The following is a 72,089-nucleotide window of genomic DNA, read 5'->3' as shown; positions in this document are numbered from 1 at the left end:
ATCTTATATATTTTCAGATATCAATTCAATCCATTATTTAAAGTGGAACCAGTTAGATTATTTATTCACAGTGTGTTCTATTCATGCATTATCTCTATATTCATTAACACAGTGTACACCACTTTGTACCCCAAATACTAATTTATATGTCTTCAAATATTGCTCCCAGAAATGGTGGAAGAAATACTCATATCACATGATCTACATATACATATTATCACAATTATTTTCTGGGCAGAAAATGCAAAGGTCACACTTATGATTGTACCAAAGCCTAAATGGAAAGTGAACATGGATTACTAAAAACATCCATGTCCAGGTTGCCTAATTCTTTCAAATGTCATTCCTATTGGTCACTACATATTTGTTTTTTCCTAAGAATATGTATTCAATCTCAACCATGTTGAAAATGTATAATCCTATCACTCACATAATAATTGCCTGATTTTGTAATATCTCTATTGATATCTTTTTCCTATATTTTCTCCAGTTCATCATTGTGACTGACTCTTCACATGTGCTGACATTTACATTAACTCTATAACCGAATCCCTATTGCTAAAGAACATTTCTTCCAAATTTTATATTCACTCTTCTTCCTAAACCTACCAACTATCGTCCTAATTCTACTGACTCTCCCAATTTGAGTGGATGTTCTTTTCTACAATCAATCATCCAAGGTACAAGGTCCTTTGCCATTGTATATCAAATTATCTGAGACATCTCTGCAGAACGTAATTCAAAGCTAAGTATCCCAATCAAGGGCCTAATGCCTTTCTGGGCTACAAATCTTACCTAGATTTCTGTTTACATACTCATATTTCACCTCTAAAATCTTAAAAATATAACAGGTTACCAATACCATTAATCATCCTGCAGAATGTTTCGTAACCCAAGTCGAACAAGGTATTAACCCAAACCATACACTGTTCCCTCAATCTAACTTTACAGAAGGGCAGGAACAAAGTTTTTCTTACTATACAGGAATGTAGAGGATCTTCCACCTGTTGAGAACCTCAAAGGTCCATGCAGGTTTGATCCCAGGAGAAGATGTAGGCACCTATGAAGTACCTGAGAGAGCAAAAGTCAACTTCCATGGAAAACAACCTGGTCAGGATAAAGGGTTGTGTCTGAATAAGCCTTTCTTTTCTTAATATAGAGAATATGGACCGAACCAGGCCTGTGTGGTGAGCTGTTCCCAGGTGCCTATGGTTGATAAACCATTCTAACTTGTAAAAGTGTCACAGGAAGTAAGGGCAGCCTCCATCTCATAGGACCATTGGAAGCAACTGTTAGGACAAAGTGGTTGCCAAGGCAATGACCTCATTAAGTTATTGAAGGAAGTAACCTCACCTCGCTTCTTTGGTGATGGAACTCTCTGAACATGGGATCCGGAAAGCCAGGCACCCAGAGCAAGTCCCAGTCCCAGTCTCAGTTTTCTCACTTGTTTGGATTTACCAAGGACAGAGTAAGTCTTTCTTGGTACCTACTGATGTGAGGATGGCTAAATGTCAGGAAAGCTCTGAAGATGGGCCTTTCCTGAGAAACCAGGTAGTGGATCACCGCTGGCTCATGACAACTTCACAGAGTTGGCCAAGGAGACCAGATCTGACACAGGACAGGCCATTTCAGTGGAACACAGTATGGCCCACCATTCAGAGGACACTCCCGATAGTCACAGACCTACTTGGGGGAAGGAGGTGCCTTTGTGGGTTTGGGTGTGGTTTTGAGGTTTTGTCTCATGTTCTGAGAATAGTTAGGAAAGGTGGTTTCTTTGGTTTCCAGTGAACTGTTTCTGGGAAGTCGTTTGGCAAGGTGAGTGTTTCTTTTTCTGTGTATCCACCGTGTCTGAGGTTGTAGACATTAGAAAAGAGAATGCATCAATGAATGTGTCCTGTCTAGTGGAAAGCATCCCAGGATTCAACTTGTTCAATGTATGAATGGACTGCGGCTTGACTTATGGATGGGCAACACCTACTATCTTCCTAAGTTCCTGTTTTCTTCCTGAAAACTGGTCACTCTCCAGAATAGGCTCATGGTTTTCTTTGCATGATATGTACCACCTCCAAGCTCTGTGCTTACCAATTGTTCTGTTGCCCTGAATGTGGGGAAGGTCTTTGCCTGAGGCCAAACCTTTCTGAAGCATGAAGAAAACAGTTTTCAAATGGAAAAGAAAGGGCATCACCTGTGGCTCTTTGCTTAATTTCTTTGGAAAGGGATGTGTCTGAATAAGATTTTTGGCCCTGTGTGAAGCTGTGTCTTAGATTCTCAGAACTTGATGGATCTAAAGAAAGATCCAATGTGTGCATCTAAAAAAAAAATGGCCAAAAGAGCAGTCATTGTGGATGAAGTCTCTCGCCTACCTCTGTAAGGTTCCCATCCTTCATCAAGTGAGACTAGTGATCATTTGGGTCAAATGAGTTCCTCAATACCCTGCAGAGGCTAGCCCATAGGTGCTTGGTTTTTCTCATGACTCCAATTTACATTAATAATCTAAACCCCACAGTCAATAGGCCTCAAATTGGAGAAGCAGTGCCGTATTAACGGGTATTAGAGATTCTTTGGGTCAAATGAGTTCTTCAAAGTCTCCCAGAGGTTCTTGGGTATTCGCATGACTCCAAATCACATAAAGAATCTATACCTAAAAATCAGAAGGCCTCAAATTGGAGAAATATAGCAGTATTAACGGCAGGCTTATTTGATCACTCGTGGTTCACAGGAAGAGTGTCCAGGCAACCCTGACTTTAGGCAAATGAGGGGCAAGGGAGCTTATTTTGGACACTGTCTTTGGCTGTGCCCCTCATGGAAAACTCCTGCCAAAGATTACGATGAGTGACTATTTGGAAGAAGACGAGGGCCATGTGGGAGTGTTTTGGGCTTAATTTTGTTCATTTGTGTGGTGGTTGGAAGAAATGACTGGGTCCACCTGGGTTTGAACTCTCGTGTGATTCCCCTTAGAGACTGAGTTTTGGAACTGACCTCAGGGAAGTATTGCTATGAATTTTGTTGGGATTTTAGGAGGCCACGCATGAGAGTCACCCTTGGAAACTGAGATCTAGGCCCAGGGTGGCTTCCCACAGACCACTGGGAATCTCAGCCAGGATATCACATGATTTTATTCTGAAAGACTTGGGAACCATAGTTGAGAGTCAAAAATACATGGACCTCACATTTTAGACGTCAATGGGCCTGGCTTCATGTGACCATTTAACCACTGTTTGGGAAGCCTTGCCTGTGAGAGTTCTCCAGAACTTTTATTGAAATGAGCTTCCTCAACATTTAATGGTTCCTGAATGAATTGAAATCCACAGTGCCTCCAACTTCATCCTTGAAAAATGGCTAGAAAAATACAATAAAATTTTTGAAATTCCCATGAACAGGTGGCATTGGAGAACCTTTGGATATCCTGTTGCTGATCATGAGTATACCAGACAGTGCCTTGAATGACTGGGTTTCATGAAAATGGTGTAGAACAGAGATGCCAGGATGTTGAAGCTTGCTGAGTAATGGGCCTAGAGGAGTGGTGGGCAGGTGTGTGATAAAACATCAGTGGTAGGGCCGTGAGGATCTACCATTGGATTCAAAATGGCTTGTGACTGACGTGGTGCAGCCAGCAGACCCTTATATGTAAAGGAATCTTGTTATATGGAGAGGTTTCAGGGCAATGTTCAGAATAAGGTTGATATGGACAAGGGGGCAATGGGGCAAGCTATGAGGGATAGAGCCTGGTTGGTACATTCTCTTGCAGACCCTGACCCACGACACGTGACAGAAGTCCCTCCAGCACTGTGTCCCAGTTGAGCTCCTTGTATTTCGTGAAGCAAATACCAAAATCCCAGTGCAGCAGTAAAAATACCACAAAAAGTGGAGGAGGACCAAATGGCTTCACAGTCCACACGGGTAGAAACTTAGTCCCCAGTGGTCACAGTTGACTTTCAAAGAGAGGATTCTGCACTGCTTCCTCATGTTCATTGGAAAATAAGAAACCATGTCCTTCAGGTCACATAGATGCAGACGCAGCTTTGATGGTCTCACTACAAAGGAAGCCAAATCTCCTGACAACAACATATATTTCAAGTGCCCAAGCTCAGAGGCAGCTTCTCAAAAAGTTTATAGGCTCTCAGAGCTCCATGTGTGTGAAGTGTTTTCCCTGTCCCTTATTTTTGGAAACTCCTCTACCATCTCCATGGTTGTGAACTCCTGAGCATTTTCCATTGCAGATATGTATTCACTGATTTTCTAACTATTCTCCTTTAATTGTGTCTTACTTGGGACGAAGGTAATGTCAAGGCATTGTTCTGGATGAGAGTGGGAATATATTTGTGCAGCACATATTTGCATACACATTGGATTTATTTTCCAATTTTTCTTTTGAAATACTGAATCCCTGACACTAACCCATACCTACTAGACTCAGACAACTTATCCTAATATAATGGAGAAAAATAACCCAAACCGAATAGAAATACAAGCAGTTCAGAGGAGGCATGTTGTATAGTTGGAATTGCCTTTTGCATTATATAAAGTAGGAGTTATAAATCTAGTCAATTTTTAATTGAAATAGTTCTCCATATGTTTTTAAAGTTAACAAATATGTGAATTCTTGTTTCCCTTTCTCTGTAGCCTATTCAAACATGTATGTATATATATATATAAATATTCTACATGCACATATAGAATCTTACCAGGTATCACACGTACATTTTTGTGAGGTGGCTGACTTGGCAGATACAAATTTTGAGAAGAGATCACTCCTCCTAAACGCTTTTGGAACTGAAAATTCAACCTATAGGGGAGCTTCCTAGTAGAAAAATATTATACATAAACTCATGTTCAGTAAAATAAATATTTTTGCATCTATGAATGATATATATTTAATGATGAATTTCGATTTTCAAATATATTGCTACTTTTTAGTGTCTGTGTGTGTTTTTTGTATATATATATATATATATATATATATATATATATATATACACTCTCCAGATTTTTGAAAATATGAAATATATGTGTCTTATATACACTCTCTAAATTCATTCATATTATGTATTTGGATTTATAATCAACTATTCACAAGATTATTCTCAGAAATATTCATCCACCTGAAATACATATTTGTTTCCTTGTACTGAAAACTAACTTCAGTGAATGGTGCCTAGAAATCCTAATTATTCTACAGTAACTGACCCAGTCTAACACCAATGGAAGTAGATTCCTATGGGACATGATATGTAATTTGATGTTCATTTGTATTCAACACTGGTACATTATTATTTCTTCAGTTTTTGCACATCATAGGATATATATTTCATCCACAAGTTCACAAATTTATAGGCATTTATTTCAACTTTAATCACTTCCTGGTTCAGAACACATGTATTGTCAGGGTTTCTGGACTGGTCTTTTCATGAGGCTTCTTTCCAAACACATTATTTTTTATTTCCAAAACCACTTTTGGAGTAAAACTCACACACTCTTCATGATAAACCAAAACACTAATATTACTATCAGATGTATTACTGGTTGGAATGAATGATTGTATATCAATATCTGATTTCCTGTAATTTTTCAGATATTAGTTCAATCCATTATTTAAAGTTGGAACAAGTTATATTATATATTCACAGTATGGTCTATTCATGCTTTATCTCTATATTCATAGACACAGGGTACACCTCTTTGTACCCCCAATACTAATTCTACATCTTCAATATATTGCTCCCAGAAATGGTGGAAGAAATACTCATGTCACCTGATCTACATATATATTTTATCACAGTAATATTCTGAACAAAAAATGTAAAGGTCACACTTATGATTCTACCAAGCCTAAATGGAAAATGAACATGGATTACTAAAAACATCCATGTCTAGGTTGCCTAATGCTCTCAAATGTCAATCCTATTGGTGACAACATATTTGTTTCTTCCTAAAATTATTATTCAAACTCAACCCTGGTGAAAATGTCTAATCCTATCAATCACTTTTTACTTTGCCTGATTTCGTAATGTCTCTATTGATATCTGCTTTTCTACATGTTTTCCCCGGTTCATCGTAGTTACTAACTCTTCATGTGTGCTGACATTTACATTCCCTCTCTACCCGAAACCCTATTGCTAAAGAACTTTTTGTCCAAATCCTTTACTCACACTTCTTCCTAAACCTACCGACTATCTTCCTAATCCTACCGACTATCCCTATTTGACTGGATGTTCCACATTTAATCATCCAAGGTACAAGCTCATATGCCATTGTATGTCGAATTATCTGAGACATCTTTAGAGAACATAATTCAAAGATAATTTTTCCAATCAAGGGCCCAATGCCCTTCTGGCCTTCAAATCATACGTAGATTTCTGTTTTAATTCTTATATTTCACCTCTATATTCTTGTAAATATTGCAGGTTCCCAATAACATAATTCATTGCAGAGAATATTTCCTAAGCCAAATCGAACCTGTAATTAACCCTAAACATACACTGTTCCCTGAATCTCATTTTCCAGAAGAGCAGGGACAGAGTTGTTCTTACAATACAGGAAAGTAGGGGATCTTCCACCTGCTGAGAACCTCAAAGGTCCATGCAGAAATGATACCTGGAGAAGTTGTAGGCAGGTATAAAAGACCTGAGAGAGCAAAAGTCATTTTCCATGGGAAGCAACCTGGTCAGCATGAAGCGATGTGTCTGAATCAGCTTCTCTCTTCTTATTGTAGAGAAGATGGATCAAACCAGGCCTGTGTGGAGAGCTGTTCCTGGGTGCCTATGAATGATATACCATTCTAACTTGTGAAAGTGTCACAAGAACTTGGGGAAGCCTCCATATCAAGGGACCCTTGGAAGCAACTCTTAGGACAATGTGGTTGCCAAGGCCGTGGCCTCATTCAGTTCCAAAGAAAGTGACATACCTCATTTACTTGGTGATGGAACTCTCTGAACTTGGTATCCAAGAAGCCAGGTACGAAGAGGCAGTCCCAAATCCAGTCCCAGTGGGCTCACTTGATTGGATTTTCCAAGGACAGAGTCAATCTTTCTTGGTATCTACTGATGTGAGGATGGCCAAATGCCAGGAGAGCTCTGAAGACGGACTTTTTCTGAGAAAGCAGGTAGTGGCTCAACACTTTTTTCCTGACAACTTCACAGAGTTGGCCAAAGAAACCAGATAAGAGAGGCGGTTTGTTTGGTTTGGAGTGAACTGTTTCTAGTAAGTCGTTTGACAAGGTGAGTGTTTCTATGTCTGTGTATCCCACTGTGTCCGTGGTTGTAGACATGAGAAAAGAGAATGCAACAATGGATGTGTCCTGTCTAGTAGAAAGCTTTCCAGCATTCATCCTTCCCAATTTATGAATGGAGTGCTTCTTGCCTTATGGATGGGCAACACCTACTACCTTCATAAGTCCCTATTTTCTTCCTGAATTCTGGCCACTCCTCAGAATAGGCTCATGGTTTTGTGTCCAAGATATGTACCAACTCCAAGGTCTGTGACATGGCCATGTACTGGATTGCTGAAGGGAATGGGCAGCATATCAGAAAACTCAGATATCAGTGTGACCAGGAAAGTCTCAGTGGATATAACTTGCTTTGGGCCTTTTGCTTACCTATTGTTCTTTTGCCCTGAATGTCAGGAAGGTCTTTGCCTCAGGCCACCCCTTTGTGAAGCCTGAAGAAAGCAGTTTTCAAATGGAAATAAATGGGCATCACCTGTGGCTCTTTGCTTATTTGCTTTGGAAAGGGATGTGTCTGGATCAGGCTCTTGGCCCTGTGTTTGGCTGTGGCTTAGATTCTCAGCAGCTGATGGATCTAAAGAAAGATCCCATGTGTGCATCCAAAACCAAAATTGCAAAAAGTTCAGTCATTGTGAATGAATTCTATTGCCTACCTTGTTAGGTTTCTGAAATCCAGCAAGTGACAATAGGGATCCTTTGGGTCAAATGAGTTCTTCAAATCTCTGCAGAGGTGCTTGGATTTCTCATGACTCCAATTCACATAAAGAATCTAAACCCCACAGTCAGAAGGCCTCAAATTGGAGAAACGGAACAGTATTAAGGGCAGGCCTATTTGATTACTCCTGGTTCACAGGAAGGGTGTCCAGGCCACCCTGAAGTTAGGAAAATGAGGTGCAAGGAAGATTATTTTGGACATTGTCTTGGCCTGCACCCCTCATGGAAAACTCAAGCCAGAGGTTAAGATGAGCGTCTATATGGGAGAAGATGAGGGCCATGTGGGAGTGTTTTGGTTTTAATTGTTTTCATTTATGTCGTGGTTGGAAGATTTGACTGGGTCCACCTGGGCTTGAACTCTGGTGTGATTCCCCTTAGAGACTGAGTTCTGGAACTGACCTCAGAGAAGTATTGCCATGAATTGTGTTGGGATTTTAGGTGGCCAGGCATGAGAGTTTCCCTTGGAATCTGAGATCTAGGCCCAGTGTGGCTTTGAATAGAGCACTGGGAATATCAGACAGGATATCACATGTTTTTTTCTTAAATACTCGGCAGCCATAATTGAGATTCAAAACACACATGGACCTCACATTGTAGACCTCAATGGGCCTGGCTTCATGTGACCTTTTGGCCACTCTTTGGGAAGCCTTGCCTGTGAGAGTGTTTCATATCTTTCTTTGAAATTAGCTTCCTCACCATTTAATGGTTCCTGAATGAATTGAAACTCACAGTGCCTCCAACTTCATTTGTGTAAAATTGCTAGATAATTACAATGAAATTTTAGAAATTGCCATGACCAGCTGGCACTGGAGAAAATTTGGATGTCCTTTTTCTGATCATGAGTATACCAGACAGTGAGTTGATTGACTGGGTTTTAAGAAAATGGTGCAGAATGGAGATGCCAGTAAGTTGAAGCCTGGTGAGTAGTGGGCCTAGAGCAGTGTTATGGAAGTGTGTGATAAAACATCTGTGGTGGGGCCATTTGGATCTTCCATTGGCTTCCAAATGGCTTGTGACTGACATGGTGCAGCGAGGAGACCCATATATATAAAGGCATCTTTTTATATGGAGAGGTTTCAGGGCAATGTTCAGAATAATGTTGCTATTGTCAAGGGGGCAAGCTACGTGTGATAGAACTCTGGTTGGTGCACACCCTGCCCACCACACTTGACAAAACTGCCTCCAGCACTGTGTCTCATTTGAACTCGTTGTATTTGGTGAAGTAAATACCAAACTCCCAGTGAAGAAGCATGAAACACCACGAAAACTGGAGTATGACAAAATGGCTTCACATTCCACACAGGGAGACACTTAGGACTCAGTTGCCACAGTTTACCTACAAAGAGAGAATTCAGCCCTGCTGCCTGATTTTCATTGGAAAATAAGTAACCATGCCTCCAGGTTACATAAATGCAGACCCTGCTATGATGGTCTCACTGCAAAGGAATCTAAAGCTCTTGACAACTATAAATATTTCAAGTGCCCAACCTCAGAGGCACATTCTCAAAAAGTCTTTAGGCCAGCAGAGCTCCATGTTTGTGGAGTGTTTAACCTGTCCCTTACTTTTAGAAACTCCTCTACCACCTCCAAAGATGTGAAATCTGGAGCATTTTCATTCCTCAGAGATATTTACAGATTTTCTAACTCTTCTCCTCTAATTGTGTCTTACTTGAGGCGAAGGTAATGTTAAAGTATTGTTCTGCATGAGAGTGGGAAGATTTTTATGTAGCATATATTTGCATACACATTGGATTCAATTTCCTATTTTCCATTAGAAACACTGAATCCCTGACACTAACCCATACACTAACAGACTCTACTAATCCTAATATGATGGAGAAAAATAACCCAAACAGAATAGAAATACAAGCAGTTCAGAGGAGGCATGGTGTATAGTTGGACTTGCCTTTTTCATGATACAGAGTAGGAGTTATAAATCTACTCAATTGTTTGTTGAAATAGTTCTCCATGTGTTTTTATAGTTAACAAATATGTGAATTCCTGTCTCCCTTTCTCTGTAGCCTATTCAGTACATGTATTTTTACATGCATATATAGAATTCTACCAGGTACCACATGTACATTCTTGTGAGGTGGCTGAATTGGCAGATACAAATTGTGAGAAGAGATCACTCCTACTAAACCCTGTTGGAACTGAATATTCAAACTATGGGTGAGGTTCCTAGTTGAACAACATCATACATAAATCCATGATCAGTGAAATAAACATTTTTGGATCTGTGGATGATATATATTTTATTATGAATTTTGATTGACATATATAGGTAGTTTTTTTTTTTGTCTTTCTGTGTGTGTTTTGTGTCCCTCGACTGTTCTGTAAAACAACTTCAGAGAAATAGGTTAAAGATTCATGCAAAGCTCTGATGGAGGTTTCTAATATCTTAGTTTTGGTTTATTGCTGCTTCTAATTGGGTCATTTTTTGTGTCTCATGGACAAGGGCAGTGTTTCCTGTGCCCACCCCTGAAGCAATTCGTATTCCTAATAGGATGGCTAAAGTGAGGGATATATGTTCCCAGTGGAAACGGGTTGTATGCCCCCCTATTTGGTCTTCAAATGAACATACATCATGACAGAACACTCTGGGAAACATCTGCACCATTACACAATTAATCACATCTGTTGATCATTTCTTTAAAACATAAACAATGTTTAAGTATATAGAATTATGCTGTTGTAGGGACGGACAAGGCAAGGCACCTAAGATAGCATCGAAGACAGGGAAACAGTCCTATTTGGTTGCAAGCAAATTCAGAAGGAATTGCTTCTGTTGTAAACAATTTATCCCCTGAAACCCAAGTTTAGTTAGTTTCAGAATTTTGTACCCAACATGTAAGAAAAGAGGCTCAGAAGTTCACTGTCTGCAGAAGTTAAAAAAGCAGTTTTTGTTTCAGTTTTTTTCCTGTGTTCTTGGCAAGTTAACTTTTCAAGGACACCTGGGATGGGGAGAGCTTTTACTTCCGTTACTTATTTTCATCCTGCCAGCTGTTACCACGGAGCACAGTTGGTAACTTCTTTACCTTAGACATGTAGTCATCTCTGTGAAGCTCCAGCTCAAGACCAGAGGCCTTGTTCACATATTTTGTGAAAAACAAGTAAGGGGGTGTCGAGCTTAGGAGTGCTGATTTTTTTAGCCAGTGGCCAAGTAGAACAAAACAACATGAATAGAGGAAGATTACCTACATTGAACTCTTTTATAGGGACTCTTTTTCTAAAAGTCCTAAAGTCAGACATGGTGAAGACTTCTGGAGAAGGTCAGTTAAGACTTTTCTGTGAGCCTGGTACAGAGGGGGAAGATGGGGAAAGTGGGGCTGGGAGCAGCTCCGAGAATCTGAGAATAAGGAAGGAGAGATGTAAAGAAATATTGGGAAAGGGGTTTGGGATTTTCCTAGCAACAAAAACTTGAGCAGTAGAACAGGTAGAGCAGAGGGGAAGATGGGAGTGAGTATCCCAAAACGCATGTGAGGGACTTTAAATTTCTAGTAAACTGTTTTTAGTGATAACAAAGCAACTTTAAAGGCCATTTTCATTACATCTTGGAAAGGGGTCTGATGGCTCTCCTCAGCTGGTTTGAACTTTGGGTTAGCTGGTAATAGGACCTGGTGGGACCCGGTGAGGGCACTGACAGGAGAAGAGAGGAGTGAGTCGGTGGAGGGGTGCCTCAGTACCGGCTACAAGCAAGGGGGCAATGGTCTGAGAACAGGCAGAGGTTTGGGTTTTTGATCTAAGAATTGGAGAGGGGAAATCAGGTTGCTGAGGTGGAAGTGAGAGCAGAGACTCTGGAGCAGAAGGCTGAAGGTGAGGATCTTTTGGATAAGCATAGTTCAGGTTGTGAGCGAAGGAGGAAAAAGGTCTCCACATAGGGGAATCTCCTTTCACCCTTTTGAGCACTTGCAGAAGTTAAAAAGGTCACGCAGAATTTGAGGATCTAGAGACGCCTCTGGGGGCCATCAGTTTTGGTTATCTAATTGGTAATATGGCCAATGCTGTCTACTGAATATGATGAGGAGTTTGGGTTCCATCAGGCAGCCCCTGTATCCTCACATCCCCATGACTTACAGAAGAAGTCGGCTTTTCCCCCACACAGCCATGACTGTTTGTGGCTTTGATAGTCTGCCGGGCAAATATCGTAATCTAGGCTAGCCAAACTGCATCTGGCTCGCATGTCCCTACATCCATAAGGTTTGTTTCCGTTATCTATGGTACAGAAGGGATTTAATGGAATTTTAGTGGGATTCTCTTCATCAGGGATATCCCAATAGGAATGACCTATAGCCAGCTGACAAATGTCTGGGTGGAGAAATGGCCACGAGGTCCCTAAGGGGGCTGTATGAGAGATAGATTATACTTCTTTTCCAGTAGGATTTGTGATCAGCCATCACTGCTGAACGGGCTGATGAGGGTTTGGACTACTTGTGGCCAATTGGTGAGTCTATAGCCTTATCCAAACAGCGAATATGCAATTTGAAAGTGTTACCAGTCTTTTACAGATTCCAGCCAGTGTCTGGACAGGGCGCAGGCTTGAGATGAGAGGTATGAATCCAGGAAGTGATTCTGTCTACCTTTACCACTGTAGGTGTTATAAGTAGCACCTGGTATGTTCCTTTCCAGTGGGGTTCCTGGGATGACACCTGATGTCGTCTTACGTAGATGAAGTCTCTTACTTGATATCAATGTGGAGTCCCCTCATCCCCAGTTTGGTAGGCAGTGGCCAGCTGTTTTCACAGGTATCCCTGTGTTCTTTCAAGAGCTTAAAGTCTGTAAAGAAAGGGGGTGTGAAAGGGATCCTTAGGTCTTAGAGTTGGGGTTAGGTCCCTTACTGGAGGAGGGGCACCATAGAGAATTTCACAGGGGTTGAGGTTACTCAAAGAAACCGAGGTAGTATTTCTTGCATGAAACATTGCATAAGGCAGGAGCGTAGTCCAATAATTTATGCTGGTCTCTAAGCTTAATTTCGTTAAGGTCTCTTTAATGTTTCTATTCATTCTTTCTACCTGTCCTGATCTCTGGGTTCTATAAGCACAATATGACTTACAATTAATCCCCAGTTTCCTGGTTAATCCCTGACTTACCTGGGTCACCAACACTGGTGCATTATCAGACCCAATTACCTTAGCTAGGCCGTATCTTGGAAAAATATCTTCCAGGATCTTCTTGACCACCATTTGCGCTGTTTCTTTTCTTCTTTTTCTTTTTGTGGATAAGGCTTCAATCCATCCTAAAAATGTATCTACAAAGACTAGGAGATATTTATGTCCATACCTTGCTGGCTTAATTTCAGTAAAGGCCACTTCCCAGATTGTCCTGGTCTGGTTCCTCGTTGGTGCTTTCCTGAAGGAAGCTTGTAAGGGTAAGCATTAACCAATTGATGGACCCAACAGGCTTTTTATATTCATTCAGTTATTTCCTTTTGCTGTGAGTCTGTTAGTGGAAAACTTTGTTCTTGATACTTCAGAAATACCTGCAGTTTCTTTGAACCAAGGTGAGTGAGTTGATGTACATTTTCTACTGACATAGTTAGAGCCGTGACTATAGGAGTTTTTACTGAAGAATTTAGAAATTCCACTTGGGGGCCTTCAGGGTTAAAACTTATTTTGGCCCGGAGCTTGGTGAGCAGATCTCTGCCCATCAATGGGGCCGGGCATTCTGGGATTACTAGGAAGGAGTGATAGATTTTTCCTTTCCCCAGGTCCATGGTCCTCTTAGTTGTCTATGCCCGATATTTACTGCCGTTAGCCCCTTGAACTGGAGACCTTTTATTTGATAGAGGGCCAAATGGGGCCTTAAGGGCTGAGTATATTGCCCCTGTATCCACTTCAAAGTTTACTGGGGTCCCTCCCACTTCAAAAGTTACCCTGAGCTCGGGGAGGGTATCTGAGCTCGAATTTCGTAGTCATCCTCCAGAGTCAGAATGGCTGGCTGGCGTGGCTGTCTCTTTCTAAGGCACTCTTTGGCCCAGTGTCCTTTTCCTTTACAGTAGGCACATTGATCTGAGTCCAGGGGTGGCCTCTGGCGTGGGACCAGGTATCCCTTCCTGTCTCCCTGTTTCTTAATTTCTGGCCCTTTTGTTGTTTTGACCAGGACCTTAGTCAACGCCTTAGTCTGTCTTTTGTTTCTTTTATCCTCCCTTTGCTCCTTTCTCTTCCTCAGTTTCTCTCTTATAGTATACTTTCTGGGCTTCTCTGACTAAATAGCTCAAAGTTGTATCTTGTAATCCATCTAAGCATTGAAAATTTCTTTTATTATCCAGGGAAGCTTGCCCAATAAAGGCCATTGTGACAGATGCCTTTTGATCCTCTGCCTGAGGATCAAAAGGCGTATATCTCCTATTTGCCTCCTTAATTCTCTCTAGAAACATAGAGGGAGATTCATCAGGCCCTTGAAAAATCTCTCTTACCTTGGCCAAATTAGTTGGTCGCCTAGCAGCCGCTCGGATACCCACTATTAAAAACTGGTATAAGTGGACAGATGCTTTCTACCTTCAAAGGTGTTGGGGTCCCAGTTGGGATTGTTCAAGGGAAAGCTGGCTTTGATTATATTGGGAAGGTATGTTGGTCTCCCATCTGTTCCGAGGATATTTTTTTTCTAGCTTCCAGGAGGATTCTCTTTTGTTCCTCTGTCATGTAGAGAGTCCCTAGGAGTTGTTGTTAGTCATCCCAAGTAGGTGGGTGTGAAAACATCAATGACTCAACCAGACCTGTGAGCCTGGTGGAATCATTGGAAAAAGGGGAATTGTTATTTTTCCAGTTATATAGGTCTGAAGAGGAGAAAGACCAATATTGGTAGGTTTGCATTTTCCCCCAATGGCCTTCATCAATCATTGGCCCGTAGGGACATAGAGGCAGCATCACGGGAGTACAAGGGTTTTCAATCATTCGCCGACAGCGAGTTCCCTTAGCTGGGACAGCTTCCTCCTGGGGAGGAGGAGCTTTGTGTCTTGTCGGGGAGTTATCTGGAGGGCGCTGGGCCAGCTTAGCTTCCTCCAATGGCGGAGAGGCTGAGTCAGCTGCAGAAGAATTACTTAGTGTGTATTGGTGGTAGGGGGACAAGGGCAGGGAATAAGGAGGGGGAGGAGAGTGCAGAAGAGTCAAATCTTGTGACTCAGGGAGAACAGAGCATGGAGGAGGAGGAGGAGCAGAGGGTTTGAGAGATCATGGGGGAAGGAGTAGGATCGGGGGCAGGGGCAAGGAAAGGCTTCACCCATGGAGGAGGAGATTTGTAGAGGTCCTATCAAATTAAGATATATGGCTGTTCATCCGGATGGCTATGTGTGCCCGGCTGAAAGACAATATCTCTGACTTATTAAATTAGTGGGAAGTAGACATATCCTTTGACGGTCCATTCGACTCCAAAGGTGGGCCATTCTGAGGCACAGAGAATCTGGCAGGTCCGGTGTTTTACTGAAAAAGAAAGATTCTGAGCCCTTAAGCAAACTTTGGTCCATTGATCAAGGGTCAGGGACAGGGGCATTGAAGTGCTGTGTCCCATAATGAAAGATATACAAACAGTGAATGCAAAGACACAAGACACAGACAAGACAAGACAAGACAATAAAGACAAGCAATGGACATCCAAAACTGAGACCAGGACTGAGTAGCTGGCAAAACCCGAATGGCTGGCAAGACCGAATCCGAAACAAAATATCACTGAGTGGAGGAGACTATTGTTCCTTGATTTCCCGAGTCCTTTGGGGCATCCCCCAGGGACGTGGCCTGTGGCTCTGTGACACGTCTGTCAGCCACTATAGGAGAGAGCTCACGCTCTTCATTGACAGCCATTTTGCAAAGCCCTAACCTTAAAACTGAAACCGGAAAGAGGCACCTTACTTACCCCGAGAGGAGCCCGTTAGGGTCTCTTGTCTGCCGCTGTCAGAACTCGGTGGAACCTTCATATGTAAAGGTCGGGCGAGCATCAAAGTAAGAGACCACCAAAAGACTGTCTCCTGCAACAGCAAAGGGTTTATTGGGGGTCCAACATGCTGGGGCTCAGAGCTCACTTGAAAAGAGCAGAGAGCCCTGAGAACAGTTTAAGCAGAGCTTATATACTTTCCTTGGAGAGGGCTGGGAGGCAAGTTTACTGATGGGTAAGCGCGAGTGGGCAGTTTGCGTACAACCAGGTGAGGGAGTACATTCTACACTTTGGCAGTTGGGGACAATACATTCTGGCACCAAGATTAGCAAACAGTTCTCAAGATTTCAGCAGTGTTTTGTTAAGCATACAGAAAAACAGGAAGTTACAAGTACCTATTTTATTAACCTTTCACTACCGACTAACCTTTTTGACTGGATGTTCACTTCTACATTCAATTTTCCAAGGTACAAGGTTCTATGCCATTGTATGTCTATTTATTCAAAGCTAAGTATACCAATCAAGGGCCCAATGCCCTTCTGGGCTTCAGATTTTACTTAGATTTCTGTTTTCAAACATATATTTCAGCAGAAAGATTCCTAACTCAAATCGAACATGTTATTAACCCGAACCATACACTGTTACCTCAATCTAACTTTACAGAAGAGCAGGGACAGAGTTCTTCTTACAATACAGGAATGTAGGAGATCTTTCACCTGCTGAGAGCCTCAAAGGTCCATGCAGAAATAATCCCTGGAGAAGATGTAGGCACCTCTGTAGGACCTGAGAGAGCAAAAGTCATCTTCCATGGAAAACAACCTGGTCAGGGTGAAGGGTTGCGTCTGAATCAGCCTCTCTATTCTTAATGTAGAGAAGATGGACCAAATGAGACCTGTGTGGAGAGCTGTGCCTGGGTGCCTATGGTTGATATACCATTGTAACTTGTGAAAGTGTCCCAGGAAGCAGGGGCAGCCTCCATCTCATGGGACCAGTGGAAGCAACGGTTAGGACAAAGTGGTTGCCAAGGCAGTGAACTCATTCAGTTCCTGAAGGAAGTGACCTCACCTCACTTCCTTGGTGATGGAACTCTCTGAACTTGGGATCCAGGAAGCCAGTCAAACAGTGCCAGTCCCAGTCCCAGTACCAGTGGTCTCACTTTTTCAGTTTCCCAAAGACAGAGTCAGTCTTTTTTGGTACCTACAGTTGTTAGGATGGCCAAATGTCAGGAAAGCTATAAAGAGGGGCCTCTCCTAAGAAAGACAGTAATGGCTCACCGCTGGTTCCTGACAACTTCAGAGAGTTGGCCAAGGACACAAGATATGAAACAGGACAGGCCATTTCGGGGTAACCTAGAATGGCCCACAGTCAGAGAACACTCCAGATAGTCACAGACCTACTTGGGGGAAGGAGGTGCCTTTGTGTGTGTGGGTGTGGGTTTGTGGTTTTGTCTCATGTTCTGAGAATAGGTAGGAAATGAGGTTTGTTTGGTTTGGAATGAACTGTTTCTAGTAAGTCGTTTGACAATGCGAGTGTTTCTGTGTCTGTGTATCCCACTGTGTCCGTGGTTGTAGACATTAGAAAAGAGAATGCATCAATGGATGTGTCCTGTGTAGTAGAAAGCTTCCCAGCATTCATCCTGCACAATTTATGAATGGAATGTGGCTTGCCTTATCAATGGGCAACACCTATGATCTTCCTAAGTTCCTGTTTTCTTCCTGAAATATCGCCAATCTCTAGAATAGGATCATGGTTTTGTATCCAAGATATGTACCACCTCCAAGCTCTGTGACATGGCCATGTACTTGATAGCTGAAGTGAATGGTGAGCATCTCAGAAAACTCACATACCAGTGTGATCAGTAAAGTCTCAGTGGAGAAACCCTGCTTTGGGCCTTTTGCTTACCTATTTTTCTGTTGCCCTGAATCTAAAGAAAGATCTAAAGAAAGATCCCATGTGTGCATCCAAAACCAAAATAGCAAAAAGAGCAGTAATTGTGGATGATGTCTTTTGCCTTTCTCTGTAAGGTTCCTGATATCAATCAAGTGAGAATAGGGATCCTTTAGGTCAAGTGAGTTCTTCAAATCCCTGCAGAAGCTAACCCATAGGTGCTTGGGTTTTCTCATGACTCCAATTCACATAAAGAATCTAAACCCCACAGTCAGTAGGTCTCAAATTCGAGAGTGGATCAGTATTAATGGCAGGCCTATTTGATCACTCCTGGTTCACAAGAAGGGTGTCCAGGCCACTCAGAATTTAGGTAAATGAGAGGCAAGGGAGCATATTTTGGACACTGTCTTGGGCTGCATTCCTCATGGAAATCTCCAGCCAGAGGTTATGATGAGTGTCTACATGGAAGAAGATGAGGGCCATGTGGGAGTGTTTTGGTTTTAATTGCGTTCATTTTTGTGGCAGTTGGAAGGGATGACTGAGTCCACCTGGGCTTTAAGTCTGGTGTTTTTCCTTTTAGAGACTGATTACAGGAACTGAACTTAGAGAAGTATTGCCATGAATTGTGTTGGGATTATAGGAGGCCAAGCATGAGAGTCACCCTTGGAAACTGAGATCTAGGCCCAGGGTGGTTTTCCAGAGGTCACTGGGAATCTCAGCCTGAATATCCCATGATTTTATTCTTAGGGACTTGGCAGGCTTAGTTGAGAGTAAAACCACACATGGACGTTACATTATAGACCTCAATGGGCCTGGATTCATGTGACGTTTTGGCCAATCTTTGGGAAGCCTTGCCTGTGAGAATTCTCCAGAACTTTCTTTGAAATAAACTTCCACAACATTTAATGGTCCCTGAATGAATTGAAACCCACATGCCGCAACTTCATCCTTGAAAAATTGCTAGATAAATACCATGAAATTAATGATATTCCCAATACCAGATGGCACTGGAGAACCTTTGGATGTCCTGTTGCTGATTGTAAATATGCAAGACAGTGCCTTGATTGACTGAGTTTCATGAAAATGGTGTAGAACAGAGATGCCCGGAAGTTGGAGCCTGCTAAGTAGTGGGCCTAGTGCAGTGATGGACAGGTGTGTGATATAAAAAAACATCTTTGGTGGGGCCATGTGGATCTGCCATTGGCTTCTAAATGGCTTGTGACTGACATGGTGCAGCCAGCAGACACTTCTATGTAAAGGCATCTTGTTATATAGAGAGATTTCAGGCCAATGTTCAGAATCAGGTTGCTATGGTCAAGGAGACAAGCTATGTGGGATAGAAGCCTGGTTGGTGCATTCTCTTGCAGACCCTAACACACCACACGTGACAGAACTCCCTCCAGCACTGTGTTCCAGTGGATTCCTTGTATTTCGTGAAGCAAATACCAAACTCCCAGTGAAGCAGCAAGAAACACCATGAAAAGTGGAGGATGACCAAATGGCTTAACAGTCCACACGGGGAGATAATTATACCCCAGTGGCCACAGTTTACCTACAAAGAGAGAATTAAGGACTGCTGCCTTATGTTCATGGGAAAATAAGAAACCATGTCTTCCAGGTCACATAAAAGCATACCCAGCTTTGATGGTCTCACTACAAAGAAGCTAAATCTCCTGACTACGACATATATTTCAAGCACCCAACCTCAGAGGCAGTTCCACTAGAAGTCTTTAGGCCAGCAGAGCTGCATGTTTGTGGAGTGTTTACCCTGTCCCTTACTTTTGGAATCTCCTCTACCACCTCCAATTTTGTGAACTCCTGAGCATATTCGATTTCATATATGTAATCACAGATTTTCTAACTCCTCTCCTCTAATTGTGCCTTACTTGGGGAGAAGGTAATGTCAAGGCTTTGTTCTGGATGATAGTGGGAAGATTTTGTGTAGCACATATTTGCAAAAACAAAGAAATCATTTTCCAATTTTCCATTTGAAATACTGAATCCCTGACACTAATCCATGCCCAACTAGACTCTGACTACTAATCCTAAAATGATGGAGAAAATTAACCCCAACAGAATAGAAATACAAGCAGTTCAGAAGAGGCATGGTGTATCGTTGGACTTGCCTTTTGCATTATATAGGGAAGGAGTTATAAATCTAGTCAATTTTTTGTTGAAATGGTTCTCCATGTGTTTTGAAAGTTAACGAATATGTGAATTCCTGTCTCCCTTTCTCTGTAGCCAATTCAGCATATGTATTTTTTTATGCACATATAGAATCCTACCTGGTACCACAAGTACATTCTTGTGAGGTGGCTGACTTGGGAGATACAAATTGTGAGAAAAGATCACTCCTCCTAAATGCTGTTGGAACTGAAAATTCAAACTATTGTAGAGCTTCCTAGTACAACAATATTATACATAAATCCATGTTCAGTAAAATGAAAATATTTGGATCTGTGGATGACATATATTTCATAGTGAATTTCAATTGGCATATATTGCTACTTTTTAATGTCTGTCTCTGTGTGAGTGTGTGTGTGTGTGTGTGTATACACACACACACACACACACAGACTCTCTAGATTTTTCAAAATATGAAATATATGTGTCTTATTATACACTCCCTAAATTCATTCATATTCATGTATGTGGATTAATAATCAACTTTTCACAAGATTATTCTCAGAAATATTTATCCATCTGAACTACATATTTGATTCCTAGTACTGAAAACTAACTTCATAAATGGTGCATACAAATCCTAATATTTCTGAAATAACTGACCCAGTTTAACATCAATGCACGTAGATTTCTATGGGACAAGATGTGTATTTTGTTGTTCATTTTAATTCAATACTGGTACATTACTATTTCTTCAGTTCATGCACATGATAGGATATATATTTCATCCACAAGTTCAAAAATTTATAGGCATTTTGTTTTATTATCCATCACTTTCTAATTAGGAACACATGTATTCCTCCAGGATTCTTGACTGGTCTTTTCATGAAACTTCTTTCCAAACACATTATTTTCGATTTCCATAATCACTTTTAAAGAAAACCTCACACACTCTTCATGATAAACCATAACCCTAATATTACCATTAGATGTATTACTGTTTGTAATGAATGTCTGTATATCAATATTAGATTTCCTGTATATTTTCAGATATGAATTCAATCCATTATTTAAAGTTGGAATCATTTATATTATATATTCACTGTATGTTCTATTCATGCATAATCTCTATATTCATGGACACAGGGTACACCAATTTTTACCCCCAATACTAATTTATACGTCTTCAAAATATTGCTCCCAGAAATGATGGAAGAAATACTCATGTCACCTGATCTACATATACATATTATCAGAGTAATATTCTGGGCACAAAATGCAAAGGTCATACTTACGATTGTACCAAAGTCTAAATGGAAAGTGAGTGTGGATTACTAAAATCATCCATTTCCAGTTTGCCTAATGCTCTCAAATGTCAATCCTATTGGTGACTACATATTTATTTCTTCCTAAGATTATATATTCAAACTCAACCCTGTTGAAAATGTCTGATCCTATCCCTCACTTTATACTTTCCGTGATTTCCTAATGTCTCTATTGATATATGGTTTTCTATGTATTTTCCTGAGTTCATCAATGTGACTGACTCTTCACATGTGCTGGTATTTACATTCATTCACTACCCGAAACCCTACTGCTGAAGAACTTTTGGTCCAAATCCTATACTCACTCTGCTTTCTAAATATACTTCCTAATTCTACCAACTATCCTTTTTACTGTATGTTCTTTTTGACATTCCACCATCCAAGGTACATGGTCCTATGCCAATGTATATCGATTTATCTGAGACATCTGTGCAGAATATAATTCAAAGCTAAGTATCCCAATCAAGGGCCCAATGCACTTCTGGGCTTCAAATCTTACCTAGATTTCTGTTTTCATACTTATATTTCGTCTATATATTCTTGTAAATATTGCAGGTTCCCAATACCATTATTCATCCCGCAGAATGATTCCTAACCCAAATCGAACCTGTTATTAACCCTAACCATACACTCTTCCCTCAATATAACTTTACAATAGAGCAGAGACAGAGTTGGTCTTACAATAAAGGAATGTAGGGAATCTTCCACCTGCTACGAACCTGAAAGGTCCATGCAGAAATGACGCCTGGAGAAGACTTAGGCAGCTATGAAAAACCTGAGAGAGCAAAATCTTCTTCCATGGCAAAAAACCCGATCAAGATGAAGTGTTGTGCTCTCTGTACTTAATGTAGAGAAGATGGATTATACCAGACCTGTGTGGAGAGCTGTTCCCAGGTGCCTATGGTTGATAAACCATTCTAACTTGTGAAAATGTCAAAAAAATTGGGGCAGCCTCCATTTCATGGGACCATTGTAAGCAACTGATAGGACAAAGTGGTTGCCAAGGTATTGACCTCATTCAATTCCTGAAGGAAGTGACTTACCTCACTTCCTTGATGATGGAAATCTCTGAACTTGGGATCCAGGAAGCCAGGCACCCAGAGCCAGTCCCTGTCCCAGTCCCAGGGGGCTCACTTGTTTGGATTTACCTAGGACAGAGTCAGTCTTTCTTGGAACATCCTGATGTGAGGATGGCCAAATACTAGGAGAGCTCTGAAGAGGGGCCTTTCCTGAGAAAGCAGGTAGTGGCTCACTGCTGGCTCCTGATAACTTAACAGAGTTGGCAAAGGAGACCTGATCCTATACAGGACAAGCCATTTTGGGGGAACATAGTATGGTCCACCAGTCAGAGGACACTCCGAATAGTCACAGACCTACTTGTGGGAAGGAGGTGCCTTTGTGGGTGTGGGTGTGCGTTCGTGGTTTTGTATCATGTTCTGAGAATAGGTAGAAAAATTGGTTTGTTTGGTTTGGAGTCGACTGTTCCTAGTAAGTCGTTTGTCAAGGCCAGTTTTTCTATGTCTGTGTATCCACTGTGTCCGTGGTTGTAGTCTTTAGAAAAGGAAATGCATCAGCGGAGGTGTCCTGTCTAGTAGGAAGCTTACAGGCATTCATTCTGCCCATTTATGAGTGGACTGCAGCTTGCCTTATGGATAGGCAACACCTACTATCTTCCTAAGTTCCTATTCACTTCCTGATTTCTGGCCTCTCTACAGAATAGGCTCATGGTTTTGTGTCCAATATATGTACCACCTCCAAACTCTGTGACATGGCCTTGTACTGGATAGCTGAAGGGAATGGGAACATCTCAGATAACTCAGATATCAGTATAACCAGAAAAGTCTCAGTGGAGTAACCCTGCTTTGGGCCATTTTCATACCTATGATTCCCTTGCCCTGAATGTCAGGTAGGTCTTTGCCTCAGGCCACCCCTTTGTGAAGCCTGAAGAAAACAGTTTTCAAATGGAAATGAATGGGCATCACCTGTGGCTCTTTGCTTAATTGCTTTGGAAAGGGATGTGTCTGAATCAGCCTCTTGGTTCTGTGTGAGGTTGTGGCTTTGATTCTCAGAACCTGAAAGATCTAAAGAAAGATCCCATGTGTGCATCCAAAACCAAAATGGCCAAAAGAGAAGTTATAGCTGATGAAGACTTTTGCCTTCCTCTGTAAGGTTCCTGACCACTATCAAGTGAGAATAGGGAAGATACACCAAGCCAACTGATGGCTCGTTTTGAAAAAATTGTAGCAGTGATGACAGCATCAGCATAAGTACCCCAACATTACCAAAAGTCGCTGCACCAGAAGATAGTTCACAATGCACACAAGTGATTTCACAATGAATACAAGTGATACATAGTCCAGGCAAGTTCTGCAAGTAGTTCAGTGATGGCTATTGCAGAAGCTGTAGATTCGTTTTATCTTTGTCTTCACCAGCACTGGGATGAAGATAGGAATTCTGGCAAAAATGGCTTAAGAAAAAAGTTATGTAACACTCCAGAAGGCACTAAAAGAAAACAATTTTCTTAACAATTTACATTATCTTGAAGAGAATTATTAAATATAATGAAAAGGAAAGGTGAAAGTAAGCAAAGAGTTCTGTTAACCTCCTTTTTTGTTCGCATATTAAAACAATCCTCAACAGTTGTTTACCCAATTTAAATTAAACCATTTAAATCACCTGAATAAAAAAAGGATCAATTTTTTCATGAGTGCTCATAATATATGATATATTGACATACGTACATTCAAACATATAACAAAAAACACTAGTGTGCACACATAATATAATACATACAACACATAACATAATAGTAAAGACCTTATAACTTTTAACAGGTGAAATCACCATAGCATTGTTTAAAAACTCTATAGTCAAAAAATCGAACTGATCAGCAAAACATTAACCTAGGTCTGTATGATTTCAAAAAAACAAAATAGAACTTCACGATTTGGGAAAGGGCAATAATAAAATAGATATTGAAAAAAGCATCTCTGTTTGGTCTCAGATGTAAGGATAGCCAAACTGGAGTTTTGGATATAAGCTGTTATGGATTTGAGCCAAATCATCTTATTTTGTTCTATAGAAATCGCTTTAGTTAATCTCTCTGGAATAGAAATCGGCTGCTGTTCTCCCTGTGGAAACACATAAACAGACCCCCAACTCCAGGAAATCACTGGGTCAGGACCTTCTTTAATCTCTCTGGAATCCAAATCAGCTGCTGTTATTTTTGTGGAAACCGACAAACAGACCTCCGACTCCAGACAATTTCTGGGTCAGGACCTTTCCATTGTCCTGTTAGAATATCCTTCCAAAGTACCTTGGGCTTATACACATTTTTTTGACACATAAGCCTTTCCGCAGCACTAAGTCCTGATGAATCCAAATTTAAAAAGTTTAGAGTAAAAAGGGTTATTTTAAGTTTATGTGTGGGGAATTTATACCCCTTCCCAATTCCGTCTTCTTACATTAATAAGTATATTTTAATGGTTTGATGTGCTCTTTCAACTATGCCTTGACCCTGTGGATTGTATGGGATTCCTTTTATATGAGTAATGCCAAATGATGAGAAAAATTGTTTAAAAAAGGTAGAAGTATAACCTGGAGCATTATCTGTTTTTAACTGTATTGGAACACCCACAGTGGCAAAATTTTATAAGCAATGAGCTATAACATCTTTAGTTTTTCTCCGGCATGAAGGGAGTCCATCAAAAATCCAGAAGAAATATCAACTGTAACATGCAAATATTTTAATTTTCCAAATTCTGGCAACTGTGTGACGTCCATCTGCCAAATATGATTAGGTATCAATCCTCTATAATTGACTCCAAGATTAAATTGTGGTAAAAAAGTCACACAATTTTGATATTGTTTTATTATTTGTCTAGCTTGTTCCTTAGTTATTTTAAAATGCTTTTGTAAAGTATTAGCATTGATATGGAACTTTTTATGACAATTTATAGCTTCTTCTCGTGTAGAGAAAATATATATGTATGTCATGTGTAGTTTCATCTGCTAAATCATTCCCCAAACTAAGGGCTCCAGGCAATCCTGTATGTGCCCTGATATGTCCTATAAAGAATAGATCTTTTCTGTCCCAGATTAGACATTGTATAGTGGAAAGCAAAGAGAAAACATTAGAGGAAGGGGAAATCCTACCAGCATCTTCAAGGGATACTATAGCATTAACTATATAGTGAGTATCGGAAAATACATTAAATACAGAATCTTTACACATCACAAAAGCTTGTAATACTGCATTAATCTCTACCTTTTGAGCTGATTGTTCAGGTACTAAAAATGTAAAAGTTTGATCAGGTGTAACTATTGCTGCTGTGCCATTATTTGACCCATCAGTGAATATATTTGGAGCATTCATGATAGGTGTTTTCTTGTCATTTTTGGAAAAATTACAGGATGCGATGACCAAAAAGACAATAAAAGATTAGATGGAAAGTGGTTATCAAATGAAACATTAGATTTACACATGATTATTGCCCAAGTATTTAACTCATTACCTAATTCATCAATTTGATTCATAGTATATGGAGTAATAATTTTATCGGGAGAAATTCCAAACACTCCCTTTGCTGCTTTTATTCTATGAGTATTAATTGTCCCTCAGGCTCAGGATACCTAGTAATAATAGTGTTAGAAGAATAAGATAAATGTATCCATAATAATGGACCTTCTTGCCAAAATCCTCCTCTAGGAATATTTTTTGTTGGTATTACAATAAATAATAAAGGTAAAATTATATCAAATCTATCCAAATGCATATTTCCCATATATGTTTCAATGATTTTTAATGCCTTTCTTTCTTCAGGCGATAACATTTAGGATGAATTTGGATCTTATGAACCTTTTAGAATATCAAATAAAGGTCTCAACTCTCCTGTTGGTATACCTAAATAAGGCCTTATCCAATTTATGTCTCCCAATAACTTTTGAAAGTCATTAATTGATTTGAGTTGATCTACTCGTATTTGAATATTTGGTGGACTGACCATGGTTAAGGATAATAGAACTCCTAAATAATTAATTGGAAAATTCAATTGTACCTTATCAATTGCTATCTCTAGATTATAATTTTTTAATAAGTTTGTAAGTGTGGCAAAACACTCTAGCAATTGGTTTTTAGTTTTATGTGCTAATAATACATCATCCATATAGTGAAATATTTTTAGTTCAGGATTTTCATTTCTATGTGGCTCGATTACTTTGTTAACATAAATTTGACACATAGTTGGGCTGTTAGCCATCCCTTGAGGGAGTACTTTCCACTCATACCTCTGATCAGGACCTTCATGATTCAGTGCAGGGATAGTAAATGCAAAACGTGGACTATCCTCAGGACGAATTGGAAATGAAAAAAAAAAAAAACATTCTTTAATATGTATAACTAATACATACCAAGTTTTTGGCAAAGCAGACATCTGAGGAATCCCTGATTGAGCAGGTCCCATAATAACCATCTCATTATTAATAGCTCTTAAATCTTAAAATAATCTCCATTTACCAGATTTCTTTTTGATGACAAAAATGGGAGTATTATGGGGAGATACAGAAGGTTGTATTTGTCCTTCCGCTAATTGTTGTTTGACCAGGTCATGGGCTGCTTGTATCTTTTCTTTAGTCAGGGGCCACTGAGGAATCCATTCTGGTCTTTCTGATTTCCAAGTAATTTTTATTGTCTCAGTGGCCCTTTCTGAAAATCCAACCCATGTCTCTCTGTTCCTTGATCTATTTGTATTGGTACTGCTTTAACTTGTTCTTGTTTTTCTAATCTTTTTCCTTTCCTAAAACCCTGTCTAGCCATTGTAGTGGGTGCATTTTGATTGATGTTATTTGTTAATGTCAAACCTAATTGATCTAGGACATCTCATCCCCATAAATTTACGCGAAGATGGTCCAATACATATGGCTGTATAGTTCCTTTACATCCTTCAGGATCCTTCCAATCTAATACCATTGCAACTTTATGGGGATTAGTCACCACTCCTAGGCCTTGAAGCATTTGAGTGTCTTGTTTTAATGGCCAATGTTTTGGCCATTCTTGAGAAGAGATGATGCTAAGGTCTGCACCTGTATCCAGTAGCTCATTAAATTCATGTCCATGAATATTTAGTTTTAGCATGGGGAGAGAATCTAAATTTAAAGAAAGCATAGCCAAATCTACACCTGTGGAGCCTAATCCCTTGGAACCTCTTTCTACAGCACGACTGGAAAATTTATCATGTAGGCTGGGTATTATTAGTAACTGTGCTATTCTATCTCCTGGTGAAATTACTGATATATCCTTTGGAGAACTGGCTATAATTTTTATTTCACCCTCATTATCGGGATCAATTACCCAAAGACTTAACATAAGTCCTTTTAGATTAGAAAAGCTGTGTCCCAATAATAAGGCTACTGTTACATTGGGAAGAGGTACTTTCACTGCTGTGGTAATGATTTGAACCCCCATCTCAGGAGTTAGTACTGATCTGGCGGAGGCACAGATGTCCAACCCTGCGCTCACTCTGGTTTGTCTGATGAGGGATTTATGGACAACGTGTCCTGGGCACTACTCTGATGGGGTTGCTGGGTTCCTCCTGTGCTCCGTATATTTGTGGTTTTCGGCCCCAGAGCATTGGGCCCCTCTGTCCATTTTTTGGCAATGGAACCCATTGCCTTTCTCCATGATATCGTGGATAAACACCTGGTCCTTGTTAGTTTTTTGATAATGAAGTACCATCTATGGTGGTTTAAGAATGGCATTCATTAGCCCAATGTCTCCCTCTATGGCATCGTGGGCAAATACCTGGTATTCTACTCCTTTGATACCTAGTTTTGTTAAAACCTGCTCCTATGGGGTAATTCCTTTTAAAATTTCCTGTTTATTCACAATTGTAGCATGTCCTTGGCCTGGCATCTAAAGCCTTTTTTACTGCAGCTGCCACAATTTTCCCTTGTTCATTGATGTCTCTGGCTTCTAAAGCCTGTTTTTCTGCACCTGCCACGACTTGCTCTTATTCATTAATGTCTCTACATAATTTAATATATGTGTTCAAATATTCATTTTTTCATGGTCTAATGATATTTCTCACCAATGATTCGCTTGGTCATAAGCCAGTTGTTTTATTAATGGCATTGCTTGTTCTGTATTACCCAAAACTGTGGTAGCTCTTTGAATAACCCTATCTACAAATTCATCATAAGATTCATTAGCTCCTTGTATTACCTTAGATAATTGACCTTGTAAACCTCCATGTCCTTATAAAGTCTTCCATCCCCTAACTGCCACTGCAGCAATTTGTGCGTATATGCCAGGATCATATGCAATTTGTTGGTGCTGATCCTCATAAGGTCCCTTTCCTAACAACATATCTAGATTTCTCTGAGGATAACCAGCTGCTGCATTTCACCTAGCCATATCCTTGCAAAATTCCTCATTGGCAACCTTCCATAACAGGTATTGACCTCCATTTAGCACAGCTTTACACATATTATCCCAATCTGCAAGCGTCATATTCAAGTTGTTAATGGATTCGACCAAGCTTGAAATGAAGTGTGCTTGAGGACCATAGGTTGTTACACCTCTTTTAGATGCTTCGCTATTTTGAAATTTAAAGCATGGTGAATTCGCTGCCCTCCTCCCTCAAATACAGGGCATGTTAATACTTGAGATCCTGTCTCAGGATCCGAACTATCAAATGCGGGGTTTGGGGGCCTCCCAGCATATGGAGGTGGCCTTGTTATTTGGACATTTACATCCTCTGGTGATAGTAAGGTGTTAGTAACAGTCTCTTGTAGAGGTGGCGCTGTTGGTTGGACACTTACGCCCTCTGGTGATAGAAAGTTGTTAGTAGCAGTCTCCTTTTGTAACTTTCCCCCTGATGGCTTTTTCTCCTCTAAGCTTTGTTCTTCTATCTTTGTCTGAACTGAAGGCTTTGGACTAAGCAAACCAGATATGAACGTCCACAATGGCAATGTGCCAACTGGCAGAGTCCCTGGGCTGTTCTTTTCTCCTCTTTTTAAATCTTCACCATGATGTTTCCATTGTGATATATTTAACAACTCCTCCTTAAAAAGCCATGGGCTACATTTTTGTATTGTATCAACGTATGCCCTGACTGTTCTTGATTTCACTGAGATGCCTCCTTCCTCTAACAATTTATTTAACACTCTTTCAGTTTGTTTTTTACTAACTTCTGATCCCGTATTCTACTACAATAAACCCAACAAGATGACGCCAAACAAAACCGAGACAGAATGAAATAAAAAAGGAGCAACAAGAAGTCATAGCCTTTCTATCCTCCTGACATGTGCATCCGTCCTTTCTCCCTCTCTGTTCTTCAGACGTAAATAGTTTTTCCTCAGATGTGAGTGGTTTTTCTTCCGTCTTACTCATCTCCATGGACAGGCAACTTAAAACAAAATTGTAGCAAAACAAAAGAGGAATCTTAAAATGTCTACCCATCCTTTCACCCTGACCTCAGGGGCAAGCAGTTTACCTTATCACTTACCCTTAGTCGCTCCCTGTGTAAGCCACCAAATGCTGCAGTCTGGCTGGGCATGATTCAGGAGCCATTTTTCAAAAGAAACAAACTTTATTTTTAGAACCACACACGCCAAACAAAACAGCTCATCGGGAAAAACCCTCAGAGCCCAACTACCACCACTGGCTTCTGGGTAAAGTCTCTATCACACCCACAAGCCTCTCCACCTCCCACAATCCTCCTGCTCTTGAGGCTGATTTGCTGGGTCAAAGGGCGAAGCCAAAAATGTCCCCCAATGAGCAGCTCCGTGGTCTGAAATGGCAGGGAAACAGCCCAATGAGCATCACCGCAGAGGAGCCAATTAGCTAGATGTTGCTGGGGCCACTGTGAGCCAATAATCAGCTGGCAGTCTGGAAAGGTGGGTAAAGAGCTCATTAAGCATCTCAAATGAGCATCACCACAGAGGAGAAAATCAGCTAGATGTTACGGGGGCCGCTGTGAGCCAATAATCATCTGGCAGCTGGAAATTTGCTGGGAGCTGGAAGTTTTCTGGGGCCCCTTCAGCTGTGGCTTTCAACAAATTTTTGTCTCTTTTCTCTGTAGACTATTCAGCACATGTATTTTTATATGCACATATAGAATCCTACCTGTTATCACACGTACATTTTTGTGAGGTTGCTGTCTAGGCAGATACATGTTATGAAAAGAGATCACTCCTCCAAAATCTGTTGGAACTGAAAATTCAACATATGGGTGCGCTTCCTAGTTGAAAAACATTATACATAAATCCATTTTGAGTGAAATAAATATTTTTGCATCTGTCGATAATATATATCTAATGACGAATTTCGATTGTCATATATGTTGCTCGTTTTAATGTCTCTGTGTCTGTGTTTGTATATATATATATATATATATATATATATATATATATATATATACACACTCTCCATATTTTTCAAAATATGAAATATATGAGTCTTACTATACACTCCTTAAAATAATTTATATTCATTTATGTGGATTTATGATCAACTTTTCACAAGATTATTCTCAGAAATATTCATCCACCTGAAATATATATTCGTTTCCTAGTACTGAAAACTAACTTCAGTAAATGGTGCATACAAATGCAAATGTTTCTACAGTAAAACCCAGTTTAACATCAATGCAAGCAGTTTCTTCTGGGAAATGATGTGTATTTTGTGGTTCATTTTTATTAAACAGTGGTACATTACTATTTCTTCAGTTTATGCACCTAATAGGATATATATTTCATCCACAATTTCACAAATTTATAGGCATTTGTTTCAATTTCAATCACTTCCTGCTTCAGAACACATATATTCCTCCAGGGTTCTTAACTGTTCTTTTATGAGACTTCTTTCCAAACACACAATTTTCGATTTTCATAATCATTTTTGAATCAAAACTTACACACTCTTTATGACAAACCATAAGCCTAATATTACTGTTAGATGTATAATTGGTTGTAATGAATGTATGTATATCAATTTAAGATTTCCTGCATATTTTCAGATATCAAATCAATCCACTATTTAAAGTTGGAACCAGTTATATTATTTATTCACAGTATAGTCAATTCATGCATAATTTCTATATTCATTGACACAGGGTACACCTCTCTGTTCCCCCAATACGAATTTATACATCTTCAAGATATTGCTCCCAGTAATGGTGGAAGAAATACTCATGTCACTTGACTTACATATACATTTTATCACAGTAATATTCTGGACACAGAAAGCAAAAGTCACTCTTACAATTGTACCAAAGGCTAAAAGGAAAGTGAGCTTGGATTACTAAAAATATCCTTGTCCAGGTTGCCTAATGCTTTCAAATGTAAATCCTATTGGTGACTATATATTTGTTTCTTACTAAGATTATATATTCAACCTCAAGCCTGTTGAATATGTCTAATCCTATTTATCAATTTATACTTTGCCTGATTTCTTAATACCTCTATTGATATCTGCTTTCCTACATATTTTCCCCAGTTCATCATTGTGACTGACTCTTCACATGTGCTGAAAATTACTTTCAATCTCTTATTGAAAACGTATTGCTAAAGAACTTTTGGTCAAAATCATATACTCACTGTTGTTTCTAAACCTAGCAACTATCTTTCTAATCCTACTGACTTTTCCCTTTTTCACTGGATGTTCTCTTCGACATTCAATCATTCAAGGTACATCTGAGACATCTGTGCAGAACATAATTCAAAGCTAAGTAACCCACTCAAGAGCCCAATGCCCTCTGGGCTTCAAATCATACCTAGATTTCTGTTTTCATACTTATATTTCACCTATATATTCTTGTAAATATAGCAGGTTACCAATAGCATTCTTCATCCTGCAGAATGATTCATAACCCAAATCGAACGTGTTATTAACCCTAACCATACACGGTTACCTCCATCTAACTTTACAGAAGAGCAGGGACAGTGTGACCAGGAAAGTCTCAGTGGAGAAACCCTGCTTTGGGCCTTTTGCTTACCTATTGCTCTGTGTGGCTGAATGTCAGGAAGATCTTTGGCTCAGGCCACCCCTTTGTGAAGCCTGAAGAAAACAGTTATCAAATGGAAATGAATGGGCATCACCTGTGGCTCTTTTCTTAATTTCTTTGGAAAGGGATGTGTCTGAATCAGCCTCTTGGCCCTGTGTGAGGCTATGGCTTATATTCTCAGCACCTGATGTATCTTAAAAAAGATCCCATGTTTTCATCCAAAACCAAAATGGCAAAAAGTTCAGTCATTGTGGATGAAGTTTCTTGACTTCCTCTGTTAGGTTCCTGACCTCCATCAAGTGAGAATCGGGATCCTTTTGGTCAAATGAGTTCTTCAAGCCCTGAAGAGGTGCTTGGGTTTCTCATGACTCCAAATCACATAAAGAATCTATACCTATGAGTCAGTAGTAGTATCAGTCAATATTGCTCCCAGAAAAGGTGGAAGAAATACTCATGTCACCTGATCTACATATACATTTATTCTCAGAAATATTCTGGACACAAAATTCAGACTTCAGATTTATGATTGTACCAAAGCCTAAATGGAAAATGAACATGGATTACTAAAAACATCCATGTCGAGGTTGCCTAATGCTCTGAAAAGTGAATCCTATTGGTGACTACATATTTGTTTCTTCCTAAGATTATATATTCACACTCAACCCTGTTTAAAATGTCTGAGCCTATCTCTCACTTTATAATATGCCTGATTTCATAATGCCTCTATTGGTATCTGCTTACCTACATATTTCCCCAGTTCATCATTGTGACTGACTCTCCACATGTGCTGACATTTAAATTCATTTTCTAACCAAAACCCTATTGCTAAAGAACTTTTGTTCCAAATCTTACACTCACTATTTTTTCTAAACCTACCTACTATCTTCCTAATGCTACTGACTATCCCTTTTTGACTGGATGTTCTCTTCTACATTCAAACATCCAAGGTACAAGGTCCTATGCCATTGTATATCGATTTATTTGAGACATCTGTGCAGAACGTAATTCAATGCTAAGTATCACAATCAAGGGCCCAATGATCTTCTGGGCTTCAAATCTCACTTAGATTTCTGTTTTCATAAATACATTTCCCCTCTATATTCTTATAAATATCACAGGTTCCCAATACCGTTATTCATCCAGCAAATTGATTACTAACCCAAATCGAACCTGGTATTCACCCTAACAATAAAGTGTTCCCTCAATCTTACTCGACAGAATAGCAGGGACAGAGTAGGTCTTATAATACTGGAATGTAGGGGATCTTCTACCTGCTGAGAACCTCAAAGGTCCATGCTGAAATGATCCCTCGAGAAGATGTAGGCAGCTATGAAGGACCTGAGAGAACAAAAGTCATCTTCCATGGCAAACAACCTGGTCAGGATGAAGGATTGTGTCTTAATCAGCCTCTCCCTTCTCAATGTAGAGAAGATGGATCAAACCAAGCCTGTGTGGAGAGCTGGTTCAAGGTGCCTATGATTGATATACCATTCTAACTTGTGGAAGTGTCACATGAAGTAGGGGAAGCCTCCAACTCAAGGGATCCTTGGAAGGAACTGTTAGGACAAAGTGGTTGCCAAGGCAGTGACTTCATTCAGTTCCTGAAGGAAGTGACCTCACCTCACTTCCTTGGTGATGGAACTATCAGAACTTGGGATCCAGAAAGCCAGATGCACAGAGCTAGCCCAGTCCCACTCCCAGTGGTGTCACTTTTTGGATTTACCAAGGACAGAGTCAGTCTTTCTTGGTACCTACATATGTGAGGATGGCCAATTGCCAGGAAAGCTCTGAAGAGGGGCCTTTCATGAGAAAGCAGGTAGTGGCTCACCACTGGCTTCTGACAAGTCTCAGTGAGGAAACCCTGCTTTGGGACTTCTGATTACCTATGGTTCTGTTGCCCTGAAGATCAGGAAGTTCTTTGCCTCAGTCCAACCCTTTGTGAAGCCTGCAGAAAACAGTTTTCAAATGGAAATGAATGGGCATCATCTGTGGCTCTTTGCTTAATTGTTTGGAAAGGGATGTGTCTGAATCAGCCTCTTGGCCCTGTGTGAGGCTATGGCTTAGATTTTAAGCACCTGATGGATCTAAAGAAAGATCCCATGTGTGCATCGAAAACCAAAATGGCCAAAAGAGCAGTCATTGTGGATGAAGTCTCTCGCCTTCCTCTGTAAGATTCCTGACCTCCATTAAGTGAGAAGCGTCATCTTTGGGTCAAATGAGTCCTTCAAAGCCCTGCAGAGGCTAGCCCATAGGGGCTAGGGTTTTCTCATCACACCAATTCACATAAAGAATCTAAACCCCACAGTCGGAAGTCCTCAATTTGGAGAAGCCGAGCAGTATTAACGGCAGGCCCATTTGATCATTCCTGGTTCATAAGAAGGGTGTCCAGGCCACCCTGAGTTTTGGCAAATGAGGGCAAGGGAGCTTATTTTGGGCACTGACTTGGGCTGCTCCTCTCATGCAAAACTCCAGCCAGAGTTTATGATGAGTGTCTATATGGAAGAACATGAGGGCCATGTGGAAGTGTTTTGATTTCATTTGTAGTCATTTGTGTGGTGGTGTGAAGAGATGGCTGGGTCCACCTGGGCTTGAACTCTGCTGTGATTCCCTTTAGACACTTAGTTCTGGAACTGACCTCAGTGAAGTAATGCCATGAATTGTGTTGGGACTTAGGAGGCCACACATGAGAGTCACCCTTGGAAACTGAGATCTAGGTCCAGGGTGGCTTTGCATATAGCACTGCGAATCTCAGCCAGGATATCACATATTTTTTTCTTAGAGACTTGGCAGCCATAGTTGAGACTCAGAACACACATGGACCTCACATTGTAGACCTCAATGCACCTGGTTTCATGTGACCTTTTGGCCACTCTTTTTGACCCCTTGCCTGTGAGAGTTCTCCAGAGCTTTCATTGAAATTAGCTTCCTCACCATTTAATGGTTCCTGAATGAAATAAAATCCACAGTGCCTCCAACTTCATCATTGAAAATGGCTACATAAATACCATGAAATTTTTGATATTCCCATAACCAGGTGGCACTGGAGAACCTTTGGATGTCCTGTTGCCTATCATGAGTATATCAGACAGTGCCTTGATTGACTGGGTTTCATGAAAATGGTGTAGAACCGAGATGCCAGTAACATGGATCCTGTTGAGTAGTGGGACTAAAGAATTGGTGGGCAGTAGTGTGATAAAACATCTGTGGTGTGGCCATGTGGATCTGCCATTGGCTTCCAAATGGCTTGTGACTGACATGGTGCAGCCAGCAGACCCTTCTATGTAAAGGCATCTTGTTATATGGAGAGGATTCAGGGCAATGTTCAGAATCAGGTTGCTATGGTCAAGGGGACAAGCTATGTGAGATAGAAGCCTGGTTGGTGCTTTCTCTGCAGACGCCGACCCACCACACGAGACAGACCTCCTTCTAGAACTGTGTCCCAATTGAACTCCTTGTATTTCGTGAAGCAAATACCAAATGCCCAGTGCAGAAGCAAGAAAAACCATGAAAAGTGGAGGATGACCAAATGGCTTCACAGTCCACACAGGGATACCTTAGCTCCGAGTGTCCACAGTTTACCTATAAAGAGAGAATTCAGCACTGCTGTCTCAGGTACATTGGAAAATAAGATACCATGTCCTCCAGATCACAAAGATGCAGACCCACCTTGATGGTCTCATTACAAAGTAAGCTAAAGCTCCTGACAGCAACATATATTTCAAGTCCCCAACCTCAGAGGCAGTTTCTCTAGAAGTCTTTAGGCCCGCAGAACTCCATGTTTCTGGAGTGTTTACCCTGTCCCTTACTTTTGGAAACTCTTCTACCACCTCGAAGGTTGTGAACTCCTCAGCATTTTACATTACATATATGTATTCACAGATTTTCTAACTCTTCTCCTCTAATTGTGTCTTACTTGGGGTGAAGTTAATGTCAAGGAATTGTTCTGGATGAGAGTGGGAAGATTTTTTGTAGTATATATTTACATACACATTGGATTCATTTTCCAATTTTCCACTCGAAATACTGAATCCCTGACACAAACACATTACCTACTAGACTCTGACTACTAATCCTAATATGATGGAGAAAATTAACCCAAAGAGAATAGAAATACAAGAAGTTCAGAGGAGGCATATTGTATTTTTGCACTTGCCTTTTGCATTATATAGGGTAGGAGTTATAAATCTAGTAAATTCTTTGTTGAAATAGTTCTCTATGTGTATTAAAAGTTAACAAATATATGAATTCCTGTCTCCGTTTCTCTGTAGCCTATTCAGCACACGTATTTTTATATGCAAAAATAGAATCCTACCTGGTATCACATGTACATTCTTGTTAGGTGGCAGATTTGGCTGATACAAATTGTGAGAAGAAACCACTCCTCATAAACACTGTTTCAACTGAAAATTCAACGTATGGGTGAGCTTTCTAGTTGAACAACATTATACATAAATCCATGTTCAGCAAAAAGGATATTTTTGGATCTGTGGATGATATTTATTTCATGGTGAATTTCCATTGGAATATATATTGCTATTTTTTGTCACTCTGTGTGTGTGTGTGTATATATATATATATATATATATATATATATATATATATATATATATATATATATATACTCTCCAGATTTTTCAAAATATTAATAATGGGTCTTATTATACACTCCCTAAATTCATTCATATTCAGGTATGTGGATTTATAATCAACTTTACACAAGATAATTCTCAGAAATATTCATCCACCTGAAATACATATTTGTTTCCTAGTAGTGAAAAGAAACTTCAGTGAATGGTGCATACAAATCCTAATATTTCTACAGTTACTGACCCAGTTTAAAATCAATGCAAGTAGATTCCTATGGGACATGATGTGTAGTTTGACGTTCATTTTTATTCAACACTGGTACACTACTATTTCTCCAGTTTATGAACATCAAAGGATACATATATTTCATGCACAAGTTAGCAAATTTATAGGCATTTGTTTCACTTTCAATCACTTCCTGCTTTCGAACACATGTATTCCTCCATGTTTTTTGGCATGCCTTTTCATGAGACTTCTTTACACACACATTATTTTTGATTTCCATAATCACTTTTGTAGCAAAACTCACACACTTTCATGATAAACCATAACCCTAATATTACCATTACTTGGATAACTGGTTGGAATGAATGATTGTATATCAATATAAGATTTCTTATAAGTTTTCAGATAACAATTCAAAACATTATTTAAACTGGATCCAGTTACATTATTTATTCACAGTAATGTCTATCCATGCATTACCTTTATTTTCATAGACACAGGGTACACCTCTTTGTTTCCCCAAAAATAATTTATATGTCTTCAAAATATTGCTCCCAGAAATGGTGGAAGAAATACTCATGTCACCTGATCTACATATACATTCAGTCACAGTAATATTCTGGACACAAAATGCAAATGCCACGCTTATGATTGTACCAAAGCTTAAATGGAAAGTGAACATGGATTACTAAAAACATCCGCGTCCATGTTGCCTGATGCTCTCAAATGTCAATCCTATTGGTGACTACATATTTCTTTTCTTCCTAAGATTATATATTCAACCTCAAACCTCTTGAAAATGTCTAATCGTATTATTCACTTTATACTTTGTCTGATTTCATAATGTCTCTATTGATATTTGCTTTCCTACATATTTCCCCAGTTCATCATTGTTACTGACTCTCCACATGTGCTCATATTTAAATTCATTTTCTAACCAAAACCCTATTGCTAAAGAACTTTTGTTCCAAATCTTACACTCACTCTTTTTTCTAAACCTACCTACTATCTTCCTAATGCTACCGACTATCCCTTATTGACTTGAAGTTCTCTTCTACATTCAATCATCTAATAAAGGTTGGGTGAGGTTGGAGGAAGAGACCACCAAGAGACTGTCTCATGCAACAGCTAAGGGTTAATTGGGGGTCCAGCATGCTGGGGCTCAGAGCTCACTTGAATAGAGCAAAGAGGCCTGAGAAACCGCTTAAGCAGATCTTATATTACTTTCCTTGGAGATGGCAGGGAGGGACGTTTATTGATAGTTCAGGGCAAGTGGGGGGTTTGCATGCAACTGGGTGAGGGAGTACATTCTGCAGTTTGGCAGTTGGGGACAGCACATTCTCGGAACATGATTAGCAAACAGTTGTCAATATTTCAACAGTGTTTTGTTAAGCATACAGAAAAATAGGAAGTTACGAATACCTATTTTATTAACCTTTCATTCCCCACTTCTAATTCTTGCTACTTTTAATCATAAAAGTGATCATTGGAGGATGTACATTCTATGTCTGCTCTTGGGGTATTGCCATTAATTTAACTTGTCCAACTTGAGCTTGGAGAAAAGAAATTACATGGTTGAGCAAACAGGGTTTTATATTTAGCAATAATTTGAGGATTATTATTGGACCGGCCAGGGTTGATAAAAGCATAGTTAACCAGGCGGACTGTGTGAACCAAGACTCAAACCACCCTTTTGGGGCCTCTCTCTCTCATTGATGCTCTTCAAGGCGTCTTTTTAATTTACTCATAGATTTTTTTACAACTCCAGTATGGTCGGCATAAAAACAACATTCTTCCCTCGATGCAGCACAAAGGCCCCCTTCTCTCATGAAGAGGAGGTCCAACCCTCGACTGTTCTGTAAAACAACTACAGATAGAGAGGTAAAAGATTCCTGCAAAGCTCTGATGGAGGTTTCTAATATATTTAAGTTTTGGTCAATTGCTGCTTCTAATTGGGTCATTTGTTGTGTCCCATAGACCAGGGCAGTGGTTCCTGTGCCCACCCCTTCAGCAAATCCTATTCTTAATAGACTGCCTAAAGTGAGGGTATATGTTCCCAGCAGAATCGGGTTGTGTGCCCCCCTATTTGCTCTTCAAATTAATGTGCATCATGATAGTGCACTCTGGGAAACATCTGCACCATTACACAATTAATCACATCTGTTGATCATTTCATAAAAACATAAACAATGTTTAAGTATATAGAATAATACTGTTGTAGGGACGGACAAGAATAGGCATCAAAGATAGCACTGAAGACAGGGAATCAGTCCTATTTGGTTGCAACCAGAGTCAGAGGGCATTGCTTCTGTTGTAATCAATTAATTCCCTGAACCCCAAGTTTAGATAGTTTCAGAATTTTGTACCCAACATGTAAGAGAAGGGTCTCAGAAGATCAAATTTTGCAGAAGTTCACAAAAAGCAGCTTTTGTTTCTGTTTTTTCCTCTGTTCTGGGCAAGTTAACTTTTCAAGGACACCTGAGTGGGGGAGAGATTTTTCTTCCCTTTCTAATTTTCCCCCTGCCAGCTGTTGCCATGGAGCCCAGTTGGTAACTTCTTTATCTTAAAAATATAGCCATCTCTGTGAAACCCCAGCTCAAGGCCAGAGGCCTTGTTTACATATTTTGTGAAAAACTAGTAAGGGGGTGTCTAGCTTAGAAGTGCTGAGTTTTTTAGCCAGTGGCCAAGTAGAACAGGGCAACATGAAAAGAGAAAGATTGTCTACATTGAACTCTTTTGTAGGGACTCTTTTGCTGAAAGTCCTAAATTCAGTCATGGTGAAGACTTCTGGAGAAAGTTAGTTAAGACTTTTTTGTGGGCCTTGTACACAGGGGGAAGACGGGGTAGGTGGGGCTGAGAGCAGCTCCGAGGATCTGAGAATGAGGAAGGAGAGATGTAAAAGAATAATGGGAAAGGAGTTTTGGATTTTCCTAGCAACAAAACTTGAGCAGTGGAACAGGTAGAGCAGAGGGGAAGATGGGAGTGAGTATCCCAAAATCCTGTTAGGGACTTTAAATTCTTAGTAACTTGTTTTCAGTGATGACAAAGCAACTTTAAAGGCCATTTTCATTACATCATAGATAAGGGTCTGAGGGCCCTCCTCAGCTGGTTTGAGCTTTGGGTTAACTGGTAACAGGAACTGGTGGGACCCGGTGTGGGCACTGACAGGAGAATAGAGGAATGAGTGGGTGGACGGGTACCTCAGTACCTACTACCTCAGCAAGGGGGCAATGGTCTGAGAACTGGCGAAGGTTTGGGTTTTTTATCTAGTAATTGGAGGGGAGAAATCAGGTTGCTGAGGTGGGAGTGACAGCAGAGAGTCTGGAGCAGAAGGCTGAGGGTGAGGATCTATTGGAGAAGCATAGTTCAGGATGTGAGTGAAGAAGGGAAAAGGCTTCCACATAGGGGAATCTCCTTTCACCCTTTTGAGCACTTGCAGAAGTTAAAAAGGTCACGCAGAATTTGAGGATGTAGAGACCCCTCTGTGGGCCATCGGTTTTGGTTATCTAATTGGTAATATGGCCAATGATGTGTACTGAATTTGATGAGGAGTTTGGGTTCCATCAGGCAGCCCCTGTATGCTCACATCCCCATGACATACAGAAGAAGTCGGCTTTTCCCCCACACTGCCATGACTCTTTGTGGCTTTGATAGTCTGTCGGGCAACATAGTAATCTAGGCTAGCCAACCTGCATCTGGCTCGCGTGTCCCTACATCCATAATGTTTGTTTCAATTATCTATGATATGGAAGGGATTTAATGGAATTTTACTGGTATCCTCTTCATCAGGAATATACCAATAGGAAAGACCTATAGCCAGCTGACCATTGTCTGGGTGGAGAGATGGCCACCAGATCCCTAAGGTGTCTGTATGTGAGATAGATTATACTTCTTTTCCAGTAGGATATGTGTTCACCCATCACTTCTGAATGGGCTGATGAGACCAAGGGGAGAGTCTATAGCCTTATCCACATGGCAAATACGCAATTTGAAAGTGTTATCAGTCTTTTCCAGTTTCCAGCCAGAATCTGGACAGGGCGTAGGCTTGAGATGAGAGGCATGGATGCAGGATGTGATTCCGTCTACCTTCACCAATGTAGGTGTTACAAGTAGCACCTGGTCTGGTCCTTTCCAGCAGGGTTCCAGGGATGACAGCTGATGTCGTGTTACGTAGATAAAGTCTCTTACTTGATATTGATGTGGAGTCCCCTCGTCCCCAGTTTGGTAGGCAGTGGCGAGCTGTTTTCACAGGTATCGCTGAGTTCTTTCAAGAGCTTTAAGTCTGTCAAACAAGGGGGTGTGGAAGGGATGGTTAGGTCTTAGAGTTGTGGTTAGGTCCCTTGCTGGAGGAGGGGCACCATAGAGAATTTCGCAGGGGGTAAAGTTACTCAAAGAAACAGAGGGAGAATTTCTTGCATGAACCATTGCATAAGGCAGGAGCATAGTCCAATCTTTTATGATGGTCTCTAAGCTTAATTTTGTTAAAGTTTCTTTAATGGTTCTATTCATTCTTTCTACCTGTCCTGAACTCTGGAGTCTATAAGCAAAATATAACTTCCAATTAATCTCAAGGTTCCTGGCTAACCCTTGACTTACCTGGTCCAGGAACTCCAGACCATTATCAGAACCTATTACGGATTAGCTTCCTCCAATGGTAGAGAGGCTGAGTCAGCTGCAGGGGAATCACTTAGAGAGTGTTTTGTGTTAGGGGACGAGGACAGGGGATAAGGAGCGGGAGGAGAGTCCAGTAGAGTCAAATCTTGTGACTCAGGGAGAACAGAGGGTGGAGGAGGAGGAGGAGGAGAGGGTTTGAGAGATCAGGGGGAAGGAGTAGGAGCGGAGACAGGGGCGAGGAAAGGCTTCATCCATGGAGGAGGAGATTTGCAGAGGTCCTGTGAAGTTAAGATGTATGGCTGTTGATCCGAATGGCTATGTGGACCTGGCTGAAAGACAATATCTCTGACTTTTTAAATTAGTGGGAAGTAGAAATATCCTACTAGGGGCCATCTGACTTCAAAGGTGGGACATTCTTTGGCACAGAGAGTCTGCCAGGTCCAGCGTTTTATTAAAAAAAAAAAAAGATTCTGAGCACTTAAGCGGACTTTGGCCCAGTGATCAAGGGTCAGGGACAGAGGCATTCAAGTGCTCTGTCGAATAATGAAAGGTATACAAACAGTAAAAGCAAGGACACCTGACACAGACAAGACAAGACAATAAAGACAAGAAATGGATGTCCAACACTGAGACCAGGAATGAGTAGCAGGCTAAACCCGATGGGATGGCAATACCGAATCTGAAACAAAATATCACTGAGTCCAGGAGACTATTGTTCCTTGATTTCCCGAGTCCTCTGGGGCGGCCCCCAGGGACGTGCCCTGTGTCTCTGTGACATGTCTCTCAGCCACCTTCCGAGAGAGCTCAGGCACTTCATCGCCAGTGACTTTGCCAAGCCCTAACCTGAAATCTGAAACCAGAAAGATGCACCTTACTTGCCCCTAGAGGAGCCCAATGGGGTCTCTTGTCCGCCGCTGCTGGAACTCCGTGGAACCTCAATATGTAAAGGTCGGGTGAGTGTTGGAGGAAGAGAACTGTCTCATGCAACAGCAAAGGGTTTATTTGGGGTCCAGCATGCTGGGGCTCAGAGCTCATTTGAATAGAGCAGAGAGCCCTGAGAACAGCTTAAGCAGAGCTTATATACTTTCCTTGGAGAGGGAAGGGAGAGAAGTTTACTGATGGGTAAGGGCGAGTGGGCAGTTTATTTGACACCGAGTGAGGGAGTACATTCTGCAGTTTGGCAGTTGGGAACAGTACATTCTGAAAACAAGATTAGCAAACATTTCCCACGATTTCAACAGTGTTTGTTAAGCATACAGAAAAACAGGAAGTGACAAGTACCTATTTTACTAATCTTCAACTACCGACTATCCCTTTTAGACTTGATGTTCTCTTCTATATTCAATCATCCAATGTACAAGGTCCTATGCCATTGTATATCGATTTATCTGAGACATCTCTGCAGAAGGTAATTCAAAACTGTGTATCCCAATCAAGGACCGAATGCCATTCTGGGCTTCAAATCTTTCTTAGATTTCTGTTTTCATACATATATTTCACCTATATATTCTTATACACATAGCAGGTTCCCAATACCATTATTCATCCAGCAGAATGATTTCTAACCCAAACCGAACATGTTATTAACTATAACCATACACTCTTCCCTCAATCTAACTTCACAGAAGAGCAGGGAAAGAGTTGATCTTACAATACAGGAATGTAGGGAATCTTCCACCTGCTGAGAACCTCAAAGGTCCATGCAGAAATGATCCCTGGAAAAGATGTAGGAAGCTATGAAAGACCTGAGAGAGAAAAAGTCATCTTCCATGGCAAACAACCTGGTTAGAATAAAGGGTTGTGTCTGAATCAGCTTCTCTTCTTAATGTAGAGAAGATGTACCAAAACAGGCCTGTGTGAAGATCTGTTCCTGGGTGCCTATGGTTGATATACCATTATAACTTGTGAAAGTGTCACAAGAAGTAGGGACAGCCTCAATTTCATGGGACCCTTGGAAGCAACTGTTAGAACAAAGTGGTTGCCAAAGCAGTGACCTCATTCAGTTCCTGAAGAAAGTGGCCTCATCTCACTTCCTAGGTGATGGAACTCTCTGAACATGGAATCCAGGAAGCCAGGCACCCCGAGCCAGTCCCAGTCCCTGTCTCAGTGGTCTCACTTGTTTGGATTTACCAAGGACAGAGTCAGTCTTTCTTGGTACCTACAGATATGAGGAAGGCCAAATGCCAGGAAAGTTCTGAAGCAGGGCTTTTCCTGAGAAAGCAGGTAGTGGCTCACCGCTGGCTCCTGAGAACTTCAGAGAGTTGGCCAAGGAGACCAGATCTGAGACAGGACAGGGCATTTCGGGGGAAAATATTATGGCCCACAAGTCAGAGGACACTCCAGATAGTCACAGACCCACTTGGGGGAAGGAAGTGGCTTTGTGGGTGTGATTTTGGGATTGTGGTTTTGTCTCATTTTCTGAGAATAAGTAGGAAAGTCAGTTTGTTTTGTTTGGAGTGGACTGTTTCTAGTAAGTCATTTGACATGGCGGGAATTTCTATGTCTGTGTATCTCACTGTGTCCGTGGTTGTAGACATTAGAAAAGAGAATGCTTCAATAGATGTGTTGTGTCTAGTAGAAAGCTTTTCAACATTCATATTGCTCCATTTATGAATGGACTGTAGCTTGCGTTATCGATGGCCAACACCTGCTATCTTCCAAAGTTCCTGTTTTCTTCCTGAATTCAGGCCACTCTCCAGAATATGCCCATGGATTTGTGTCCAAGATATGTACCACCTCCAAGCTCTGTGACATGGCCATGTACTGGATAGCTGAAGGGAATTGCGAGCATCTCAGAAAACTCAGATATCTGTGTGACCTGAAAACTCTCATTGGAGAAACCCTGCTTGGAGCCTTTTGCTTACCTATCGTTCTGATGTACTGAATGTCACGAAGGTCTTTGACTCAGGCCACCCCTTTCTGAAGCCTCAAGAAAACAGTTTTCAAATGTAAATGAATGGGCATACCTGTGACTCTTTGCTTACTTGCTTTGGAAAGGGATGTGTCTGAATTAGCCCCTTGGCCCTGTGTGAGGCTGTGGCTTAGATTCTCAGCACCTGATGGATCTAAAGAAATTCCCATGTGTGCATCCAAACCAAAATGGACAAAAGAGCAGTCATTGGGATGAAGTCTCCAGACTTCCTCTGTAGGGTTCCTAACCTCCATCAAGTGAGAATAGGGATCCTTTGGGTCAAATGAGTTCTTCAAAACTGCAGAGGCTACCCATAGGTGCTTGGGTATTCTCATGACTCCAATTCACATAAAGAATCTAAACCCCACTGTCAGTAGGCCTCAAGTTGAAGAAGCGGAGCAGTATTAATGGCAGGCCTATTTGATCACTCGAGGTTCATAGGAAGGGTGTCCAGGCCACGCTGTCTTAGACAAATGAGGGGTAAGGGAGCTTATTTTGGACACTCTCTTGTTCTACGCCACTCATGGAATTCTCCAGCTAGAGGTTATGGTGAGCGTCTATATGGAAGAAGATGAGGGCCATATGGGAGTGTGATTCCCCTTAGAGACTGAGTTCTGGAACTGACCTCAGAGAAGTATTGCATAAAATAGTGTTGGGATTTTAGGAGGCCACGCATGAGAGTCGCCGTTGGAAACTGAGATCTAGGCCCAGGATGGCTTTCCACAGAGCTCGCGTTTTCTAAGCCAGGATATCAAATTATTTAATTCTTAAAGACTTGGCAGCCATAATTGAGAGTCAAAACACACATGGACCTCACATTGTACACCTCAATGAGCCTGGATTCATGTGACCTTTTGGCCACTCTTTGGGAAGGTTTGACTGTGAGTGTTCTCCAGAGATTTCATTGAAATGAGCTTCCTCACCATGTAAAGGTTCCTGAAATAATTGAAACCCGCAGTGCCTCCAACTTCATTCTTGAAAAATGGCTCGATAAATACCATGAAATATTTGAAATTCCCATGACCAGGTGGCACTTGAGAAATTTGAATGTCCTGTTGCTGATCATGATTGTACCAAATAGTGCCTTGATTGACTGGGTTTCGTGAAAATGGTGTAGAACAGAGATGCCAGTAAGCTGGAGCCTGCTGAGTAGTGGACTGTAGGTGTGTTAAAAATATTTTTGTTAGGACCACCTGGATCTGCCATTGGCTTCCAAAAGCCTTGTGACTGATATGGTTCAGGCAGCAGACCCTTATATGTAAAGGAATCTATTTATATGGAGAGGTTTCAAGGCAATGTTCAGAATCACGTTACTATAGTCAAGGGGGAAAGCTATGTGGGATAGAAGCCTTGTTCGTACATTCTCTTGGAGACCCTGAACAACCACACGAGACAGAACTCTCTATAGCATTGTGTCCCAGTTGAACTGCTTGTATTTCGTGAAGCCAATACCAAACTCCCAGTGCAGCAGTAAGAAACACCACGAAAAGTGGAGGATGATCAAATGGCTTCACAGACCACACAGGAAGACACTTAGCTCCCAGTGCCCACAGTTTACCTACACAGACAGAATTCAGAACTACTGCCTCATGTTCATTAGAAAACAAAGAAGCATGTCATCCAGGTCACATAGATGCAGACCCAGCATTAATGGTGTCACTACAAACAAAGCTAAATCTCCTGACAATTAAATATATTTCATGTGCCCAACCTCAGAGGAAGTTTCTCAAGAAGTCTTTAGGCCAGCAGAGCTCCATGTTTGTGGAATGTTTACCCTCTCCCTTACTTTTGGAAACTGTTCTACGACCTCCAATGTTGTGAACTTCTGAGTATTTTTCATTCCACATATGTATTCACAGATTTTCTAACTCCTCTCTTCTAATTGTGTCTTACATGGAGCGATGGTTATGTAAAGGCATTGTTCTGGATGAGAGTGGGAAGTTTTTTGTGTAGTACATGTTTGCATACACATTAGATTAATTTTCCTATTTTCCATTTGAAATGCTAAATCTCTGACAGTAACCCATACCCTACTAGACTCTGACTACTAATCCTAATATCATGGAGAAAAAAAAAACTAACTGAATAGAAATCCAGGCCTTTCATAGGAAGCATGGTGTATACTTGGATTTGCCTTCTGGTTTATCAAAAGTATGTGCTATAAATCTAGTCAACTTTTCGTTGTAATATTTCTCCATGAGTTTTTAAAGTTACCATATATGTAAATTCCTGTCTCCCTTTCTCCGTAGCCTTTTAAGCACATGCATTTTTTATGCATATATTATCCTACATGGTATCACAAGTACATTCATGTGAGCTTACTGACTTTGGAATATAATAATTGTGGAGAAGAGATGACTCCTCCTTAATACTGATGGAACTGAAAATTCAACCTATGGGTGAGCTTCCTAGTGAAAAACAGTATAAATAAATCCATGTTCAGTAAAATGAATATTTTTGGATATGTGGATGAATTATATTTCATGATGAATTTTGATTGGCATATATATTGCTACATATTCATGTGTGTGTGTGTGTATAAATATGTTCTCCAGATTTTCCAAAATATGAAATATATGTGTCTTATTAAACACTCCCTAAATTCATTCATGTTCCTTCATGTGTATTTATGAACAACATTTCACAAGATTATTCTCAGAAATACTCAACCACCTGAAATACATATTGGTTTCCTAGTACTGAAAACTAACATCAATGAATAGTGCTTTCAAATCATAATATTTCTACAGTAACTCACCCAGTTTAACATCAATGCAAGTAGATTCCTATGGGACATGATGTGTATTTTGAAGTTCATTTTTATTCAACACTGGTACATTACAATTTCTTCAGGTTTTGGACATCATAGGATATATTTTGATGCACAATTTCACAAATTTATAGGCATTTGGTTCACTTTCAATTACTTCCTTCTTCAGAACACATGTATTCCTCCATGATACTTTACTGGTCCTTTAACTAGACTTCTTTCTAAACACATTATTTTCGATTCCATAATCATTTTTGATGCGAAACTCACACACTCTTCATGATAAACAGTAACCCTAATATTATCATTAGATATATAACCGGTTGGAATGAATGTATATATATCAATATAAGATATCCAAAATATTTTCAGATGTAAATTCAATCTATTATTTAAAGTTGGAACCAGTTATATACTTTATTCACAATATGGTCTATTCATGCATCATCTCTATAATCATCAAAACAGGGTACACCTGTTTGTATCCCCAGTACTAATGTGTAAGTTTTCAGAATATTGCTCCCGGTAATGGTGGAAGAAATACTCATGTCACCTGTTCTACATATACATTTTACCACAGTAGTATTCTGGACACAAAATGCAAAGGTCACACATATGATTGTACCAAAGCCTAAATGGAAAGTGAGCATGGATTACTAAAAACATCCATGTCCAGGTTGCCTAATGCTCTCAAATGTCAATCCTATTGTTGACTACAAATGTGTTTCTTCCAAGATTATATATTCAACCTCAAGCCTGTTGAAAATATCCAATCCTATCACTCACTGTATACTTTGCCTGATTTTCTAATGTCCCTATTGATATCTGCTTTCCTACATATTTTCCCCAGTTCATCATTGTGACTGCCTCTTCACATGTGCTGACATTTATATTCACTCTCTAACTGAAACCCTATTGCTAAAGAACTTTTGGACCAACTCCTAGACTCACTATTCTTCCTAAACATACGGACTATCTTCCTAATCATAGGGACTATCTCTTTTTGACTGGATGTTCTCTTCTACATTCAATCATCCGAGGTACACGGTCCTATGCCATTGTAAATCAATTTATCTGAGACCTCGGTGCAGAACATAATTCAAGCTAAGTATAACAATCAAGGGTCCAATGCCTTTCTGGGCTTCAAATCTTTCCTAGATCTCTGTTCTCATACATATATTTCACGTTTATATTCTTATAAATATCAGAGGTTCCCAATACCATTATTCATAAAGCAGAATGATTCCAAACCCAAATCGAAAATGCTATTCACCCTAACCATACACTTTTCGCTCAATCTCACTTTTCAGAAGAGCAGGGTCACAGTTGGTCTTACAATACAGGAAGGTAGGGGATAGTCCACCAGCTGAGAATTTCAAAAGTCCATGCAGAAATAATCTCTTGAGAAGATGTAGGCAGCTATGAAGGACCTGAGAGAGCAAAAGTCCTCTTACATGGCAAACAACCCAGTCAGGATGAAATGATGTGTCTGAATAAGCCTCTCTCTTCTTAATATAGAGAAGATGGACCAAACCATGATTGTGTGGAGAACTGTTCCCGAGTGCCTAAGGTTGATATACCATTCTAACTTGTTAAAATGTCACAGGAAGTAGGTGCAGCCTCCATATCATGGAACCCTTGGAAGCAACTGTTAGGACGAAGTGGTTAGCAAGGTAGTGACCTTATTCAGTTTCTGAAGGAAGTAACCTCACCTCACTTCCTTGGTGATCGAACTCTCTGAACTTGGGATCCAGGAATCCAGGCACCCAGAGACAGTCCCAGTCCAAGTCCCAGTGGTCAAACTTGTTTGGATTAACCAAGGACAGAGTCAGTCTTTCTTGGTAACTACTGATGTGAGGATGGCCAAATCCAGGAAGGTCTGAAATGGGGCCTTTCCTGAGAAAGCAGGCAGTGGCTCACCGCTGGCTCCTGACAGCATCACAGAGTTGGCGACGGAGACCAGAACTGAGCCAGGAATGCCCATTATGGGTTAATATATTATGGCCAATTAGTCAGAGGACACTCCAGATAGTCACAGACCTACTTGGGGGTCTGTGTGGGTGTGGCTGTGCGTGTGGGTTTGTGGTTTTGTCTCATGTTCTGAGAATTGGTAGGAAAGTTGGATTGTTTGGTTTGCTGTGAATTGTTTATAGTAAGTCATTTGACAAGAAGAGTGTTTCTATGTCTGTGAATCTCACTGTGTCCGTGGTGGCAGACATTAAAAAAGAGAATGCATCAATAGATGTGTCCTGTCTAATAGAAAGCTTCCCAGCATTCATCTTGCCCAATTTATGAATTTTTTGCGGCTTGCCTTATGGATGGGAAACACCTAGTACCTTCCTAAGTTCCGGTATTCTTCCTGAATTCTAGCCAATCTCAAGAATAGGTTCATGGTTTTGTGTCCAAGATATGTACCATCTCCAAGTTCTGTGACATGGCCATGTACTGGATAGCTGAAGGAAATGATGAGCATCTCTGAAAAATCAAATATCAGTGTGACCAGGAAAGTCTCAGTGGAGAAACCCTGCTTTGGGCCCTTTGCTTCTTTATATTTCTGTTGCCCTGAATCTCAGGAAGGTCTTTGCCTCAGGCCATCCCTTTGTGAAGCCTACAGAAAACAATTTTGAAATGGAAATGAATGGGCATCACCTGTTGCCCTTTGCTTAATTGCTTTGGAAAGGGATGTGTCTGAATCAGCCTCTTGGCCCTGTGTGAGGCTGTGGCTTAGATTCTCACCACATGATCGATATATAGAAAAATCCCAAGTGTGCATTCAAAACCAAAATAGCCAAAAGAGCAGTCATTGTAGATGAAGTCTCTCTCCTTCCTCTGTAAGGTTCCTGACCTCCATCATTGAGATTAGGGATCCTTTGGGTCAAAGGAGTTCTTCAAAGCCCTGCAGACGCTAGATCATTGGTGCTTGGGTTTTCTCATGACTCCTATTAACATAAAGAATCTAAACCCCAGAGTCAGTAGGCCTCATAATGGAGAATCAGAGCAGTATTAATGGTAGGCCTCTTTGATCACTCCTGGTTCACGGGAAGGCTTCCCCTGCCACACTGATTTTAGCAAATGGGGGCAAGGGAGCTTATTTTGGACACTGTCTTTGGCTCCGCCCCTTATGGAAACATGTAGCCAGAGGTTATAATGAGTGTCTATATGGAAGAAGATGAGGGCCATGTGGGAGTGTTTTGGTTTTAATTGTGGACAGTTGTGTGGCCATTGGAAGAGATGACTGGGTCCACCTCGGCTTGAACACTGGTGTGATTCCCCTTAGAGACTGAGTTCTGGAACTGAACTCAAAGAGTTATTGCCATGAATTGTGTTCGGATTTTATGAGGGCACGCATGAGAGTCGCCCTTGGAAACTGAGATCTAGGCCGATTGTGGCTTGCACACAGCACTGGGAATCTCAGGAAGGATATCTCATGATTTTATTCTTAAATACTTGGCAGCCATAGTTGCAAGTCAAAACACACATGGACCTCACATTGTGGACCTCAATGGGCCTGACTTCATGTGACCTTTTGGCCTGACTTTGGGAAACCTTGCCTGTTAGATTTCTCAAGAGCTTTCATTGAAATGAGCTTCCTCTCCATTTAATGGTGCCTGAATGAATTGAAACCCACAGTGCCTCCAACTTCATCATTGAAAAATGGCTAGATAAATATCATGAATTTTTTAAAATTCCCATGACCAGTTGGCACTGGAGAATCTTTGGATGTCCTATTGATGATCATGAGTGTACCAGACAGTGCCTTGATTGACTGGGTTTTATGAAAATGGTGTAGAACAGAGATGCCAGTAATTTGGAGCCTGCTGAGTAGTGGGCCTAGAGCAGGGGTGTGCAGGTGTGTCTTTAAACATCTGTGGTGGGATCATGTGGATCTGCCATTGGCTTCCACATGGTTTGTGACTGACATGGTGCAGCCCCAAGACCCTTGTATGTAAAGGCATCTTGTTATATGGAGAGGTTTCAGGGCAATGTTCAGAATCAGATTGCTATGGTCAAGGGGGCAATCTATGTTGGATTTAAGCCTGGTTTGTGAATTCTCCTGCAGACCCTGACGCCCCACATGTGACAGAACTCCCTCCAGCACTGTGTCCCAGTTGAACTCCTCGAATTTCGTGAAGCAAATAGTAAACTCCCAGTGCAGCTGCAAGAAACACCACGAAAACTGGAGGATGACCAAATGTCTTCACAGTCTAAACTGGAGACACTTAGCCCCCAGTGGCAACAGTTTACCTACAAAGAGAGAATTCAGCACTGCTGCATCATGTTCACTGGAAAATAAAAAACAATGTACTCAAGGTCACATAGATGCAGACCCAGCTTTAATGGTCTCACTACAAAGGAAGCTAAAGCTCCTGACAACAACATATATTTCAAGTGCCCAACCTCAGAGGCAGTTTATCAAGAAGTCTTTAGGCTGGCAGAGCTCCATGTTTGTGGAGTTTTTATCCTGTCTCTTACTTTTGGAAACTACTCTCCCACCTCCAAGGTTGTGAACTATTGAGCATTTTCCATTTCAAATGTGTGTTCACAGATTTTCTAATTGTGTCTTAATTGGGGTGAAGGTAATGTCAAGGCATTGTTCAGAATGAGAGTGGGAAGATTTTTGTGTAGCACATATTTGCAAACACATTGGTTTCATTTCCCAATTTTCCTTTCGAAATACTGAATCCCTGTGTTTCAGGGGTAGAAGAAATTCTCCTTCATAGAATAGCCTGACACTTACAAGAAACAGCCCCCTGGGAGACATCCTGCCTGGGAGACATCCTGTAGCCATCTGTCTCGCTGAGACTTCCTAAAGCCATCTGTCTTCCTGAAACATCCTGAGGTTATCTCACCTTGTGAAGACATCCAGTAACTGCCGATAAGAGATCTTTCCCATCTCCAGCATATTAATCCCCTGTGTGAATAATAAAAGACTGGAGCTTGATCAGAACTCCTGTCTTGGTGTCATCTCTAGTGTCTCTTGTCCCTTCATTCCTCCCCATCTACGTTCACTGCCCACGTTGATTTGTCCTGCCTGCTGGGACATCTAGCGCCCACCGACTGGGGCTTGAGACTTTGACTAATTGGGAAACCCATCCTCCTGGAAGACTTGGTCTAGCGGAGCTCGCGATTGCCTCAGCAGATACCACCGAGAGACAGATCTGGGAGGAGAGTAGTGATGATGCATGGTGAGTGACCCACTATGGGACAAGCAGTTTCATCACATGATTTTTTTTTTGGTCAGGCCTCAATGAGTCCCTCAAGACATGGGGGGGCGCGTGTTACGAAAAATGACTTAAAATTTTTTTTTCATACATAGGAGAATTGTGTCCATGGTTTCCCCTTGAAGGGATCATTGATGGTAAACGATGGCTTAGAGTAGAAGATTGTTTAAAAGATTTTAATGAATCCTTTGGCCCAGAAAAGGTGCCTGTTCTCACCTTTTCTTACTGGAACTTAATTAATGAAATTCTTAAAAGTTCACCCTTTGACAATGGTACCTTAATACTTGTCAGAATTGGGGAAGAGACTAGGCAAACGACCTCTCGTCCCCGCTTGGAATGCCCATCAGTTAGTATAGACATAGACCCTTCTCAGCCTCCCCAGGACCCTGGAAACCTTCCTGGTCCCCCTCAAAATACCACCCTAATGAATAAGGCTCCAATGGTTACCAACCGCCTTTATCCAGTTTTAAATCCCAGAGACACATTGACACCTGGGGAGGAGGCTACCTCGGAGAAGGAAGCAGCATGCTACCATTCAGAAGACCCACCACCTCTCAGGACCCAGCCACAACCTATAGGACATACACATCCACCTCCCTCCTACATCCCTCCTGCCTTCTGTGCTCCGGCCCTTCAGGAGCCGACTGCCCCCGCCCCAGATATTTTTTCCCCACTTCCCTTTCCTAACCTGGCTGCCTTGCGAGACTCTCTCCAGCATTGGCGGGAACAGATCCAACTTTTAAAAGAATTAAGATCCCTTGATTCTGAGCTCTGCTCATTAGCCTTAGGCACGGAGTCAATGCAAGCTGGCCCGTGGCAGTCTAATACAAAGGTTAAGCCGCTCCATCAGCCTGTTATCACCTTCCCAGTCACCCGCAGTTAGATAGATATTCTTGCCCAGGCTGAGGTCAAAGGCTTAAATGAGGATCAAGAGGGGGAAGTGGGGGAAATGGATCAAGGAGATTAGGACTCAGAGGATGAGGAGTTCACACCTAGGCAGGAAGGAACCCAGAGTGTCTACAAAAACATTAGCCTGCGTTTTCTTGAAAAACTTAAAAAGGCTTGTGCTCACTATGGCCCCACTGCACCCTACACAGTGGCTTTATTAGAAAGCCAGAGCGCAAAATGGCTTACTCCCAATGATTGGAAATTTCTAGTCCGAGGTACCCTGAGTGCCAGAGACTTCCTGTTATGGAATGCAGATTTCAAAGAGCACTGTCGGGAAACTGCTCAATAAAATTTAACTAAGGCCAACTCTAAATCCTGGATTTATGTTAAGCTAGTGGGCAATGCGCTTTTTGACACTAACCCTAAACAGGCACGTTTCCTGCTGGACTTTTGGCGCAGATTAAGACGGCTGGCTTACATGCTTGGAGAGGTGTCCCTCAAAAGACCTCAGCTACCACTTCCTGGCAAAAATTCGACAAGGGCCCGACGAGCCTTATAGCGACTTTGTTCCCTGGCTTAACCTAGCCACGGAATGCTTGGTTCGACCAAGCGAAAGTGAAAGCTCCTTTGTAAAAGATCTTTCCTTTGAAAATGCCAAGCCAGCATGTCAGGATGTTCTTCTACCACATAAGGATAAAGGGAAACTTTCTGACTTTATTAGACTCTGTGCAGGGGTGGGTGCAGGCCATGCCATGGGTCTTGCCCTATGTGCAACCTTTACCAAGGCCTTTCACAATCCTGGCTCACGTACTTGCTTTACTTGAAAACAACCTGACCATTTTACACACGATTGTTCGACAGGCAAACAAAGCCTAGGAATAGCGTCTCCTCAAACTGGGGCTAAACCGTCCCCAGCAACTCTTTGCCCTAGATGTGGTAAAGCTTATCACTGGGCCAGTGAGTGTAGATCTAAGACAAATGCCCTCAGCAGCCTATTTCTTCCTGCTTCTTGTGAAACTCCCTGTGGGTCCAGCCCCTGGCCCCGACATCCCCCAGTACAAACCCAGGGGCAATAAGGTTTTTTCCCTCCCAAACTCCCAACCTACCTCAAAATCCTTCTCCACAATCACCTCTCTCCAACGAGCCACCCCAGGCAGCACAGGATTGGACCTCTGTGCCACCACCAATACAATATTAGACTCAATGCAAGGGCCCCAGCTAATACCCACTGGAATTATGGGTCCCCCTCCATCTCATACGTGTGCACTGATTCTTGGAAGAGCCTCTACTACCTTATAAGGTGTTCAGGTCTTCCCTGGCATTATTGATAATGATTTCACTAGAGAAATAAAAATACTGGCCACAGCTATTAAAGGAGTTGCGTCCATCCCAGCAGGAACAAGACTTGCACAATTAATACTCCTTCCCTTGGATTCAGGAGGCACTTCCACCATCCAATCTGAAAGCGGGGGACTGCCTCCTTAGGCTCCTCTGATGTGTATTGAGTTCAGCCCATTTCTCACAATACACCCACCCTTACCTTACTTATTGAAGGAAAGGAATTCCAAGGAGTTCTAGATATTGGAGCTGATGCCACAATTATTTCTCAAAAATACTGGCAATCAGGTTGGCCCCTTACCCCAATCTCGACTGACCTTAAAGAGATAGAAAAATCAAAAAATACTCTGGTCAGCTCTAGGTCTATTAGCTGGACTGATAAAGATGTTAATAAGTCAACTGTCACTCCTTTCATTGTTCCAGACCTCCCTGTTAACCTATAGGTCCGAGATATTTTGAGTCAAATGTCAGTTATTCTGTCCAGTCCCAATTCCATGGTGACTCATCAAATGCTTCATATGAATTTTGTCCCTGGTACAGGCCTGGGGAGACTGAGACAAGGACTGGTTTTGCCTATACAACCCATACAAAAAACAAATACATATAGACTTGGGTATTCGGATTTTGAGTGTTTGTCCCTAACTCTCCTGTACCCCATGCAGATAAAATTATTTGGGAGACTCAGACTCTTGTGTGGGTGGATCAGTGGCCCCTTACCCAAGAAAAATTGGAGGCTGCCTCCATGTTAGTGCAGGAACAGCTGGCAGCCGGCCATGTAGAGCCATCAAGCTCACCATGGAATACACATATTTTTGTTATCAAGACAAAATCAGGCATGTGGCACCTTTTACAAGATTTGTGTGTCATTAATAAAGTTATATGCCCAATGGGAGCACAACAGCCAGGCATTCCCACACCAGTGGCTATTCCCAAAAACTATTGTAAAATGGTTATTGACTTAAAAGATTGCTTTTTTAACATTCCTTAACATCCTGAGGATTGACCATGTTTTGCCTTTAGTCTCCCTCACATTAGTTTTCAGGACCCTATGCAGAGATTTCAATGGAAGGTTCTTCCCCAAGGTATGGCCAACAGTCCTAGTCTTTGCCAAAAATACGTTGCTCAAGCAGTAGACCCTGTGAGAGATCAATGTCCACAAATTTATATTTTACATTATTTGGATGATTTGTTAATTGCTGCAACTAATACCCATGACCTTAATAATTGTTACCTGGACCTTTACAAAACCCTCACTACCTTGGGACTACAGATAGCTCCTGATAAGTTTCAAACACAGGACCCTTATACCTATTTGGGTCTGAAACTTCAAGATAATCATATCCAAATTCCTAAAATACAACTAGGTGTGGACCATCTTCACACTCCTAATGATTTTCAAAAATTACTGGGGGATATTCAATGGCTAAGAACATATTTAAAATTACCCACTTGTGTACTTTTGCCACTTAATGATTTTTTGAGAGGTGATTCCCACCCCTCCTCCCCTCAAAATCTTACACCTGAGGCATGACAGGCATTAAACAAAGTCACAGAAGCCATTGCCCAACAGTTTGTTACACACATTTCTTATAACCTTCCTCTGGTTCTGGTTATTTTACACACTTCTCATACACCCACAGGAATATTTTCGTAGTGGGATCCACATTTTAAAAATAAAGGCTGCCCTTTGCTTTGGGTCCATTCAGCCAACACATCGCCCAAGGTTATTACTGTTTACCTTGCTCGGGTAGCTTCTATTATTATCAAAGATCGTTTGCTTTCACGACAACTTTTTGGCAAAGACCCTGATTATATTTTAATTCCATATACTAAGGACCAAACCCAATTTTTACTACAGACAGGGGATGAATGGGGTATTTCCATATCAGGCTTTTCGAGAACAATTGATAACCACCTCCCCAATGACCCCCTTTTACATTTTGTCAAGTTGCATCCATTTATTTTTCCCAAAATTACTCAAAAGGCTCCCATTCCTCAAGCCTTTACTGTCTTTACAGACAGTTCCAGTAATGGCCGTGTGGTCTTTGTTGTCAATAACCAGCTTACCACCTTTGATACTGTCTATCAGTCAGCACAGTTTGTGGAATTGTTTGCCATAACACAAGTTTTTATAACATTTTTTGATAATCCTGTTAATATTTATAAAGACAGTGCCTACATAGCTAATTCTGTACCCCTGCTGGAGATTTCACCCGCCATTAAGGCTTCTTCCAATGTGACCTTTCTGTTTCACCAGCTTCAGCAATGAATTCAGGCCAGACAACACCCATTTTCCTTAGGACACATCAGGGCACACTGTGATTCCTGGCCCTCTAACACAAGGTAATGCAGAAGCTGATGCAGCAACTCGTTCCATCTTTCAAATTTTTGTTGGCTCCATTCAAAAGGCCACGGATTTACACAATCTTCACCATCTAAATTCCCAGAGCCTTCGATTGCATTGTAAAATTACCAGGCAACATGCACGAGAAATAGTAAAAGCATGCCCTGGTTGCACAGTCTCCCTCCCCATTCAACATTTGGGAGTTAACCTCCGAGGATTACTACCCAATCAGGTTTGGCAAATGGATGTTACTCATTTTCCTGAATTTGGAAAAACCAAATATATAAACGTTTCTATAGATACCTTCAGCGACTTTATTTTTGCATCACCACATTCTGGAGAGGCTACCAAAGATGTCCTTTCTCATCTTGTTTCAGCATTTTCCACAATGGGTAAACCAATACATATTAAAACAGATAATTATCCAGCATATACCAGTGCCAAGTTTAAACACTTTTGTGCTACCTTGCAAATTTGTCATACTACTGGAATTCCATACAACCCTCAGGGCCAAGGCATTGTGGAAGGTGCGCACCTTACTTTAAAGACTTGGCTAACCCGCCTTAAGGCTTCCAACCTTGTATTTACCAATCCCAGGGATCACTTTAACCATGCATTTTTTGCCCTTAATTTTCTTACCCTTACAAATAAATGGAAAGGCCCAGATCCTGTCCTCATCTGGGGATGAGGCTCAGCTTGTGTTTTGGACCAAGAGCAAGCATCTCCAAGATGGTTACCAGAACGCCTGGTTAAACAGGTTAATGACTTACCTCAACCCAGCGATGGAGGCCCTCCCCCTGAGGACAAATTTTCCTTTTTTTTCAGATTCAGCCAACAATCTGTGTGAGAATCCTGCTTAAGGTACTTCTGCTGAACATGTTTGTACACGGAGGCCATGGCCCTCCACCTTCCAACATTATGGAGTACCTTTTTGCCCCCCCCCCCCGCTAATGCAAGGGAGGATCTTGGACTCAGGCTCCCACTAGTTGGACCCAGACTGCTGACTGCGTGACTAAGGTGGCTTACCTCCATGCCGAGGTTGACCATAAATTCGGAGGAGTTCATCAGCCTAAATGGGTATGTGTTAACAAGATAAAGATTATTCCCCCTAGTACAAGTAAAGCACTCCAAAATTGTTTTGCAACTTGTATGCATACCCAGGAGATGCATGTCTTTTGTTATGCATCAGCCTCAATTTGTGTTAACAAGCAGGGAGAATAATTTTTTGAAGCCTCCCTAACTAAAACTCATGCAGCAGGGGGGACCACTATTCATTATACCCCCATTCTCTTTGACTGGGGAGGATAACGCAAATACACCAAGCTACAGTCAGCGGGTGCCAAGGCACTGTTGGTTAACCTTCCTGCTGGCTCATTAAGGCACCTTCAGGGGTCTCTGATGGTGGAGGACCCACTGATGCTGTCAAGCATCCTCAGATAATCAAACTTTTGAAACCCCAAATCTCTGAGCTCATATATCATCCCTTATTGTAGCCTAAATCCCAGCTCCCAGGTTTAGATACCAATACATTAGATATTTTGGAAAGTACCTCCTATTTGCTTAATAATTCCAACCCCACCCTTGCTGGTGATTGCTGGCTCTTCATGACAACAGGGGCAATCATGCCTATGGCAGTTCCTATTAATTATATCATGGACAATGACAATACATGCCAACCCGGATTTCTTTTAAAAGTACAGCCTATAGGCACTTTTACATTGTGTCTTTTAGGTGCGATGCAGAATAATACCTATGATATTGATGTTGGAGTTACATCCTTTGGAAATTGCTCAACAGTATAAAATTATTCCTCACCCACCCCATCTTTTTGTTCCCCCAATGGCAAAGTTTTTATGTATGAAGGAAACTTGGCCTTCCCCAGGCTTCCAGCGAATTGGCCCAGTGGCTGTGTTCTTGCCTTATTACTCCCTGATATAACTATTGTCCCAGGAGACAATCCTCTACCCATTCCTAGCCTAGAAACCATAGTCATAAGACAAAGGTGGGCAATACAGACCTTACCACTCCTTGTCAGCCTTGGAATAACAGCTGCTGTGGACACAGGTACAGCTGGCTTAGGTACGGCTATACACTCTTATCATCGCCAGTCTCAACAACTTATAAAAGATGTACAAACTCTATCAGAAACCATTAAAGATTTGCAGGACCAAATAGACTCCCTGGCAGAAGTGTTCCTTCAAAACAGTCGAGGCTTAGATTTGCTGACAGCTAACCAGAGAGTTATTTGCTTGGCCTTAGGGGAACGATGCTGCTTTTATGCCAATAAATCAGGCATAGTATGCACTAAAATTAAGCAGCTTCAAGAAGATCTAGAAAAGAGATGAAGGGAACTATTTGAAAATCCCCTCTGGACTGGGTTTAATTGATGTCTACCCTACCTTCTTCCCCTATTAGGCCCTTTGTTGGGTTTACTTTTAATGGTGTCCATAGGACCCTGCATTATAAACAGGCTGGTGCATTTCATTAAAGAACAGATTAATATTTTGGCCTCTAAGCCCATACAGGTCCACTATCATCGTCTGGAGATGGATGACTACGCGGCCAACATTTAAAAGGATGTTCTACCCTTTTTACAGGCTTATTTCTTAAGTTTACCTCCCGACAGTTCTCTCTTTCTTTCATAAAACTATAAGTAACACCTCTGACCAACCATCTTCTGCCCTTGAAATAAGGTTTCGTCCTCCATGGGCCCCTCTGCTTGGGGGAGGACGCACCCATGGAGTGAGGATGTTAGGCCATAATAACGGAGTGTGCCAGAAGGACTGCAGGAGGATGAATCCAAACCCAAGACCTCTGACTGACACGCTCTGGTGCATGGTGGTTTGCATGCTTCCCCCTCAAAGCTGTCTCCTCCAAAAACATGCCAAGGTCACCACGAAATCTCCTGGTAAAGATGCTTGCTCAGATCAGGAGTTATTCTAAGGCCTCCTAGAAAAACAGAGCCTATTTAAACCCCTAAAAACATGGCCAGTAAGGTATGGTAAAATACTTTATATAAGAAAGGGGGAGATGTCAGGGGCTAGAAGGAAGGTCTCCTTAAAAGAATAGCCTGACACTTACAAGAAACAGCACCCTGGGAGATATCCTGCCTGGAAGACATCCCACAGCCATCTCTCTCCCTGAGACATCCTGCGGCCATCTGTCTTCCTGAAACATCCTTAGGTTATCTCACCCTGCGAAGACATCCAGCAACTGCCGAAAAGAGAACTTTCCCATCCACAGCATATTTATACCCTGTGAGAACAATAAATGTTTGCATCATGTTCAGAAATCCTGTCTTGCTGTCATCTCTCGTGTCTCTTGTCCCTTCATTCCTCCCCAGCTAGGTTTGACGCCCACGTTGATGTGTCCTGTCGGCCGGGACACCTGACACTAACCCATACCCTATTAGATACTGACTACTAATCCTAATATGATGGAGAAAAATAACCCAAACAGATTAGAAATACAAGCAGTTCAGAAGAGGCATGGTGTATAGTTGGACTTGCCTTTTGCATGATATAGGGTAGGTGTTATAAATCTAGTTAATTTTTAATTGAAATAGTTCTCCATGTGTTTTTAAAGTTAACAAATATGTGAATTCCTGTCTCCCTTTCTCTGTAGCCTATTCAGCACATGTATTTTTATATGCACATATAGAATCCTACCTGGTATCACACGTACACTCTTGTGAGGAGGCTGACGTGGCAGATACAAATTGTGAGAAGAGATGACTTCTTCTAAACGCTGTTGGAACTGAAAATTCAACCTATGGGTGAGCCTCCTAGTAGAAGAACATTATACATAAATCCATGTTCAGTAAAATAAATATTTTTGCATCGGTGGATGATATATATTTCATGATGAATTTCGATTGGCATATATATTGCTACATTTTACTCTTTGTGTGTGTGTTTGTGTGTGTGTGTGTATAAATATATATATATATATATATATATATATATTTATACACACACACACACACACTATATATATATATACACTCTCCAAATTTTTCAAAATATGAAATATATGTGTCTTATATACACTACCTTAATTTATTCTTGTTCATGTATGTGGATTTATAATCAACTTTTTACAAGATTATTCTCAGAAATATTCATCCACTTGAAATACATATTTGTTTCCTATTACTGAAAACTAAATTCAGTGAACAGTGTATACAAATCCTAATATTTCTACAGTACTGGCCCAGTGTAACATCAATGCAAATAGATTTCTATTTTGAAGTTCACTTTATTAAACACTGGTACATTACTATTTCTTCAGTTTATGCATATCATAGGATATATATTTCATCCACAAGTTCAAAAATGTATAGGCATTTGATTCACTTTCAATAATTTCCTGCTTCAGAACACAAGTATTCCTCCAGGGGTTTTTGACTGGTCTTTTCATGAGACTTCTTTCCAAACACATTATTTTCGATTTCCATTATCATTGTGAAGAAAAACTCACACACTCTTCATGATAAACCATAACCGTAATATTACCATTAGATGTATCACTGGTTGGAATGAATGATTGTATATCTATCAATATAAGATTTGCTGTAAATTTTCAGATATCAATTCAATTCAGTATTTAAAGTTGGAACCAGTTACATTTTGTATTCACAGTAATGTCTATTCATGCATTATCTCTATATTCATAGACACAGGGTACATCTATTTGTAACTCCAATACTAATTTATTCATCTTCAAAATGTTGCTCCCAGAAATGTTGGAAGAAATACTCATGTTACCTGATCTACATATGGATTTCATCACAGTAATATTCTGGACACAAAAAGCAGAGATCACACTTATGATTGTACCAAAGCCTAAATGGAAAGTGAGCATGGATTACAAAAATAATTCATGTCCAGGTTGACTAATGCTCTCAAATGTCAATCATATTGTTGACTACATATTTGTTTCTTCCTAAGACTATATATTCAACATCAACCCTGTTGAAAATGTCTAATCCTATCACTCACTTTATACTTTGCCTGATTTCCTAATGTCTCTATTGATGTCTGCTTTCCTAAATATTTTCCCCAAGTCACCATAGTGTCTGACTCTTCACATATGCTGAACTTTACATTCACTCTCTACCTGAAACCTTATTGCTAAAGAACTTTTGGTCGGAATCCTATACTCACTCTTCTTTCTAAACCTACTGACCATCCTCCTAATCCTATCGACTATCAATCATCCAAGGTACAAGGTCCCATGCCATTGTATATCGATTTATCTGAGACATCTGTGAAGAACATAATTGAAAGCTAAGTATCCCAATGAAGGGCCCAATGCCCTTCTGGGCTTCAAATCTTACCTAGATTTCTGTTTCCATACTTATTTTTTACCTCTATATTCTTGTGAATATCACAGTTTCATCCCACAGAATGATTCCTAACCCAAATCGAACATGTTATTAAGCCTAACCCTACATTGTTCTCTCAATTTAACTTTACAGAAGAGCAGGGACAGAGTTCATTTTACAATACAGGAATGTAGGGTATATTCCACTTGTCTAGAACCTCAAAGATCCATGCAGAAATGCTCCCTGGTGAAGATTTAGGCAGCAATGAAGTCCCTGAGAGAGCAAAAGTCATCTACCATGGCAAACAACCTGGTCAGGATGAAGGGTTGTGTCTGAATAAGCCTCCCTCTCCTAATATAGAAAAGGTGGACCAAACCAGGCCTGTGTTGAGAGCTGTTCCCAGGTGCCTATGATTTCTATACCCTTCTAACTTGTGAAAGTGTCACAGGTCGTAGTGGCAGCCTCCATCTCATAGGACCCCTGGAAGCAACTGTTAGGACAAAGTGGTTGCAAAGGCAGTGACCTCATTTAGTTCCTGAAGGAAGTGACCTCACCTTTCTTCCTTGGTGATGGAACTCTCTGAACTTGGGATCCAGGAAGCCAGGCACCCAGAGCCCATTCCAGTTTCAGTCTGAGTGGTCACACTTGTTTGGATTTACGAAGGACAGAGTCAGTATTTCTTAGTACATACTGATGTGATCATGGCCAATTGCCAGGAGAGCTCTGAAGAGGGGTCTTTCCTGAGAACACACATAGTGGTTCACCCCTGGCTCCTGACAAATTCACAGAGTTGGAAAAGGAGACCAGATCTGAAATAAGACAGGCCATTTCGCGGGAACATAGTATGGCCCACCAGTCATAGGACACTCTGGATAGTCATAGACCTACTTGGGGGAAGGAGGTGCCTTTGTGGGTGTGGTTGTGGGTTTGTTGTTTTGTCTTATGTTCTGAGATTAGGTAGGAAGGCGGTTTGTTTGGTTTGGATTGGACTTTTTCTAGTAAGTCGTTTGACAAGGTGAGTGTTTCTATGTCTGTGTATCCCAATGTGTCCATGGTTGTAGACATTAGAAAAGAGAATGCATGAATGATTGTGTCCTGTCTAGTAGAAAGCTTGCCAGCATTAATCCTGCCTAATTTATGAAAGGGCTGCGGTTTGACTTATAGATGAACAACACCTACTATCTTCCTAAGTTCCTGTTTTCTTGCTTAATTCTTGCCACTCTCCAGATAGGCTCTTCATTATGTGTCCAAGATATGTACCACCTCCAAGCTCTGTGACATGGCCAAGTCCTTGATATCTGAAGGGAATGGCGAGCATCTCAGAAAACTCAGATATCAGTGTGAACAGTAAAGTCTCAGTGGAGAAACACTGCTTTGGGCAATTTGCTTTCATATGGTTCTGTTACCCTGAATGTCAGGAAGGTCTTTGCCTCAGGCCACCCCTTTGTGAAGCCTGAAGAAAACAGTTTTCAAATGGAAATGAATGGGCATTACCTGTGGCTCTTTGCTTAAATGCTTTTGACAGGGATATGTCTGAATCAGCTCCTTTGTCCTGTGTGATGCAGAAGCTTAGATTCTCAGCACCTGATGGATCTAAAAAAGATCCCATGTGTGCATCCAAAACCAAATATCAAAAAGATCAGTCATTGTGAATGAAGTTTCTTACCTTCATCTGTTAGATTGCTGAACTCTATCAAGTGAGAATAGGGATCCTTTGGGTCAAATGAGTTTTTTAAAGCCCTGCAGAGGCTAGCCAATTGGTGCTTCTGTTTTCTCATGACTCCAATACACATAAAGAATCTAAACCCCATAGTCAGTAGGCCTCAAATTGGAGAAGCGGAGCAGTATTAACGGTAGGCCTATTTTATCACTCCTGGGTCAGAGGAAGGGTGTCCAGTCCACTCGAACTTTAGGCAAATGAGGGGCAAGGGAGCTTATTTTGGACACTGCCTTGGACTGTGCCCCTCATGTAAACCTCCAGCCAGAGGTTATGATGAGTGTTTATATGAAAGATTAGGGCCATGTGGCCCTAATCTTTTAATGAATGTCTGTATATCAATATTAGATTTCCTGTATATTTTCAGACATCAATTCAATCTATTATTTAAAGTTGGAACCATTTTTATTATTTATTCACTGTATGGTCTATTTATGCATTATCTCTATATTCATAGACACAGTGTACATCTATATGTACCCCCAATACTAATTTATAGGTCTTAAAAATATTGCTCCTAGAAATGGTGGAAGAAATACTAATGTCACCTGATCTACATATACATTTTATCACAGTAATATTCTTGACACAAAAAGCAAAGTTCACACTTATGATTGTACCAAAGCCTAAATGGAAAGTGAACATGGATTACTAAAAACCTCCATGTCCAGGTTGCCTAATGCTCTCAAATGTCAATCCTATTTGTGACTACATATTTGTTTCTTCCTAAGATTATATATTCAAACTCAACCCTGTTGCAAATGTCTAATCCTATCATTTACTTTTTACTTTGCCTGATTTCCTAGTGTATCCATTGATATCTGCTTTCCTACATATTTTCCCCAGTTCATCATTGAGACTGACACTTCACATGTGCTGACATTTACATTCACTCTCTAAACGAAAACCTATTAGTAAAGATTGTGTTCCAAATCCTATACTCACTCTTCTTCCTAAACCTACCTACTATCCGTTTTTGACTGCATTTTTTTTTCGACATTCAATCATCCAAGGTACAAGGTCCTATGCCATTGTATATTGATTTATCTGACACATTTGTGCAGAACATAATTTAATGCTAAGTATCCCAATCAAGGGCTTAATGCCCTTCTGTTTTTCAAATATTAGTTAGATTTCTTTTTTCATATATATATTTCAACTATATATTCTTAAAAATATCACTGGTTCCCAATACCATTATTCATCCAGCAGAATGATTCCTAACCCAAATTATACATATTATTAACCTAACCAAACACTTTTCCCTCAATATAACTTTAAAGAAGAGCAGGGAAAGAGCTGGTCTTACAATACAGGAATGTAGAGGAACTTCCACCTCCTGAGAAATTCAAAGGTCCATGCAGAAATGATCCCTAGAGAAGATGTACGCAGCTATGAAGTACCTGAGAGAGCAAAATTTATCTCCCATGGCAAAAAACCTTGTCAGGATGAAGCGTGTGGGTGTGAGTTTGTGGTTTTCTGATGTTCTGAGAGTAGGTAGGAAAGGCGTTTTGTTTGGTTTTTAGTGGACTGTTTCTAGTAAGTCCTTTGACAAGGCGAGTGTATCTATATCTCTGTATCCCACTGTGTCCGTAGTTGTACACATTTGAAAAGAGAATGCATCAATGGATGTGTCCTTTCTAGTAGAAAGCTTCCCAGCATTCATGCTGCTAAATGTATGAATGGAATGCGGCTTTCCTTATGGATGGGCAACACCTACTTTTTCCTAATTTAAGTTTTTTTTCCTGAATCCTTGCCACTCTCCAGAATAGGCTCACGGTTTTGCGTGCAAGTTATGCATCACCTCCAAGCTCTGTGACATGGCCATGTAGTGGATAGATGAAGGGAATGGAGAGCATCTCAGAAAACTCAGATATCAGTGTGACCAGGAACTTCTCAGTGGAGAAACCCTGCTTAGGGCCTTATCCTTACCTATTGTTCTGTTTCCCTGAAGGTCAGGAAGGTCTTAGCCTCAGACCATGCCTTTGTGAAGCCTGAAGAAAACAGTTTTCAAATGGAAATGAATGGGCATCACCTGTGACTCTTTGCTTAAATGCTTTGGAAAGGGATGTGTCTGAATCAGCCTCTTGGCCCTGTGTAAGGCTGTGGCTTAGATTCTCAGCACGTAATATAACTAATGAAAGATCCCATGTGTGCCTCCAAAACCAAAATGGCACAAAGATCAGTCATTGTGGATGAAGTCTTTTGCCTTCCTCTGTTAGGTTGCTGACATTCATCAAGTGAGAATAGGGATACTTTGGGTCAAATGAGTTCTTCAAAGCCCTGCAGAGGCTAGTCCATAGGTGGTTGGGTTATCTCATGACTCCAAATCACATAAAGAATCTATACCCAATAGTGAGTAAGACTCAAATTGGAGAAGCAGAGCAGTATTATTGCGGGCCTATTTCATGACTCCTGGTTCTCAGGAAGGGTGTGCAGTCCACCCTTACTTTAGGCAAATGAGGGACTAGGGAGATTATTTGGACACTATTTTGGTCTTCGCCCCTCATGGAAAACTCCAGCCAGAGGCTATGATTAGTTTCTATATGGAAGAAGATGAGGGCCATGTGGGAGTGTTTTGATTTTAATTGTGGTCATTTGTGTGGCAGTTGGAAGAGATGACTGGGTCCACCTGTGCTTGAATTCTTGTGTGATTCACCTTAGAGTCTGCGTTCCAGGACTGATCTCAGAGAAGTATTGCCATGAATTGTGTTGGGATTTTAGGAGCCCACGAATGAGAATCTCCCATGGAACCTGAGATTTAGGGCCAGGGTGGCTATGCAGAGAGCACTGGGAATCTCATCCAGGATATCACATGATTTTAATCTGAAAGACTTGGCAGCCATAGTTGAGAGTCAAAACACACATGGATTTCACATTGTAGACCACAATGGGCCTGGCTTCGTGTTACCTTTTTGCCACTCTTTGGGAAGCCTTGCCTGTGAGATTTCTCCAGAGGTTTCATTGAAATGAGCTTCCCCACCATTAAATGGTTCCTGAATGAATTGAAACCCACAGTGCCTCCAACTTCATCCTTGAAAAATGGCTATATAAATACCATAAAATTTCTGAAATTCCCATGACCAGCTGGCACTGGAGAATTTTTGGATCTCCTGTTGCTGATCATGAGTGGACCAGACAGTGCCTTGATTGACTGGGTTTCATGAAAATTTTGTAGATCAGAGATGCCTGTAAGTTTCAGACTGCTGAGTAGTGGGCCTAGAGAAGTGGTGTGCAGGTGTGTGATAAAACATCTGTGGTGGGGTAATGTGGATCTGCCATTGGCTTACAAATGGCTTCTGACTGACATGGTGCAGCCAGCAGACCCTTATATGTAAAGGCATCTTGTTATATGGAGAGGTTTCAGGGCAATGTTCAGAATCTTAATGCTATGGACAAGGTGGCAAGCTATGGGGGATAGAAGCCTGATTACTGCATTCTCCTGCAGACCCTGACCCACCACCTGTGACAGAACTCCCTCCAGTACTCTGTCCCAGTTGAACTTATTGTATTTCGTGAAGCAAATACCAAACTCCCAGTACAGCAGCAAGAAACACCACGAAAATTGAAGGATGACCAAAAGGCTTCACAGTCCACAGAGGGAGACACTTAGCACCCAGTGGCCACAGTTTACCTGCAAAGAGAGAATTCAGCACTGCTGCCTCATGTTCATTGGAAAACAGTAAACCATGTTCTCCAGGTCACATAGATGCAGACACATCTTTGATGATCTCACTACAAAGGAAACTAAAGCTCCTGACAAAAACATATATTTCAAGGACCCAACCTCAGAGGCAGTTTCTCAAGAATTCTTTAGGCCAGCAGAGCTCCATGTTTGTGGAGTGTTTACCTGTTCGACCAAGATGCAAGGAATGACCACTGACTCTAATTAAAATCAAATTAAACAAGCTTATTATTTCCACTGGTCAGGCTGCCTCTCCATCCCAAAACAGCTGGAAAAAAACAGCAACCCCACCTTTCCTATTGCCCAGCTTTATAGCCCAGAAACTTACACAAAAGGGGGGTTATAGATAACAGAACTCGGACAAGCATCACACTAATGGTAGTTTACATTTTTTTTTTTTTTTTTTGCTGGCCCCAACATCGGAATTTATGAAGACCATTAGAGACTCAGAGAGGGTCGTTGTCTGGTCAGGGAAGGCCAATATTTATGAGGTGTCACTAAGGTTTCAGAGAGGGCTGCTATCTGGTCAGAGAGATAGGCATGGGTGAGTTCAAAGCAAGGGCAGGCATTCCAAGAAGGTTCCGAATTTGCTGTAATTTATAGTTAAGCCAAAATTATCTTTTCATGGCTTTGGGCAAGATGGCTCCAAACTTTAATAAAAGATCATGTTGGGTCTATCATTCCCCCCTTTTCTAATGTGTCCCTTTCAAATCTTTGATAGAGTAGGAGAAGAGCACTGAGGGAATTTTAATCCATCAGGTAACAGTCTCCAAATTTTTGAACTCACCAAAAACCGGTCTCCCTGATTTTACCTGACTTAATTAATTACTTATATTATAGTCTATTTATTTTTGGCTCCATTGTTGTAAGAAGAGAATCATCACACATTTTTGTTTCTTCTGAGCTGAGAGAGGGTGATGTGAGGGGGCATGGTGTGAGGGACATGAGTTGCCTTTCAGAAGTCAGTTGAGGGACATGAGTTGTCTTTTAGAAGTCAGTTCAGTTTGAAGCCTGGTTCGGGAAGAACTGGTTGTAAATTCATCTGGGGATGGTTCCTTCTATGTGAGAAACAAAAACCATGAGTACTGAAAAAATGTTGCAGCAGCTGGAACATGTGACTGTATAGAAGTTCTCTCACCAGTCTTTAATATCCCCAGGTATCAGGACTGTCAACTTAATATTTAACTTTTAGTGTTACATTTGTCCCTCCCCGTAAGATACAGTTAAATAATTTAATGTCATCTGATCTTGCAAAATCCTTTTACTAGTATGACATCTATGTCTAATAGAGAAACCTTTACTTCTATTACTCCAGGCTGGATAATCGTACTAGCAAACATCAAGCCTACCTGTGTAGGTTAGGAATGTCTGTAGGCCTTAAACTGAAAACTTCTGCCTCTGGCAGCTCCTCTTGATAGTCTCTTTTTATAGTAATCAGGCATTTCTGTCTGAGAACGTTTCTTTGTAGCCTCCAGTCTTATATATTTTGGGAGGCTAACATAAAGTGTATATCTTAAAATATAATAATAATAATAATAATAATAATAATAATAATTATTATTATTATTATTATTATTATTATTATTTAAAATGCCCAGGAATGGCTGTATATTGGTATTCACTGTTTTTGCTAAGTTTTTAAGATGAAGCAGTCAAACTGACTTTTGTTTCTATTTATTGTTAACAATCAGCTGAGCTTTTATGGGAGTCATTCCTGGGGAAACTTGAGAGCAGCTTCTCAGTTCTGATAGTGCCATTTGCGCTAGGTTGGTCCAGGTCTTGCTTGACCATGTGGCTTCCCTTGGAAGCATCAGGGATATCTCCCTTCTCTGATGACACAACTCTTCGTAGCAAATGCACTAATTGGCTTTCTGTTCTCCAGTGGTCTCATTAATCTCCCTGATCGGGAGGTTATATGGCCCAGAGTTTCAAAGCTCTTTAGAGAAGTCCCCTGTTCCCTGCATTTAGACTGACTTAGAGGGCAAGAGCAAAATATTAGTTTTCTTGGCCCTTTTCATTTAACTTTAATTTTAAATCCTAATTTTAAATATCCAGCAAATAAATTTTAACAGCCTTATATTAAGAGTAATGGGCTTTAATTTCTATAACTTTATAAGTATTTATCTTTTTATTAATTGGAATCTGTATTATTCTGTCTGTCTTGTAGCTGATGACTTATTATCTTAAATTAACCCATGTTGTGTTCTTAAAGCAACAATTCTGTTAAACACTAACAGGGAGTCTTTAGATCAGTTATAAGGAAATTACAAAATAAAATATTTTAACAATAGCAAAAACACATAGTTTGCATAATAGCTACCCTGAATTTATTGGCTGAGTTATAAATTATATCCCCTGTTTGAGATCCTAGTAATCTTGTCAGAAAAAAAAACAACTTTTGAACATATCTTTAAATGAAATATAATTTGACCTACTGCTTTTGTAGTCATTCTCACATGTAGTAAGATGGGACACAGAGCCTTATCTCAGGTAAGGCAGGTCTCTTTATAAATCTTAAGTGTTCTAGTTCTAAAGCTGATCTTTTTTTAAATATAATTTTACAAAGTTTACATAAATTGTTTGTGGACACATGAACATTAGCTTACAACATATGATATCACATTTAAAACATGAATTAAAGAAAGGCTGAAAGTTTTTAACCTTTACATAGATTAGGCTCCCATTAATTTAAAAATACATTTAAAGTGTTCCCAATGTAAAAAGTAACATAAAACTTTACATATCTTATTGATAACGGATAAATAAATTCCCAGTATATATTTACCATACAACTTCAAACATCAGCTTGATATAATGCTCTTTTAAGTTTCTACCTTATAGACTTGTATACCTGGAAGATACGAGCATATTAATAGCATCACAATTACATTGATACTTCTACATTAACCAAGATTAGACTTTAAAGAAATGGCAGTACAGTTCTCTAAAATAACAGTTCTTATTTAATTAGTTGTTTAATTTTTTTGGTTGCTTGCTCTAGAAAAATAAAACTTAATAAACACAAAATTATGAGTAAACTTATGTTTTTAGAAATTTTTGTCTCTTTAACACATGACTGATTTTTACAATCTTATACAGACTTTAGTACAAACTTATATAGACCTTAGTGAGTCAATCAGATATCTAACAAAAGTACTCATGAATAAGTAATCCCATACCAAATTTACTTTACTTATTTATCAAAATATTAGACAAATGTATTGAACAGTGTAAACCATTTTTTTTGTTGAAGGAAAAGTTATAGAACCAAGGAATATTAGACATTTTGTCGACATTAATGTTTTATTAGATTTTTGAACACCTAGAAAAACTTGTATGCTTATACTTAAAGACATTCATTTTTATCTGTTTATCCATTTTAAAGTGAACCATTTAAATCACGTGAATAAAAGATCTTTGGATCCGCTTTTTAAAAGTTGTTTTTGTTAGTGCTCCTTTTTATATGAGCGCTCCTTATATATGTTAATTTTTATAAAATATATATAATATATATGATATATTTATATAAAATATATATAATATATATATAATATATTTTATATAATACATATATAATATATATAATATATATGATATACGGACATATTAACTGGAAGATTGTGCAATGCTTCAAAAACCCATTCAGATATCAGATTGTTACAAAAAAAGTCATCATTTAGACACACATTGAGCTAAGATCATTCCCAAGAAACAATTTATAATATCAACACATTTTTGCACAAGTCTTAAAGGGCCAGAAACAAAGACACAAGACAGACAGAAATGAGCTCCAGACTATTGCTGACACACAGAAGCCTTTAAAACATAGCAGATAAGAGAAAAATCTACTACACCTGTAGCATGATAGCTGTCCCCACAAGGGGATCAGATGTTTTCACAAAGGGGAAACCTGAAATGTAATATCAAGGATCTCCATGGTGACTTTACTTCATTTAGTGTTTCCTTTTTCTTTTTCTCTTTTTTAAGAAGAAAGAGGTCGCATAATCCTGACAGTGCAGGAAGGAAGGAGAGAATTCCCTGAAGCAACAGGGCTTGGGGGCAGCTGCTGGGAGTTATTCAGTCCCTCATTTTACTTACAGGATTAGCTTCTCTGGTTTGGTTCCACCCCAAGCACGCTCTATCTCTTAACATTTCAGTAGTCAGCTCTCAAAATTTCCTTGGCGGGGGGGGGGGTATCAAAATTTGTAACTTAAAGTTCGGTTCCTGACCTTGAAGTCAATTAATGCCAATTTAATAATGAGGACAGTTTTTTGCGAAAAAGAAAAAAGGGAAGTTTGTTGCTTTGCTAACAAAGGAGAAA

The sequence above is a fragment of the Callospermophilus lateralis genome, chromosome 15, assembly GCF_048772815.1.
Source record: "Callospermophilus lateralis isolate mCalLat2 chromosome 15, mCalLat2.hap1, whole genome shotgun sequence".
Lineage (NCBI taxonomy): Eukaryota > Metazoa > Chordata > Mammalia > Rodentia > Sciuridae > Callospermophilus > Callospermophilus lateralis.
This window is presented reverse-complemented; position numbering follows the sequence as displayed.